The following is a 72089-nucleotide window of genomic DNA, read 5'->3' on the forward strand; positions in this document are numbered from 1 at the left end:
AAGTGGACTAATTTTCTAAAACAGTTTTCACATGTGAAAGTGTGCCAGACAGTTGGCAAAATAGTGTTAACGATAGCCATACATGTGTATAATTTTGCTAGGAGTGTGTTGGAAATTTGGTAATTGAGTGTAAGCAGTGAATTGTGCCTACAGTTTTGCAAAGTGTGTGTTACAAAATGGCAAACTGAGTGCAAAGCAGTGCTTGTGCTTTTAGTTTTGCAAACTCAGTGAGTGGTTTTGCTATAACTATTAATAGTTTTAGAAATTGTGCTATGAAAATCACAGTTAGGGTTTAAGCATTCAGAAAAAACTGTAAGCACATTTTTTGTAACTATTGGCTATTTTTGCAAAACTCTACACACAAATAAGAAAACCTGTCACCCAATTATCAAAACATTGTAGTTCTCTTGCAAAAGCGAACACAGCTAGATTAACTCTTTACACCTTCGTAAAAATGGTGTTTTCGTATCAAACAGTACACACAAGCCATCATCTACTAAGCACACAATGCGCCAACTGCACACTGATGGTATGAATACAAAACACATCTGGCTTTTGCTTTCTCTGTGTAAAGATGTCAATTTGAGGTCAAACTTTTGTCATAGTGTCATGTAAACATACAAGGATCCAAACTTCAAGTATTGGTGTTTATTCACACTCATCAAAACCAAGACAAAGTCAGAACACAAAATAGGAATTTCACAAAAAAAGGAAAAAAAAGACAATCAGCCTACATCATGTCGTCTTTCTGGGTCCGGCCACAAAATTTCGTCCACATCGCATGCGATATCCTCCAGTCCAAGGTACCAGGGAAAATATCTCCTTGAATGCCTGACATGATGCCTGGTCAATATCTCCACATGCCTCCTCCATTGCCTGTAAAAGGGCTACCTGTTGATGAGGATGATGGTCGTACACTTTCCAGCGCCAGGCAGAGAAGAACTCCTCGATGGGATTTAAGAATGGAGAGTATGGAGGGAGGTTGAGTGCCATGAAGGATGGGTGGTCTGTAAACCAGTTGCGGACCAAAGCAGCCCTATGGAAACTAACATTGTCCCATATGATGACATATCGGGTCTGCTCTGGTCTCTGAACAGTGAGCATGTCATGCAAGGTGTCCAAGAATGCAATAATGTGTGCAGTGTTGTATGGGCCTATGGTTGCATGATGGTGAACAGCACCATTTTGGCTTATAGCTGCACACATGGTTATGTTACCACCACGTTGTCCTGGGACATTGATGATGGCACGGTGTCCAATAATGTTCCTGCCACGTCTCCTGGTTTTACTGACGTTAAAACCGGCCTCATCCACAAAAAGTAGCTCATGTCCCATTGCATCTGCTTCTAGTTCCATCACTCTCTGGACAAGACAAAACAAATGCAACACATCAGGCCCATGCACAGCACTACAGTATGCACTTCCACATTCAGAACCAATGACACTAGCTTACCTGCACATAGTCATATCGCAGTTGCTTTACACGTTCTGTGTTTCTCTCGAAAGGAACTCTGTAAACTTGCTTCATTCTTATTCTGTGGTGCGCAAGTGCACGACTTAGTGCAGAAATGCTTGCACTGTGTATATTTTGAAAGATGGTGTCATTATCAATTATGCGCTGCTGTATTTCACGCAGTCTTATTGAATTATTGGCAATCACCATGTTCACTATATGGGTCTCTTGCTCTGGAGTGAACATTCTGCCTCTGCCCCCAACATCTGGATGTCTAGCAATTCTGTGAAGTAACAATTTCAGTATTTTTGCATGTATGGTACTGTTGTGTTTCTCATTAGAGTATGGCAGTGCTACAAAGTACTTACCGATTCTGATTTCGGAATGTCCTAATGATGCCTGCCACAGTGTAGCGGCTCAGTTTAGGCTGAAACCGTTGGCCAGCTTCCCTCAGGGTCATCCCATGGTTGATGACATGGTCCACTATTGTAGCTCTGATGTCATCAGTTATTCTGTTTCTTACTCTTCTTACCCTTCCTCTTTCCCCTCCTCGTCCTCTTCTTGCTCCTCCACGTCCTCTTCCTCCAACTTCTTCACCTCCACGTCCTCTCCCTCGGCCTCCTCTGATTCTCACTCTTCTCACTCTTGCTGCTCCTTACATTGTACTCCACATAGACAGCTTACCTGTGGCCTGTTTATAGTGCTTAGGCTGATTGCAAAGTGGACTAATTATCTAAAGCAGTTTTCACATGTGACAGTGTGCCAGACAGTTGGCAAAATAGTGTTAATGATAGCCATACATGTGTATAATTTTGCTAGGAGTGTGTTGGAAATTTGGTAATTGAGTGTAAGCAGTGAGTTGTGTTTAAAGTTCTGCAAAAAGAGTGTTGTACAGTGAATTGTGCCTACAGGTTTGCAAAGTGTGTGTTACAAAATGGCAAACTGAGTGCAAAGCAGTGTTTGTGCTTCTAGTTTTGCAAACTCAGTGAGTGGTTTTGCTATAAGTATTAATAGTTTCAGAAATTGTGCTATAAGAATCGCAGTTAGGGTTTAAGCATTCAGAAAAAACTGTAAACTCCAAAACTCCTGTGCCTGTGGGTGTGTGGCAAAATTTAAACTATATGTAGTTTCATTGTCCTGTTTAAATTGTCCTCTAAAGTAAAGATAAGAGAGATTGTTCTGCCCAATGAATTTTATCACTTCTAACTAGAAATCTTAAGAGGTGTGTTTTGTTTACTGACAGAGTCGTCTGACTGATTCTGCTTCTTTGAAGGGAGAAAAAAAATTGACATCCTGCCAGTCTTACTATGGCATTAGTTTCTGTAATTTCTGAGAGAGGCCACACCTCAGAGCCTGACTGGCATGATTACATTACCATCATGCTTCTTGCATCATGTATTTGTTTGTTTAACAGTTCACTGATTCATTTTTTGTTGTTGTTTTCTCTATTTCTAGAAGCAGATGCAACATGTACTGTGACTCTATGCTGTGTTTGTGGATAAATAAGTGACCTGTAACTTTCACTGTTCATATTCAAAAATTGAAATAATAAAGTCAAGTAGATATAATTATACAAAGATAAAAAAGATTAAAAACAAGGATTTTCATATGCAATTGTTTGATTTTAATGCCATTAATTGGCTGATATGTCAGCCAAATGCACTCAGTGTCAAACTGTAACTTTAGTTCTGTCAGTGTTGTAATGCTGGTTGATTTACTCCAGGGGGCAGACTGAACACAGCCAATCATTATGCACAGTTCAAAAACAAAATCTTTAATATATTCTGATGAGAAAAACATATTTAAATCCACCTCTGTCTGTTATACATAACAAATAATCTCTGCAGACACATTCAGAGAGACCACGTCATATTTACGTCATCTTACAGACTGTTTTCATAGTTGTGATTGTGGCTCTGCTGCTGTTGACAGTTTGTCTAGCTCAGACTTTCTAACTTGTGTTCACCTATCTGTTAATGTAACTGTCATGAAACAGAAAACTGTCCATGCAATGATGAGAAATAGATCAATGAAACCAGTTATCACACTCATCATACGTCATGTAGTTGATGAACAATTCACTGATTCATTCATTTTGCTGGTAATAGTGACCATCTGAACAAATGAACTGGTTGATCTGTTATTTCTACAAATACATTTTTTTAACTCCTTATTTTCACTTTGAACATAACTCATAAACATCTGCTCTGCGCTCACTGCTGATCACAGTCCTGTCTGTAAAGGTCAATGGAAACTCAACTTGAAATAATGGGACTTCCAACTTAAAACCATCTGTCAGTCCAACTACACAAATCACCTCTAACTTTCTCACGCATTATTATGTAATGAAGTCATTGTTATTTCTCCATCTGTAGATTCTGTGGTGACTTTGTCTTTGTTGAAATGTATATTTCTCCTATTGTGTGTTGTTTTTAAGGTCCACATTTTATACACTTGAAATTATAAAAAAACAAAATAAAAATAAAATAAAAAACATAATTTGTGACTATAAATAAATAAATAAATAAAATGCAATACTGCTGCATGATAAACTGCAGGGGGCAATTTATTACAAAATTATCACTTCAGTTATGTTCACATTAAAGTTAAGGAAGTTAGAGGCATCCAGGCTTTAACTGCATCGAGACATTGAAGTAAGGGTTCTAGTGGAGCAGAACAGCTTCTCTTCAGTTGAAGGTAGATTTGAGTGTCATCGGCATATGAATGGAAACAAATGTTATATAAATTGGCCCAATATAGATCCCTGAGGAGCACCACAAGTAAGGGAAGCTGAGGAAGAGATAAAATCTCCAAAACACACAGAGACAGTCCTGTCAGATAGGTATGACCTGAACCATTCTAATTGAATGCCCTTGATGCTGCAATTCTCCAATTGGCACATCAGGATGCTGTGGTCAACAGTGGTCATCAAAGGCAGCGGTCAGATCCAAAAGGAAAAGCACAGCTGAGTCTCCTGAGTCAGTGGCTAATAAAAGATAGTTAAAGAAGTATCGTGTCATTTCAGTGTTGTGAAGAGCAGTGAGAGTAAGTAAAATGTCTGTGATATATCTTGATGCATGCTCAATCGTCCAGGTAAGTAAATCCCAAAAAGTTGATTCTCGTCATCTGGCTCAATGGTCATTGATCAATGTTTCTTAATTAATGATCTTTGATCAGTGGTTGTTGATCAATGGTCAGGACAATTTGCATAATTATGATTAAGGAAATGACTTCCCAGCCCATTGTTCCTTCAGTGGGCTGCTTTCAGTCATTATGCAAATGTACTGTTTGTAAGGTTGGAAAAACCTGCAGTCAGCTGAGACTGAAGAAGTGACTTGGATGAGTGACAAAATATTTCTCTGTCTGCGATATACATTTTATTTTTGAGGGTTTGTGGGTTTGTGTTTGATGGAGCAGACAATGTATGAATAGTAGGGAAAAAGTATTTTAGTGAACCTCTTCCTTCTGGAATATGTAATTCTGCTTTCATTTACTCAAGTGATGTTTTTTCATTGTTTAACAAACAGTACTTTTATTACAAGTCTAAATCTTTCTATTTTTTCCCTTTTTCTCAGATGCAGTTTCTCTTCGTATCGCTCCAAGCGGATTGCAGTTCTTTGAATATGAATCAGTGATATTTTACTGTGAGGGTGCTGTTGATTGAGAAGTTGTACATAGGTTTAAAGGGAAAATAAACTCATGTAGTCACACCAACCAGGGAAAAGCAGGATCTGTCACGGTCCGTGGTCCTGCGTCTGTGGAATGCGCGGATAGTCACACCCCCCGGGCTGGGCCATCCTTGGCACACCTGCTCTCCATCGCTGTGATTACAGGAGAAGCTACTTCACCCGGCGCTGACGGATGCTCCTTGCCAGTCCGTAATCACATCACAAGTGGTAACTAGGCTCCCATGAAAGCGCGTATCACTTCTGGTTGGAACTGTGTCTAATCTGCCTACTTGTGTCCAGGTTTCGATTCGGCATTCAGCGTCTGCCACCTGCCTGTCCTCCTGCTCGACTGGATCACTCAGTACATCACCTGGCTCTTCCACTATCTCCACAAGACTTCCTACTCACGGACTGCCACTCTACCCTCCCGAGCTCCCACGGTCCCGCTCTATCGTAAGCCCGCGACTCCCGCTAAGTCCTGATGTGTTTTTCTGCTTCCCGGCTTCCTAGTAATCTTCTCCCCTTTTTCTTGCAGCCTCCCACGGTCCCAATTCCGGCTTCCTTGTGTCGTTTCCTCCCCGGGTTTTTCAGTTCCTCGTTTTGCTCTCTAGGTTTCCCGGGTCGCCTTTCGTTATTATAATAAAGTGCCTTTTCTGTTAGCGCTGAGTCTGCGTTTGGATCCTTTTTGTGCACACGCGCCGTGGCGCATGACAGTACGGACTGGCCAGAATGGATCCAGCAGACCCAGTACATTCTGCTAATAATAAGCAGGGTGCCATGCTAGGCCGACACGATCAATTACTTCAATCGCTTCAGGACCAGTACCAAGAGCTCAGCGAGAAACAGGGAATGATACACGCTAGACAACCCGACCCGGCGTACCGTTGCGTGACATCACCGCCGCCGGAACCCTTCCACGACGACTTGGACCAGTGTGGGGGGTTCCTTTTTCAGTGTACCCTTTTTTTCAGTCGCTCACCACTCGCCTTCCCCACTGACGCGGCCAAGATTTCTCACTTTGTGGGACTGCTGAGGGGGAGAGCGTTGGCATGGGCTGAAGCCTATTTAACCTCTAACCCGATACAGCGTTGCGACTTCGATGACTTCCTCAACGAATTCAAAGCGACCTTCTCTCCGCCGGTTTGCGAGGATGACGCCGCTCAAAAGCTACTGGCGTAGGACTGCTTGTACTGCGGGAAGCCGGGGCACCGCATCGCCAGCTGCCCGGTTCGCCCAAACGGACCAGCTCACCGGTAGGTTCGGGGATACGGGTGGGCAGCACTTTAAATTCTATGAGACCCCGATTGGTTTTGTCTGTTGCCATAGTAACCAACAAAAAGACTGTTACATGCACTGCATTAGTGGATTCTGGGGCGGAACAAAATCTCATAGACGAGCAGCTGGCTAAGGAGCTGGACCTGCCACTCAGTCTGTTGGAACCGCCCCTCCCTGCGTCAGCACTGAATAAACAAGTGCTGACGCATCCTACCTAGTACCATGACCTACAGGAAGTGTTTAATAAGGCCAAGGCTAGCTCTCTGCCACCTCACCGCCCCTATGACTGTGCCATTGACCTGTTGCCTGGGGCCCCGCTGCCGTCCAGCAGGTTATACAACCTGTCTCACCCGGAGAGAGAGTCAATGGAAAACTACATTCAAGAATCACTTGCGGCCAGTATCATTCGACCCTCTTCCTCCCCGGTAGCGGCGGGCTTCTTCTTCGTGGGAAAAAAGGACGGTTCGTTGCGACCTTGCATTGATTACAGGGACTTAAATGACATCACCGTAAAGAATAAATACCCCCTTCCGCTGCTTAACTCTGTTTTTGAACCCCTCCGGGAAGCCACCGTTTTCACAAAACTGGACCTGCGAAACGCGTACCATCTGGTCCGGATAAGGAAGGGGGACGAGTGGAAGACCGCCTTTAACACACCACTGGGCCACTTTGAGTATTTGGTTATGCCATTCGGCTTAACGAATGCCCCCGCAGTTTTTCAGACTTTAGTGAACGACGTGCTGCGAGACTTCCTGAACGTGTTTGTGTTTGTTTACTTGGATGACATCCTCGTTTTTCCAGGACCATGGAGGAGCACCGCGTTCACGTCCGGAGTGTCCTGCGACGGTTATTAGAGAATAGACTGTTTGTCCAAGCAGAGAAATGCGAATTCCATGCATCGTCAGTTTCCTTTCTGGGCTATGTCTTAGCAGGGGGACAGGTGAAGATGGACCCAGCTAAGATCACGGCGGTTCTGGAGTGGCCAGTCCCAGATTCGCGGAAGCAGCTACAACGCTTTCTCGGGTTCGCAAACTTCTACCGCCGTTTTATCCGTAACTACAGCCAGGTCGCCGCGCCCCTCACACGCTGTTAGGTTCGTAAATTGAGGGGGATTTCCAAAATAATGACCACTGATCCGGCCGGGTAAGGTTAGACGACATTTTAATGAATACACGCAGCGTAGAGCCAGCACTGTACAGATTCATTGTTGAACTCTCTTACAATCGTCAGAACAAAGACTTTATAGGGGTAAAATAGTACAGCCCCTCTTCTGTTGCCAGGCAGATCCAGTACAGCATACGTCAAATCAAAACCACAATGACTTTTAACATAGTTTAAAAAGAACATCGTCTCGTCTCCATCCAGGTGTCTTCCTGTTGTCCCCGGACGCTCGCTTATCTGTCTGGAACATCAGGCACACGTTCTGCACAAACTATCACATACGCACGCACAATTTTGCAGTTGCAAGCAAAACACGATTAACTTTTACCTATATAACTGAGTCTATCTACGATGTATGTGTATGTGGGTGTATGTGTGTCTCAGGTTCTGCTGCCCTTTATTTCACCCTTCACTTCATCAGCTAAACCTTGTAACCTTTCCACCAGACAGAAGGCCAGCACGTACACAACTGAAACAATGTGTGAGTATGTGTGTCTCGTCCTTAAATGCTCTCTCATCTCACCCGTTGCACTTCTGACCTCTCACCCGAACAGAGGCTCATCCTTACATGTCATAACCGAACTGGAACTATATATGTAATATGTAATCTACTGAATAAATGTTTTAATCAAGAACCTCTACTAAAAGCTTAATCAAAAGATATAGATACATAAAAGATACTAAAGAATAACCTGATTGTTCATAACCTACTCAAAATACTTGCACTCAGACTCTGCTTTCGGTTTCACTTTTGCAAAGCATACTCTGCACAAGCCTGTGTTTCCTGTCAAGACTTTTTAGGCCCAGAGTTAGACCTTTTCTTCTATAATGTAATGTGGCCAGCAAATACGTATTCAGATTATAAATTTAAATCTCAAAAACGCCTCACCTCTTCTAAGGTGCCTTTCACCTGGCCCCCGGAGGCCCACACGGCGTTCAGTAAGTTAAAAGAACTGTTCACTATGGCACCTGTTCTGCGTGACCCCGACACCACCCAACAATTCATCGTTGAGGTGGACGCATCCGACACCGGGGTGGGGGCTGTTCTCTCACAGCGGTCTGGGCCTCAAGGCCAGCTCCAGCCGTGTGCCTATTTCTCTCGTCGGCTCTCTCCAGCTGAAAGAAACTATGACATAGGCAATAGGAAGCTTTTGGCCATAAAACTCGCTCTGGAGGAGTGGCGCCACTGGCTGGAGGGGGCCGAGCAACCTTTTCTCATATGGACGGACCATAAGAACCTGATTTATCTTAGAACCGCTAAGAGACTAAACTCCCGACAAGCCCGCTGGTCTTTGTTTTTTACCCGCATTAATTTCACTGTCTCCTATCGCCCAGGTTCACGGAACGTCAAGCCAGACGCGCTCTCCCGTCAGTATTCTCCGGACACGGACGTCTCGTCGCCAACCACCATTCTGTCCCCCGCCTGCGTGGTGGGCGCCCTCTCCTGGGATATCGAGGAAACTATCCGCCGGGCCCTCCCAGGGGACCCTGACCCGGGCACCGGACCGCCCGGACGGCGTTTTGTCCCCGCTGCCGCCCGTGGAGCAGTGATACATTGGATCCACACCGCGCGCTTTTCCTGTCACCCTGGCGTGAGTAGAACCCTTGATCTCCTCAAACGACATTTCTGGTGGAAAACCTTACAGAAAGATGTGAGGGAGTACGTGTCTGCCTGCACCGTTTGTGCCCGCAACAAATCATCCACTAAGCACCCAGCGGGCCTGCTCCACCCGCTCAGCACGCCTCACCGGCCTTGGTCTCATATCTCCCTAGATTTCGTTACTGGCCTTCCTCGTTCCTCGGGAAAGAGCGTCGTTCTCACCGTTGTGGACCGATTCTCTAAAGCCGCTCACTTCATTCCGCTGGCAAAACTGCCCTCCGCTGCTGACACAGCCCAGACCCTGATTGAACACGTTTTACGGCTCCATGGAATCCCCCTTGACATCGTCTCGGACCGAGGCCCGCAGTTCACGTCACAAGTGTGGAGGACCTTTTGTTCCATATTGGGCGCGAGAGTCAGCTTAAGCTCGGGTTTCCACCCGCAGTCTAGAGGCCAAACGGAGCGGCTTAATCAGGAGCTTGAGGCCGCGCTACGATGCGTAGCGTCCCACAACCCCACCACCTGGGTCTCTTACCTACCCTGGGTAGAATACGCACACAACACACTCACCTCATCCGCCACTGGTTTGTCCCCGTTTGAAGCGTCCCCTTGGTTACCAGTCTCCACTGTTCCCTGAAAATGAACTGGATCTCGCCGTCCCCTCTGCACAGCATCATCTCCGGCGCTGCCAGCGGGTCTGGCTCAGGGTCCGCCAAGCTCTCCTGCGGACGAAGGACCGGCACGCCCGCTATGTGGACCGCCACCGCACCCCCGCACCTAGATATCAGCCGTGGCAGAAGGTCTGGCTCGCTGCCAAGTACGTTCCGCTGCGTGCGTCACCCCGGAAGCTGGCTCCCCGCTTCATCGGCCCGCATGAAGTTGATGCGGTTGTTAACCCAGCGGCGGTTCGGCTCAAGCTCCCTGCTTCCTGGCGCATTCATCCCACGTTTCATGTCTCCCAGGTCAAACCTGTCTGCCTCAGCCCGTTGTGCTATCCAGACTGTTATACAAAATGCATCCAACACACTGAAAGTCCACTGTGTCTCAAAAAAAAAAAAGATTTTATCATATACTTTAATAGTTGCTTGTGCAATACAAGGTAACCACGTGTTAGGCTGGAAAATAGATAACTTTAAATCATACCTTTGGGGTGTTTTTGTTTGTTTTAAATTGGTTGATATTTAGTACTTTTAATGATGCAGCTAACTTAAGATCAAATAAGGTTGTGAGTGAATTTGATTGCTCCGCTCTACAGCAAAGTACAATTTGTAAATTTTTTTGCAATATTTTAACAATTGCAAAAGTTGCTGTTTTCAGAGTTTTCAGAGTCCATTTGTTGCATTTCATTATCTTCTGTTATAATGCCATACACCAGCATATGTGATCAAAAGTTCAAACCTGAAGCGTGCAAATCCTCATTGAAAGACAAAACACTGCTTCCTGCTCTGAAGACTTTATTTGGATTTCAGTCCAATAGAATTAATGGATTGGATTTCACATAGCACTTTTCAAGGCACCCAAAGCGCTTTACAATGCCACTATTCATTCACTCTTTCCAAGCTCCTTAGACTACAATGACCTGGATGACTGAGAACCTTCACAGACCTATTCATTCACTCTCACATTCACACACTGGTGGAGGCAAGCTACTGTTGAACACCTTTCGGAAAGAGGAGTGTAACATCCCAAAGATGAATAAACATAACAGTAATAATAATAATATTAAGGAGAAGAAGATGAACTTTACTTATCAGAGGAAAATCCTATGTCTGATATAGCTCATCTGCTATTTGTATGAGAAGTGAAAAGTCTGATGGCTGCAGTGCTGAATGATTTTCTGTGTCTCTCTCTGTTTTACAAGCGAGAGAGGAGTTTTCCAGTACTGATGTGTTCGTTATTGTTGTTTCTGTTCCATAAAGATATTATAAAGTAGTTCATCTTTATTCAGGGACCAGTCTTGTTTGTTATTTAGATGTCCACCCCATAAACCTAGGGGTCATGGATCTGCCAACACATCTGCAGCAACTGTGTGATGCTATCAAAACATAAGAGGAATGTTTTCAGTGCCTTGTTGACTCTACACAACGAATTCTGAAGGCAAAATAACTTCCAACCTGCTATGAACAATGAATTTAAGCTCCAAAGAACTCAGAGTTCTGGAGGCGTCAGGTCCTACATAGCACTAGCAAGGTGTGCCAAATAAAATAGCCGCCAAGTGTATATGATGAATTGAAATAAGGTTTACAATAGTCTCATTGTGTGGTGAGCTCATTTATTTAAGCCTCTACATAGTGAAAGTGTATTATTCCCATATACTCTGGTTTACTGATGAGATTGCAGAGATGTCCCTTAATGATATTTTATGTTTTTAAATCTCGATATTTGTGTATATCTGCCAAAGTTATCCCTGTCTTTCATTAGTTTTGATCGGTGATAGTCTCAGTAAGAGCCAATGCAATATTTTTTCCACAAGTCATATTACTAACTTTCTTCTGTTTTGCAAAATGATTAAGACATTCAATAAGTAACCACTATATCTCTTTAAACCTGTTCACGTGGGCCATAGACATCTGTTTCTCATATCATATAGCATCACCATGGAGAGCACTTCAGTGACAAAGATGAAATAAATGTTCAAAAATTACACTCCATTAAAGTCATGTTTGTAAGGGTCATTGCCATAGGAACAACAAATCTTAAACAGATGTGTGTTGAACATGCACAGACGCAGAACAGTATTTATTTATCTATAGCAATATTAATTGCCTTGTGACTGAAAGTGGCTTCAGTGATGTTGGTGATTTTCTGAGTGCCTGGGCTAACCCTCAAAGAGGCTTAAAATGTTCACTATTTTGTGATGTGCATCAGCACCGTACACTAAACTAAGCACAGGAAACATGAACCAGTCTGCAAGCTGCATCAAACACAGCATTAGTCTGAACTGGTTTGTTGCTCCGCCCACTGACAGTGAACTGAAACAGTGAAGCTTGACTTGACACAAAAGACACTCAGCTTCTTTGGAACAGCTTTACTAAAACTACATAATTGCATTAAATCATAAATCTACTTAATTTATTTTAAAATAGTTTTAGTAGCAAAGAGACATCCCTGCCAGTACTGTTGTGCTTAAGTCTTCAAAATACAGCAAGACGACATGGAGGTCAGAGCTCTCTGCATCAGACTGTGTGGGTACTTTCTCTATTTCTACATTATAATAAAATTTAGGTTATTCATGCTGATTAAAAATATGACAGTTTTATTTGTTTGTATTTTAGGTAAGAAAAGTAGGCTATTGTATTTTTTGTGCGCTATGTATGAGATGCAATAATATTTTACATTTATACTTAGTATATTTAGAAATTATATAGTATTTGTTTTCAGTTTTGGGGAGTAACGGAATACATGTACCGGTGTTACGTATTTAAAATACAAAATATAAGTAACTGTATTCCATTACAGTTACCGTTTAAAAAGATTGTTGAAATAAAAGGATTACACGGCAGTCTTTTCCTGTTTCATATGTTACGCTATGCTCTCTCTATTTTTGGTAATTCCACAGCGGTGGAAACCCAAACAAAACTCACATTAAGAGGCTCAAATGCCTGTGTCTCAATCTCGCGGCCCATGTCACTCCTACTTGCAGTCCGCATAATGATGTGAAGAAATAAGTTGTTGTTCCAAAATTTTTTTAATATGAAAGCAATAGGCAGAGTGTTACAGGCATAGCCTCATGTGCAGTGTAGCCCAGTTGTAAGTAAGCTATTAAGACTCGACTGTACACTGTGTTCGTGTTTTTCTCCGATACAATAAGTTCCGTTGGAGCAGCCTTTCAACGCCTCTCTCTGTCTCTCACTAGCAAAGTTGACTCAGACAATACAGTAAAGCTAGTTTTCAGCTACGAGCCTGACACGGAACCCGCCGTATTAACCGGAACCGCCAGAGGTCCCGCGGACCTGTTTTATATAGGCGCGGAATAGTTTTAATACGAGATTGCTGCAAAAATGGAGAGTAACCTTCAGTAATAGTAATAAATCACACAGCAATAGTACATTCATGTAGTTGTAAAAAGTTGTAAAAAGCTTGATAATATATTAGGTAATCAAAGTATTCAGAATATGTTACTCTCACTGAGTAACGTAACGGAATACGTTACAAAATATTTTTTGGGGCATGTATTCTGCAATCTGTAGTGGGATACATTTTAAAAGGAACCTTCCCAACCCTGTGTGTTTTAGTAACTAGCTATTTTGTCCCTCTTCAGTGATGGCCATCATGATTCATCTAGGTGTACAGGATGAGAAAGTTGGTGAGTACCAGCAATTTGCTTGTCAATATCAACATTAGTTCATATGTTGAACAAGCAAGCAATTTGCAGAAAGGCTTTTTTTTTGTGATACTTTTATTGTTTTTTTTTTACTTTTTTATTCACTGAGTGCAATATGGCAGTTTTAGTAGTAAAACTCTAAAAAAAATTGTTTGCCATATTTTTTATTGGATTATTTACTGTTTTAACCTTTTACTGATGGCGCGCAGTATATCCATTTTAGTAGTAAAAAACTAAACTGAGTCTTTCTGTTTTTGTTTCAGATGCAGTTTCTCTTTGCATTGTTCCAAACAGATTGCAGTTCTTTGAATATGAATCAGTGACATTTCACTGTGAAGGAGTCGATTATTGTGAAGTTGTGCATAAAATTAAAGGGAAAGTACAATCATGTAGTAAAACTAACAAGAGGACACCAACAGGATCATCCTGCATGATTAAAACTGTTTATACAGCAGACAGTGGAGAGTACTGGTATGAGACTGGAGGAGGAACAAGAAGCAACAGCATCAACATCTCTGTCACTGGTACTTTTGAGGAAATAACAATATTTCTAATATTTTTTAATTGAATTTATTTCATGTATGCAATTATCAAATGCATGTCATTTAGCTGGTTCTGTGATCCTGGAGAGTCCTGCTGTTCCTGTGTTAATAGAAGAAACTGTGACTCTGAGCTGCAGGAACAAAATTGCATCCTCCAACTTAACAGCTGGTTTCTACAAAGATGGACGTCCTATTTATCAAAGCTCCACAGGAAACATGGCCATCCATAGAGTTTCAAAGTCAGATGAAGGACTTTACAAGTGTAGCATCTCAGGAGTTGGAGTATCACCAGTGAGCTGGCTGAAAGTCACAGGTGAGACACTGAGATGTTTTAAAATAAGGTTTATACATAACTGCGATCTGAATGACAGCTGATGCTCTTTATGCAAAGCTGTGAAATCTGGTTGTATTAGCATTTGTGAAATACTGAGAAGTTTCCAGTGTGCAAACCTAAGTTCAGGCACGTGCAGAGGGCCGGGGGGGGGGGGGCTTGAGCACCCGCCCCTTTCCTGATGGGTGCCCAAAGTGCCCTTTTGTTGAGGCAATTTAAAAAAAAAAAAATTATTTATTTATTTTTTTTATGTGTGTGTGCGTGCGAAGTCCTGTCTGTGCCCCTCAACAATAATATTTAACTATTAATCACAGTTTTGCTAAATAAAAGAATCTGGCTTGCATCAGTCACATGATCACTATTAACCAATGATCGCCCTTGACGGCAGAACGCGCTGATTACGAGCCGGGAACGAGCTCATAAAGAGCACGCGCATTTTTAGCGGTCCGGACTCGGAGTTGTAGGAGAAACACAAGTTAACTCAGAGACAGACTGATGCGACAAAACCATGGTTTAGCGTACAGCGTACACTGTACATAAGTACGTAAGTAGGTGTACAGCGCACGCTGTAGTGTATAGCACACAGGAGTATTAGCTTATTACATACACGTTGGTAAGCTGTCTTGTGTCAACTGACGAACTGAAACAAACGAGTGTGCTGTGTGTGTAACAGCGAGACAAACATTACCTGTCCTTTTATTAACTGCACAAGTAGTGCTGGTCACAGCTGCTGGCTAACTGTGTAAGGCTGTCATGGGTCTGTAGCGCTGTCACCGTTTTAGGGAACATATTTAGTTTTAAAGCAAGTTACAGGGCTTTTTCTGCCTTTCTGGGGGGCTTATATTTCACTAAAAACGATCTAATATGCATGTCCATATAATTATGGATTATTATAATTATAATATTTAAAAAACATACGCTGTATTTTAAAGAACATACATTAAGACAGATTATAGTAGATTTATACTTTAAAATGCTGATTTTATAGCAGTAAAATTATTGTATCTCTACAGTTTAAAAATGTAATAAGCTTTCCCCCTGCACAGAGTGGATAGTGAAACAAATGGGATCATCATAAATACATTATTTCATATTTATTACTTTTTTCCCCTCATTGCTTTATTATTGTAGCTCTAGTAATAAATAATAAGGGAAGGATTCTGGATCAGCACCATGATGCCCATATGATATACAGTATTCTGAAGAAGGTCTAAAATGTCACTGTGTGTGCATGCATGTGTGTGTTTTATTTATATGGATTTTTTTTAATTATTACTAATGATATAACATTGTCCAGACATGGCTGGTAAGGACATGAGGAGGAAACAGTAGCAGCTGTGTGAGGCTACTAAAGGCAGTGGATCCCTCAGCAGCTGGTTACAAAGAGCACAGGTAACATTAACACATGTACCAGTTGTTGGAGAGGTATTCCAGTATAAAAATAATAATAAGCACAACTGGAATGTTTTGCTTCTATAACATTTTTCTGTCATCATTTTATTATAGATTAAGTGTAGGAGTTGTTAGGTGTGGATAATTAAATAATTGTTTATTGCAATAGCAAGTTGTGCCTTGTTCTCAGATAGACAGCAAGTGGAGAGTGATAGATGAAATGAGGGGATGGAAGGAAGAAGAGAAGCAGAGTGATTCACAGGCAGAGCCTAGTTTATTTCTCACAGTTTTTTGTTGCCTTGTGGTTCCAAGCGCATTTTGTTATGTTCTTTGATTTTTGTTATTATCTCATGACACTTGTTTAATCAGCTACCATCTCTCCTATGAACTTTTTAATGTCTACAGTCTCAGATCAGCACAGCCCTGCCCTCCAGCACTATCAGCAGCAGGAGCAGCAGAAACCCCCCAACAGCAACATTGTACCCATCAGGTAAAACATAGGCTACGTTTGCTTTGCCTTGACGCCACCTCACAACAGTGATATAGTATGATGCAATCCCATATTAGATTCCTGATGAATGTGTGTTGTTGTTATTCAGCCTGGTTCAATGTGCCCCTTTTTAACTTTGAGCACCCGCCCCTTTAAACGTCTCTGCACGGCCCTGCCTAAGTTGTAGAGTTAAACAACTAAAGCAGATGCACCGGATTTCCCGTAGTGTTTTAGAGGCGTTTAAGTTGATTAGTAAGGTTTTTAAATGTCATAAGGGAGAGGCTGAATTATAAAAAAACAAATAATTTCATGGTTTAACCATTCTTGTCTCATTTAAATCTTCTTGTCTTTTCTAACCATCATTTTGACTCTCAAAATACAAATTACACAACTAATCCAGACACAGACGCGTGCCATTCCTCTTCTACTGCCACACGGATCATTTGTACCATTTTTGTTAGTGCTCTGTTGGTGGCAGTGGGAGTCTTTCACATTGGAAAACAGCACTGGGAGAGAGGTAAAGAAAATTATTGTTTTTCATTGTAGGAGTAAAAAATTGGAAAATTATTGTCTGTCAGGCAGATACATTGTCAGATTTTATAAGCTAATTGGCTTAAACAGAGAAATATAAAGTAACATTTATAAATGTATAGATGCGAGTGATAATTTGAGCTTCCAAAACTTACACCTCGAATGAAAACCATAGAATACAATTTTAAAGCTTATCCTTAGACATGTACTGTATCTCCAACAGCTCAAAATAGCTGCATTTGTCATGAAGTACAACTTCAGACATGCATTCAGTTTCAAAATTAAATTGAACCCAATTACTTTCTCTCTTGAATAATAATATTCAGTAACTAGCATTAATTGTCTCACAAAGTGTTTTACTGCAGGAGAAAAAATGCAGAATACAACCAAAACCTTTACCATTTGGAAACCCATAAAACTAAGTAACATATGATGGAGTATTTACAAATTTGAAAATAAATAAATAAACAACTAAACTACAGTCAAAAAGTGTCAGATATTTTTAGAGTATATGTTGTACATTAAATATAAAACAAATAGATCAGAACTGTAAATTATAATATCCTATTTCAGAACAAAAGCATGAAAAACTAAGAACTCAGGGATGCCTTATGTGCTGCATTCACACAATCTGTGATGGATAATAGAGATCTACAAGTTTGGGATCGGTAAAACAGACAACTTCATACATGGCATATTTGTACTTTTTTATACATGCCACTCATTCACTCACTCCCAGATTTGTGTATGTAAAAACGCTGATTTCACGACACGAGAAAAATGATTTTTTTTACACCGAACGTTCTTCTTTGGAAACTATTCTATGAAGTAATTATTTGTGTGTAATATGCACCATTAAAATTCTTTCTATTTTTTTTTTTTCAATTCTGCACCTTTATGTGTGTCTTACAGGTTGCAGAGACAGAACTGTCTGAAGACATAATCACATTTATGTGAGAGTGAAAACAAAAGAAGTAACCCAGTTTTATCAGATATTGATTTTATTATTTATCAAGTTATATATGGTCATGTGGATTTGATGAAGTGTATGAACTGTTAATGGTTTCCTTTGTTCAGTCAGATATGCCAGTTGCCATTCCCACATGGTTTTAAATACATATAAAGATTGAACACAAGCAAAGACACCTGGCTGATATCTAGAAGTTGAACTTCAACCAACTTGTTTGATCTTCTTGCTGTTTTACATATGTATGAATACTGCTACAATAAAAGCAGCTTTCAAAGCTTTCAAAGGTTCACACTGTGCTCTACCGCTAACATTAAAGTGTCACATTACTTTTTTCCAAAACACCGATTTTGTGGTGAGCAATAAAATATAACTGCCAAATTTGATACTGAACGTGACTTTAACTGAGTTTAAGTGTGGTCTAGTACCGTTAATCTCAAAGTGTCACATGCATTGGAGTTTGCATTTGTTTTGGAGTTTGTACGTGTTTTGGAGTTTGCATGTGTTTTGGAGTTTGCATGTGTTTTGTATTTTGCATGTGTTTTGTATTTTGTACGTGTTTTGGAGTTTGCATGTGTTTTGGAGTTTGTGCGTGCTATTTGGAATTCGTAAGTGTTTTGGAGTTTGTACATGCTTTGTCTCTAGGGGCCACCGTAGCAGAGCGGGCAATCGGCACTTCACTAACACACAAATTTGTCTGTTATTGTGTAAATACTTACGCTATTGTGTACTCCACACACATGGAGAGATGCCAAACTGCCTTTCACTGTTCTTGTAACAGTGACAATAAAAAGCTATTCTATTCTATTCTATTCTTAAAAGTGTGCTGTATAATGTCGAGATTTATAAACTATAAAGATTTAAAATGTCATATCACATTTGAGCTCTGACCTCTCCCTTAGTTTAACAAATCAACCTGAAAGTCAAAGTAAAAGGAAGCAACACAGCTGCAACTCTGTGTGTTCTGTGCACAAATCATCGTTCATATGTCACGTCACTGTTGTGATCTTTCTAAAGAATCATTTTCACCTCTTTTCATTCACAACTGCTGTTTGCAGAGGTCTGGATTGCAGTGCTGTTGTTATCACCATAGTTTTAGCAGCATTTGACTCTGAAAAAAAAAATATTTTTTTTAATTAATAACAGAGGCCGATAAACATACTATATGGCGTATCAAATAATAATTTCTCTAAGAAGGCTTAAAGGAACTTTATATAATGTCAAATTACTCAAAAGTCTTAAAGTCTTAAAGTACTTAAAAATTACTTAAAGTCAAAGCTAGAATAGCTCAGTGCGACATCATCAACAGTGAGTTAGATATTAAACCTGAAAGAACTCACCAACAACCTGCCTGATATCTGCAGCTCTCTGCAGGCTCTGTATTTCATTAATTACATTTAGGACCATGTGTCCTGTAGTTATTACAGGGTTCGTACGGGTGCTGGAAATCCTTGAAAATCACTTTAAGCCTGTTTATGTGGGCCAGAGGCATCTATTTCTGTTATTTCTGTTATCCCATAGCATCACCATGGAGTGCACTTCAGTGACAAAGATGAAATAAATGACCAAAAGCTCCATTAAAGTGATGTTTTCAATTGTCATTGCCATAGGAACAAAAAATCTTAAACAGATGTGTGTTAAACATGCACATATGCAGAATAGCATTTATTTATCTATAGCAACATGTGACTGAAATTGGCTTCAATGATTTTGGTGATTTTCTGAGTGCCTGGGCTAACCCTCGAAGAGGCTTAAAATGTTCACTATTTTTGTGATGTTCATGTTTCCTGTGCACAGGAAACATGAACCAGTCTAGTATGAGCATTAGTCTGAACTGGTTTGTTGCTCCGCCCATTGACAGTGAACTGAAACAGTGAGGCTTGACTCGACACAAAAGACACTCACCTTTTTTGGAAACAGCTTTTGTAAAACTAGATTATTGCATTAAGTCCTGAAGCTGTTTAATTAATATTAAAATACTTTTAGTAGCAAAGAGACAACACGATTCACAATTGCTAAGTCTTACGTCTGCATCAAGACAACATGGAGATCAGCGCTCTCTGCATCAGACTATGTGAGTACTTTCTCTGTTTCTACATTGTAATTAGATGCACCGAACTTCCCGTAGTGTTTTAGAGGCGTTTAAATTGATTAGTATGATTTTTAAATGTCATAAAGGAGAAGCTGAATGATGGAAAAAAAATGATTTGATGGTTTACCATTGTTGTCTCATTTAAACATTTCCTGTCTTTTCTAACCATCATTTCAACACTCAAAATACAAATTACACAACTAATCCAGACGAAGAGGCATGCCACTCCTTCTCTACTGCCACACGGATCATTTCTACAATTTTAGTTAGTGCCCTTTTGGTGGCAGTGGGACTCTATCACATTGGAAAACTGTACGGTGAGAGAGGTAAAGAAAATTATTGTTATTATTAGTAGTAGTAGCATAAAACATGGAAAGTTATTGTGTGTCAGGTATATACATTGCCAGATTTTATAAGCTAATTGGCTTAAACAGAGAAATGTAAAGTAATATTTATAAATGTATAGATGCGAGTGATTATTTGAGCTTCCAAAACTTACACCTCGAATGTACACTACAGAATACAATTTTAAAGCTGATCTTTTAGACACGTACTGTACCTCAGACAGCTCAAAATAGCTGTGTTTGTCATGAAGTACAACTTCAGACATGCATTCAGTTTCAAAATAACTTTAAATTGAACCCAATTAGTTTTCTCTTTTGAACATAATGTTCAGTAACTAGCATTAATTGTCTCACAAAGTGTTTTACTGCAGTAGAAAAAAATGCAGAATACAACCAAGAATTTTACCCAATATATCAGAACTGTAAAGTATAATATCTTAGTTTAGAACAAAAGCACAAAAAACTAAGAACTCAGGGATGCCTTATGTGCTCCATTCACCCAATCTGTGATGGATAATAGAGATCTATAAGTTTGCGATTGGTAAAATAGACAACTTCATATATGGCATATTTGTTCTTTTACATACATAGCACTCATTCACTCACTCGCACATTTCTGTATATAAAACACTGGAAAACTAAAGTTTTACACCGAACGTTCTTCTTTGGAAACTACTCTATGAAGTAATTATTAGTGTGTAATATGCTCCATTAAAATCCTATTTTCTATTTCTTTTTTTTCTTCTGCACCTCTTTGTGTGTCTTACAGGTTGCAGAGAGAGAGCTGTCTGAAGACATAGACACATTTGTGAGAGAGTGAAAACAAAGAAGTCACCCAGTTTTATCACGTATTGTTTTTATTATTAATCAAGTTGTATATTGTCATCTGGCTTTGATGTACCAGTGTATTAACTGTTAATGGTTTCCTTTGTTCAGTCAGATACAGCTATTTGCCATCCCCACATGGTTATAAATACATATAAAGACTGAACACAAGCAAAGACACCTGCCTCTTATTTAGAAACATGAACCAACTTGTTTGATCTTCTTGCTGTTTTACACATGTATGAATGTCTTACAATAAAAGCAGCTTCAAAGGTTCACACTGTGGTGAACCGCTAACGTCAAAGTGTCACATTACTTTTTTCCAAAACAGACACACTGAGTTTGTGGTGAGCAAATAAAATATAACTGCCAAGTTTGAAACTGAGCATGACTTTAACTGAGTTTAAGTGTGGTCTAGTACGCAGACAAAATACGTGGTGTCTGATTGTTGGGTTTTTCTCTGTATTTATTATTGTGCTATCTACTGTACAATATAAAGCGCCTTGAGGCGACTTTTGTTGTGATTTGGCGCTGTATAAATAAAATTGAATTGAATTGAATTGAATTGCTCTCATGCTGCAACTTGATCTGAAAATGATCTGAAATTCTGCTTTTGTTTTGTCAGACAGAAAGTCAAAGCTAAGTGAGGGAATTAGCTCTCAGCTCTTGGGGCTTGGCCTCAGTAGGTTACAGTAGGTTATATTTAGGCTAAATAAGGTCAGTGAATATGAATTAGTTACCATGACTCCATTTTACACAAAGTTACATAACAATATATCAAATGTAAATATTGTGTGCAGATATTATGTGTCTATTATTTACAGATAAAATTACTGCAAACACAAATGAATTTAATTCACCATTAATTTAAAAAATACACATGCTCTACATATATTAATACAGGTAGGCCAATAGTGTTATCATTTTTTTTTCAGTTATAGCTTTAATCTCTGCTGTCAGCAGTAGTCAAAAATAAACATTTTGCTACAGCTAAAGGGGGAAATTGAAATGATGGGTTTTACTGACACTGATAATAATAGTGACTTTCACAGCAGCCAAATCTTTACTCTGAGCTTAGTAATAATATGTGTATGTGAGCATATTAATAAATGAAGGTGTATTTAAAGCAGCGTAAGTTTGTCTTTGTCCCCTTTGACAGAGAACTGAACACTAAAGCTAGTTTTAAATACTAAGGCTACGTTCACACTGCAGGTCTTAATGCTGAATTCCGATTTTTTGATCAAATCTGATTTTTTTTTTTTTTTTGGCTGGTTGTTCACACTACAAATAAAATGTGACAGCAAATGTGCTCAGTGTGAACAGTTCACGGCCCACAAAGCGGCGCGCATGCGCAAAAGAAGACATCACACACGACGCACTCCGTTTATCGAAAATGGTGGCTACAGAGCTAGTAGGTGTTGTTGCAGCAGTCTATCAATTTCTGCACAGTTGTAACCGACAGAATTTAGACAAATTAATTAGAGAAAAAAGGACACTGAGAAAAAAGAGAGCCCGTGCTTCAACAATGGCCTTGTTTGGAGCAGTAGCTGCTACCTCCGTGCAGAGGTTTGTCTTCTCCGGCGCTGATAATTGCCGTCTGTCTTGTGATTTAATTGGCTGTCTCGGATTTAATGCGACATGACCATTCAAACAGCAGTCGCTTTCTAAAACATCACATATGTATCGGATTCAGTACCACATACGAAAATGACCTAGGTCAGATTTGAAAATATCGGATTTGGGCTGCTCAAACTGTCATTTAATGTTCGGATATGGGTCGCATAGGGTCAAAAAAAAATCAGATTTGATGCGCTTTCGGTTTCGGTTTCAGTGTGAACGTAGCCTAAGTGTTGTTTCAGCAGCAGAAATGCAGCAGAAATGAGTCACACTGTTTTCAGTTCTGCAAGACATCATGGAGGTCAGAACTCTGCATCAGAATATGTGAGAGTACTTTCCCCATGAAAATAAGTTATATTTTTAATAGTTTTAAGAGTTTAAATTTTAAAAAGGTAAATGAATTATACTGTTAAAATATGATGTTAATGTGTGAGGTGTTTAAAAAGGTTTCATGCAGAAGAATCATTTGGTGACATGTCCGAGAAAGGTCAAGTGCAAGTGATGCAGCACCCCCTATTAAAAAAGAGCAGACATAATAGCACACCTTGCAAAATGCATAATGCAATAATGTAGTGTTAATGTCCAATAAATGCCAAATAGTATTTTCTAATGATTATCATTTTATCATATGTGAACGTCGCAATCAATTAGTCTTTTAATGGCTGTAGTGGCGGTATCAGGCACATGTAGTCAGTGCAGAGGTGGCACGTATTGAACTACAAATACTTTGGGATGAACCAGTTTTTGTCTGAGTGTGTTGCTGGGTCTGAAGTACACTGGGATTTCATGCGAGTTTTTCCGATACACTGGCTACATAGGTGATGACAATGTTGTTGCGTTTGTCTTTCTGATCCTCGCTAGTTGGCATCTGATCTTCTTATCTGTGCATCTTTGCTGACTAGATGAAAGACCAATTAGGGAACCAGTAACACACCAAAAACTGGTTCATCCCAAAGACAAAACTCCTAAACAGAAACAGAAACAATGTAGTGCATGCTGTATGGTGTAGCAAGGAATGCCCAGAACTCTACATTGGAGAGACCAAACAGCCACTTCATAAACGCATGGCACAACCTAGAAGAGCCAACTCCATGGGACAAGACTCAGCTGTCCATCTGCATCTAAAGGACAAAGGTCACTCTTTTAAGGATGCCAATGTTCACATTTTGGAGAGAGGACAGATGGTTTGAAAGAGGAGTGAAAGAAGCCATCTATGTCCACTGTGATCGACCATCTTTGAACAGAGGCGGTGGTTTACGACACCAACTGTCTGCCATCTATAATAAAGTGATGAGATCCCTTCCCAGACGCCTTAACGCCCACTCACATCCTGGGCCATCTGACCTCAGGAAATCACATGACAGGGTGGGGCTAGGTTTCACAGTGAGCTCACCCAAAAAGTTGGCTGATTGTTACCTACATCCGTTTTCACACCTTGGCTCGTGTGAATAGGTAGAGGATCATTAGGGGGTCCATTGTCCCTCTTGGGGGGATACTCTCACAGGGCTTTAATCTAGGATTCTCCACCATTTGACCCTAGAACTGAAGAAGCTTCTCGGATGAGAGCTGAAACATCTTCAAGCAACTTAAAGAAGTCCAGATGCTTTTCTTCCCAAGCTCCTTATTGAATCAGCACTTTAACAACTTTTAACACAAGTATCTGTACTTCTACTTAAGTACAGAATTTCTATACTTTTGCCACCTCTGACTCAGTATCAAACTACATGTAACCTGTTTACACCTGAAGAAAATAAATGTTGTAATGTTTTATGATACGCTGCAGGTGGCAGAGTTGGACTGCAATGAAGACATGCAATGATTACTGTAAAGGACTCGGTCAAAAACTGAACACATATACACTTACTGGCCTCTTCATTGAATCAAACAAACATAATGTGGTATTTAAATTACTAAATCCAGTAGTGATTCCAGTAGCAATGACTTCAATTGTGATGAAGTGTTTTGAAAGACTGATGAGAGATCACATCACTTCTTCACTTCCTGCCACCATCGACTCACTTCAGTTTGCTTACCGGACTAATCGTTCCACAGATGATGCCATATCTCACCTGCTCCACACATCCCTGAGTCACCTGGACACTGGCAGAGGGAATTATGTTAGGATGCTGTTCGTGGACTACAGTTCAGCATTCAACACAATAATTCCCTCTAAGGTTTTCACCAAGTTGACGGATCTAGGACTCAGCTCATCACTGTGTCAGTGGATCCTCAGCTTCCTCACAGACAGACCGCAATCAGTGAGGGTGGGAAACAAGTCTCCCCCTCCATCTCACTCAGCACTGGAGTGCCTCAGGGCTTTGTTTTAAGCCCCCTGCTGTACTCACTGTACACTTATGACTGTGTAGCCACATCAGACACCACCTCCATTGTCAAGTTTGCTGACGACACTGTTGTTGTAGGCCTGATCTCCGACAACATCGAGACGGCCTACCTGGAGGAGATTAGGAACCTGGAGAACTGGTGTCAGGAGAATAACCTCCCCCTAAACGTCAGCAAGACTAAGGATCTGATCGTGGACTTCACTACAAAGCAGGCGAGGAATTACAAACCCCTCATCATCAGTGGCACGCCAGTGGAGAGAGTGGACAATTTCCGATACCTGTGTGTCCACATCACTCAGGACCTGTCATGGTCCTGTCACATCAACACCCTTCTGAGGAAGTCTCTAAGTCTTCCTCAGAAGACTTAGAGACTTCCATCTGCCACTGAAGGTGCTCAAGAACTTTTACTCCTGCACCATCGAGAGCATCCTGACCGGAAACATCTGCACCTGGTTTGGGAACAGCACCAAGCAGGACAGACGAGATCTGCAAAGAGTGGTGCGCTCGGCCGAACGCATCATTCAATCAGAGCTCCCTGACCTCCTGTCCATCTACACCAAGCGGTGCAAGTCCAAAGCTAGGAAGATTATGATGGATCTCTCCCATCCCAACAATGGACTCTTCTCACCGTTGAGGTCTGGGAAGCGCTTCCGCTCCCTTAAGGCCAAAACAGACAGAATGAGGAGGAGCTTCCCCCAGGCTATTCGGGCCCTGAACCAGGTGAAGGACTGGACTCTCACACACATCACATTAACACACGCACCACCACACATTTCCTATAATTTATAATCTTTATAATCTCTTTCTGCTATTTGCACATTTTTTACTGCAAATTTCTAAGTTAATTTGTAAATTTTGTAGTAAACTGTAAATTGTAAATACTGTAAAACTTTTTTCTGCCATTTAACGGTCCGGCATTGCACAGCATTGTAAGCATTTCACCCCTATGTCATACTGTGTATGGTTGTGTGTGTGTGACAAATAAAATTTGAATTTGAAATTTAAATAATTGAACTAAGTGGCCCAAAGTTTGGTAAGAAACAACCCCCTTACACCATGACAGAATAGTTTCATGTTTTTGATGGCAAATTCTTATCCTACTAGCCAAATGTAACACTGGAACTCAAAATTCATCAGAGGAAACATTTTTGCCTGTGTGAACTATAGCCTCAGTTCCTTGTATTAGATGGATTGTCTTGAATGATGAAGCCATCAAAGGGCTTGTCATTATTATTACCTGCTTTTTTCTGCTTTTTGATAAAGACTTTTCCACCAGCCAAATCTTCACTTTAGGTTTAGAGCTCATAAAAGTGTGCTAATCAATATTTTACAGCAGACATCAAGATGACCTGCTAGAGTTCAAACTGAATATAACAACAGGGGAGAGTTTGGCATGGTAGCTGTTGCTTGGTTTCACAATTTAAGAAACTGTTGATCTACTGGGATTCTACCAAAACTGGAATTTGGAGAACTTGAGAAATGTTATCTCCTCATGCAATTGTGTAGGAGAATGCCTCTTTATGGCGTTTGTAAAAACTGAGCATAATTTAAATCCCACAGTCTACCTGAGTATTGTTACTATGTGCATCACTTTATGACCAGTGTACCATCTTCTGCTGGCTGTAATGTTCATATTCCAAAGCACAGATCATTTCAAACTGGTTTCTTGAACATGGCAGTGGGTTCAGTATATTTAAATGGTCTTCAGAGTCACAAGATGTCAATCCAATACAGCACCTTTAGAATGTCGTGGAGCAGGATGTCAGTGTTGATTTATTATGGTCAAACCAGGTCTTCAGATTATTTAATTCATTTTCTAGTTCATTCAGAAGTTGTTCCAAGTTACTTCCACAGCACAGCAAGTTTGTATCATCCGCAATAATATTATTTTCAAAGACTTTGGAATAGCACATATCTCATTAATATACAATATGAAAAGCAGCGGCCCCAAAACTGATCCTTGGGGAACCCCATACACAACAGGTTTCAGTTCTGACTTTTTGGCATTTATTTGGGTAAATTGTTTACGGTTTTTAAGGTAACTGTTAACCCATGATAATGCCACCCCTCTGACCCCATATGTACATAGTTTGTAAAGTAAAAGGTTATGATCATATGATCTTAGAGAACTGCGGTAGTAGAGAGATAGGCCGATAGTTTTTGAGAAGATGTTTATCTCCAGCTTTATATATTGGAACTACCTTTGCAATTTTCATCTTATCAGGAAATAAACCACTTTGTAATGACAGACTACAAATGTAGGTAAATGGTTTCACAATACATCTAAAAATATCTTTAATTAAGTTTAATCACAGTCAGTGATGGCATTCTTGGAGTTAAAGGATGTAACTACATCGATAATTTACTCTTCATCTACTCCCCTCATAAACATTGAGTTTGCTACATTAATAGTTTGTTTTTTTGTTTTTTTCCCCGCCTATCCCGTTTGGTTCTTTTGCCATCAGAATTATTGTCTAAAGGCAAAAAAAGATGCCCAACGGATTTACTTTACCAAATGGACCATCCCCGGCCTTGCCGTATTGGTCTATTTGATTCAACTTTGTTTTTATTGTTTATTTTATTTTATTTTCACTTACTACACACGGGACAGACATGACTGGGGGGAAAAAGGGAGAAAGAACAGTGGGGAAGAAGAACAGTGATAAAGGGCAAAAAACAAAAGGGCAAAAAATACATATATTTATTCTCCTTGCAGGTGCAGCCCTTTCTAGTCATATATATATATATACATATATATATATATATATATATATATATATATATATATATATATATATATATACATATACCCATTACCTTTCAACACATATATATTTGCACTCCTATACTCATATATATATACAATCCCAGTGTTTATCCTTTACCCTTGGATACATACACTCTGACATTCACGTCTGCATTTCCTAACACAGGAAGTTCATCCTTTAAGCAGGAAGTCACTCTTAAACCAGGAAATGTAAAACACTTGGAGAACTTAACTTACCCAGACCTAAACCAGAAGAACCAAGCAATGAAGCTGTTCAAAGTCATCCTGCTTTCTTTGCTAGTTGCAGTTAATTTGTCGAGTAAGTAGTAATGAAAATGACGTTAGAACTTTTTAAAATAATGTATTAGAATATTTGGAACAAATTCAAAGAGAAGCTAAAGATTTTTTTGTTCGTCAGAGGCTCCATAGAGAACTTGGTGATCACATTCAAACCTTATCTGGAATTTTGTCCATCTCAAGATTTGTTGACGATACAAGAAATAGAGAAGCAGTGAATACATTACAGTCCTTAAATGGATGGCTAATGTTTTTACAGACTGCTTATGAAACCAGACAAGGAACTACATCTGAGAACAGACTTGTCTTGCTACCTCCACCTCTCATGACTTGCTCTCAAGGTCGACCGCGATACAGCATATCAAGAGAGCAAATATCTCATTCAGTATCTCTTGGAATGAACTGGCAAAGCATTGCAACATGCTTAGGGGTTAGCTCCCGTACTCTGTACAGGCACAAAGAGGAGCTTGGCATTGAGCCACTGACTTATGCAACATTATCCGATGAAAACCTGAACAGGGTTGTTAGGGAAATTCTTCAGTATACCACAAATGCAGGTGAACGATATGTGCATGACAGCTTGAGGTCACGTGGGTTACGCATTCAAAGGTGGCGTGTAAGACAAAGTCTACAAGAAATTGACCCCTTTGGACGTTCCCTCAGAAGACGCAATGCAATATGTCGACGACTGTACGGTGTTCCTTTCCCCAATCAGTTATGGTGAGAAAATTCTAACAGAAAAACAGTCCTGATTCTAAGTCTATAGCGAAATGGATTATCTAAAGCAAAATAACTCATTGTTTTATTTACTCAAACTTTTGCATATCCTTGACCATGTCATAGTTTCCCCATACATAACTTATACTTATTTCATTTTTCTATAGGCATATAGATGGAAACCACAAACTTGTGAGATGGAGGATAGTGTTCCATGGCTGTGTGGATGGTTTCAGTAGATCCATCATCTACCTTGCGTGTTTAGATAACAACAGGGCATCAAGTGTTTTGTCACTGTTTATGGTTGGTGTTCAGAACTTTGGAATGCCATCCAGAGTGAGATGTGATCATGGACTAGAAATCACTGGTGTTGCCCGTTTCATGCTTTACAGGCAAGGACTGAACAGGCATAGTGTTATCACTGCAGGTCAGTGCATAATCAAAGAATTGAGCGATTATGGGCAGATTTAAATCGAGTGGTCTCATATCATTTTGTTAATCTTTTCAATTTTATGGAGGAGCATGGTGTATTAGATTCACTTAAATGAGGTCCATTTATTTTGTCTTCATTATATATATTTGCCACATATTCAAAGAGCTGCCACAGAATTTCAGAACCAGTGGAATAACCATGGACTTTCAACACAAGGAGGGCAAACCCAGCTGTGGCAAAGGGGCATTATCGACAATGCAGGAATACATAACCCAAATATGAATCGTATTTGTGAAAATGACTTTGGTATTGATGAATGCAGACCACTGCCAGAGCTGAAGACAAACAATAATGTCGTTGTTCCATCAATTAACATTTCCATCAGTGACACCATGATGGTTACACTTCAACAGACCTTTGATCCATTTGAAGATGATGGCAATAACGGTATAGATTTATTTTGCAACCTTGTTCGTTTTCTTGAGAGACAATCCTAAAATATCAATAAGGCCTCTGGAGAAATTTCATTTACTGTAATTGTGGTTGTGCAGCTTAAAAAGAATACAGTGCCAAGACTGTTGTTAGTTCAGTATTATTAGAAGTTTAGTCACAGCTTTAAATTTCAAGAATGCTACTATCAACCTTTACATGCATGTTGACGGTTTGTATACAATTTTAAAGAATTTATGAGTTGTATTATGTGAGTGTGTTGAGATTTTGCAACCATGTTTTGTTTTAAAACATCCTTGTTAAAAGAAATAATAAATTTGTGCAACCACATTTTATTGAGGTTTTTGGTAATCACAATCACCAGATGTATTGTCTTGGAACAAGATGACTCAAACTGATAACATTAACATTAATACAGTCAGTAAATACATCAAACATGGATCACTGATCAAATAGAATAGAAGTGTCAGATAAACAATATTGAAGAACACCAGAGAATAAAAGCAACAAACAAGTACAAAGCTAGAAAACAAAAATGATCACAATGCACATAAATTAATGGAATGAAAAAAAAAACTGAATTGAATTATGTTAGTCCTTATAACTATTGTATACTTTTAGAAAGGTACCCTGACAAGCGAAAAAGACTTGAAGCAAATGAACATTTGTTAAAAAGGTGCAAAAATGCAAAAACAGAGCCTCCAATCACAAAATAGGTGGGTGAAATATGAAATATGGCAACATAAAGTAAATTCAGCTTGGTCTCAAGCGTGTTAATTGGTGTTTTAGGTGGAACATTTTTTGTTTGATTTCTGGGAAAGAAAATGCAATGATATTCAAACCAACCCCCCCCCCCCCCCCCCCTAGAATTATTTAATGATTGACACTCATTAATTTAACTGAGTGCAAAGCTCAGGTTAGCATACTAACCTGACCAGGAATTAAGCAATCCCAAAACCACGTGTATTACCTAATGCAAAGTCCATATTCTCCTGAAAGTCTTTGTAAGAGGTATGAAGTGGTAACTTTAAACAATTGATGTATGTGTTTGCAATGGGTAGTTTAGACATGGTTTGTGCATCAGGCTCTTGGTGAAGAAATTCAATGGACGGTTGTGGAGAGAAGCCAATTGGTGGAACAGTGTTGGCTCCAGTGGCGAAGGCAAGAATTGTCCCCAGCTTCTGCATTCCGTGTTGATCTAAAGGACGAAGACAAAAAACACAGCAAGCATTTCTACTTTTAACTGATTCAATGAAAAGATGCACTGCATTATAAATTGAACACACAATGCTTAAAACGCTAAATTTACCTTCTGCATCTGTTAGGTAGTCTCTCCAGAAACTAATGCCAACTGCTTCAGCATGCCTTTTATTGCTCCCAGCTGGAGAAAGGCGGATGGTAAAGAGGCTGTCAAGAAGGTCAGCTGTAAGCAGTGAAGGTGCGAAAACTCTCTGGGTGAGCTTGGATTTTGTCCAGCACCTCAAGTGTCCGTAGTCCATCCTAAAATCTAAATGATAATCAGAATTACCTTTAAAATCACAAATCACATCGAAAATGAATGGATCCAAGAAGTATAATCTAAAACATATGAATTATATATACAATAATTTTTTACTTAAGATTATCTGCATTTTTCATGTGATGCTGGCACCTTTGGAGGCATGGTGTACCTACATATAAAGAAATGTCACACAAAATTCCCAGAATAGAAAGCAATCAGCATGGGTTTGAGTTACTTATTGGACAATAATAAATACATACATACATACCTTTCAAATGGACCACGGACTCTGTGTATGACTTGGAACATGAGAATGTCATGTATAAGCAGATCCTTGACTTCCAGCCTCCGCAGCAGCCTCAGACAGCCAGCATTGGCTAAGTATTCCTGAAGTGGCTCAGTTGCTACTATCAGATCTTCAAAGGATTTACACTCTTTAACCTTCAAATAAACCCTTTTAATTTTTTCACGCAGGTCACTATCGGCAACATCTTCTAAAACTGGTTTAGCCAAATCTGGGCCATCAACAAGGCAAGAGAAGAGTGTTGGGGACAGAAAGCCTGCTGGTGGACCACCATGTACAAGGCTTACTGCAATGGCTCTGCCTGCAATGAAGTACTGTCGTGAGTTCAAATATTGATGGAGGGCACAAAACAGCACCAGTCCAGAAGAATTAAGTCAAACAATGATTTATTGAGATGTATACTGCAGCACCAGCATCGATCTTCCCCGAACAGCTCAGTTCAGAATGGTTTCATTCATCAGGGTTACGCCCCCCTCATGGCATGATTAAAGATTAAAAATACCTAGTTTACAGTCAATGGTACATCTTGTACATCTTTAATGGCTATAAACAGACATAGAACTTCTCATTTCTATAACACCTTCCATGCAAAGTCATAATCTTAAGCCTTCAGGGTGTCTGAGGGCTGGTTTTCACCTCCAGTCATCTGTTACCAAGTAGGTGAAAGGGCAGCTGGTTACAAAAAGGTCAAAGACAGTTGGGCCTTCGCTCACGCCTGTTACTAGATTTGTGTGTATTGTAAGCATGCATGCCATCAACCTGCTATGTTCTCATCTTCCCTCAACATGTATCACCTGGACACTCTCACCAGTGAAGCTTAAAACCCTCTTGGACGGAACATCAACTCAAAATAAGCACAGATATGCAATGTGTATAGATTGATCACAACAACACCTGTAAATAGAAAAGGTCAATGTGATGACAAACATCTTCAATGCAATATGAAACCTGACTACATATTTTATAATACTATAAAATATGTTATTAATGCGATTATAATAAGGCAGATTATAGGGCAGCAATAAAATAATTTCTGAATCACCACAGTACCTGTACCTGTTGGTTTATTTTTGCTGAAAGTTCCTCCAAAATATCTTTTGCTGATACCAAACAACTTGAAGTCCTGTAGGATTACAAAAAAAAGAAAAGAAAAAAAAGAAAAAATATTGAAAAGAACATCAGTAAAAACATTCACACACAAGGGCTACAAGGACATACAAAGTTTTGTCAAAATCAGAATCAGCATACTTTAATAATCCCTAAAGGAAATTATCATAATCATAAGCAAAATGTACAAAGGAGTATATTGCTTAATGGCTTTTTATATTGCTTATATCTTTTGGAGAACTAGAAAGCACTAGAGCAAAGAAACATATGATATTTTTGAGTTTCAATGCACAATAAGTAAATTTCATTGCCAGATTGGCTCTGTTAAAAATTCGCTGCCTATTTCAAATAAAATAAAGTTTGCCAGCATTACAGCATTATCATTTGACTCTGTAGACATTATTCAAAAAACTGTTTTGTTAACAGCAAATATAAATATCCTATATGCATATAAATATCTGAGAATGTATTACACTCCTTCACAACACTGGTTACAGAATTGGATTGCAACAAATATGGTGTGTTTAATTGGCTACTGTAAAACTTTTGTATTTGAAACTAATATTTCACTCTGCAGGCTTGCTAGTATAGCCTGGTTAAGTTCCTCATCATCAGAAGACATGTCAGATAGTGGAGTCATGATTGAAAGGTAGTTATCGTAGTTTACAGATTGACTGTGTGTTGATGTAGAGGGTAATGCTGAACAATGATTCTCTGGATTCCTGGTCTGGTAGGCTGAGCTTGAGGTATTTTGGCACGTCAGGACCAGAACCGGATCACTTAAAGATGCAGATGATGAGGTAGAAGGCTGACTAGTGGAAGGGTAGATTTCCAATGAAGACACTGGTAACTGGCTGAAGGAAATGTTTGTTGAAGTACTGCTGTACTTGTGTGAGATACTCATGGATCAAGGCAGGAGTTTCCGTTAATAATGCTCCATTACCAACTGATGAGGCAGGTAGGAGATTGCGTAGGAGCAGAGATTGGTTGGAAGGCAGCTGTTGAACTGGCAAAACTGTCTGAAGATGATGAGTGCAGCTGCCTTGATGAAACAGGGTTTTCTTCACAGTTTTCCTCACTGCTGTAGCTTGTAATATCATCCTTAGAAATAAAATAATAATAATAATTCACATATATTGAATTTGAACATAAAATACCATCTATCCAACCTCTTCTGCTTATTCTTATCAGAGGTGGGGGTGAGAAATTTCAAGAGTTAATAGATCTTTCTCACAATTACTTTTACATACTAGGCAGACAAGATTGCAACACATCTCCTGAACAGCAGTAGTCTTACGTTCTATAATTCACAAACAGTCCAACATAGCAGCTGTAAATTTAGTCAATACCAGAGCTGAGGATTAACATTTTAAAAAAGGAACTTTAACTTGGTACTATTCTATCCAACTACAAAAGGTGAAAGGCAAGTTTAAAAAGAAGAGAGATGAGAAAATTCAAAGGTTGTTTATGCACCAATTTTTGGTCTTAATATTATTACTGTACAGTGCTATGTAGATTCATTCAAAAGTCAAATAACGTACCAAAATTGGTTTTGATGGTCTCATGTTTCGATTCATAAATTTTATGTATGAGATTTGCATCCAGCTCCTGTCCTGCTCGCAGTTTGGGCGCAATCAGTCTGTTGCCACAAGCCATCAGAAACTCCAGGCTGGAAAACAGTTAAATTGTAAAATGTTTAAAATCCAAAACAGCAAAAATGTTCCAATAACTTTTTAATAGCACTCGGGTCACAAGTACAAACAGCCACTAATATTGAAATAAATGCCACGGTCTTTACTGTTTTTAATGTGGATGCTGCTGAATAAATTAGCTAGGGCTAAAATTTTATAAGGGTAACAAAGTGCGTTGCTAAATCAGCAAAGCACATTTCGTATTTTGTATTACGCAGTTGTACAATTAAGTGGCAATCTGTTTTGTTCTTACCTTTTCCTTGATCTGCAGTTGAAGTTGCCAAAGTGTTTCTGGGTCTGATATCGCAAAGACTGCCCCACTCCAGTCGAACTCCGTGTAGCTACTTGGCTCGTTGAAGCTATCCGGGTGTTAGCTGGTCTAAAAAGTTCCCTCATCTCACTTTCCACCGTGCTGTGGGTAACACTGGGTGCAGTTGAGCCCGTCCCATCTCGATCAAGTGACGAGGACAACGATGTGACCGTTTCAGGAGATGATAAAATATTTCTTAACACCCCGATAGCTTGCTGAAGAACTCAAGTTTCTTCTCCCCCCTCCATGCTGTCAGACACTTGAACGTGACCCGCGCCTGCTTCTCAGCCAATCACAGACACCCAGCCTTCCGTTTCCATTAAACTCTTTCATTCACATACATTATTCTTTTGCATATATATATATATATATATATGTATATATATATATATATATATATATATATATATAGATAGATAGATAGATAGATATATATCTTCTTACATACATATATTATTTGTAAGATTAAATGCATATTGAATGCATGTATGTTAGAGTGAAAATTTGTAAATATGTACATTAAAATACATGTATACGAGAGCACAATATTGCAATGTGTGTGTTAAATATGTGTAAACATGAGAATAAAAATATCTAAATATAAAAATTAAAATAAAACTATGTGAGAGTATATGTATGTGATAGAAGAATGTGTGTGTGTGAGAGTGAAAGAATGAATTTTGGCTTGTACGGCCCCTCATACATATCGCCCAGCCCTACCTCTGTGAACATTTCTATACATGATCCAGGGGTCCTGTAGATACAGCTGATTTGCAGATTCTTTGACTTTTCAGCTTCTATTTCAATAGTTATGCACTCCATTATGTTATCCAGTGCTAGTGACAGTTCACTGATGATTCTACATTTGTAATTATTATCAGTATACAAGGCAACAACCCATCCCTTTTTTTTTATTTCTATTGATGCAATACATGTCATAGCCATCAATCTTCACTAAGTTTTGATCCCCATCTAACCAAGTCTCTGAAACTGCAATGACAGTGAATTTTTTAGAAAACTGTGCCAGACAGTCCAGGATTTTTGAATGGTTTGAATTGAGGCTTCTACTATTAAAATGTATGATTGATATTACATTATCCATTATTATATTTTGATCAAACTGCTCATTTGTATAATACTCACAATTTTGATCATGCTTATGGGTATAGAAATTGTTTTCAGGGTCTATATCATTTTCCAAGTCCCATGGTCTGTGATCAGTATACTCAAAGGGTTTTAGTCCCAAATCCTTATATACAATGTTCATATTTCGGTAAGGTTCATTTTCACCTTATTAAGAAAAGTGATTATTACCACAGTTTTGTCATGTTATTTTATGATTTATTTCTATAGTTAGTGTCTCGGTTTTTCACATTTCTAGTATTTACCCAGTTCTGAAAGTTCTTTAATGACCACAACTTTTTGTTCTTCCGGTGTTCCTTTGAGTTTGATGTAGGCCTTGCAGCTTGCAGTCCATGTTGATTGTATCTTGTTTTGTCTTCTTAGTATTTGTGCTTGTCGTGCTATGTCAGCATTTTTCTTTGTCAGATGCTCGTTTATGTAGACATTCCTCTCAGCTTCTTAGCTTGTTTTAGTAGCTCCTTTTTTGATTTTCTGTTCACAAAGCGTATTATTATAGATGGTATTATTTTTTCAAGGCAGAATATGGCAAGCCTCAATATCTTTACTATTAATGGTAATTCCCTTGCCACTAAAGAAATTGAGAATTTGTTGCTCCAAAGAGTCGATGTCAGCTTCAGTGGGCTCTCTGCCTTCCTCTGCCACTACAGCTCTGGCATACGTTCTGTGTTTGGCCTCCAATCCACTTATTATTAAGTCATTCATACCGGTGTACTGCTCTAGATCTGCCACTCGGGACTCAAGTAGGGCTATTTTTTTGTCCTTTTCTTCATGTAGTTTTTGCAGTTCTTTAATCTGTCCCATCATATCCAAAAGCAATTGCTGTTGTTTGGAGATATTAGAAAGCTCTCCTGACATGTAATTTAGAGATCTCTTAATCTCCTCCATCTCATCCTCGGGGACTGTGCCTTTCTTTGGTGGCATTTTGTAGGCAGCTCAAATAAGATGCAAACACACCAGTTTAGTTGTTGATGCCTGATGGTAGATCCTGGGCCTGGTGCCTGGTGGTGGATCCTGGGCCTGGTGGCCTAGTATTGTGCTAGCAGAAGTAAGACTGATACAGTAGTCCTGTGGTGACAGTTATCTCAAGATGTAAATACCTGGCCAGTTCCCTTTAAGTAGCAGGTGAACGATATGTTTGCAGAATCTTGTTGAATCTGTGGAAACAGATTTTGTTGGGTGGGCTGTAGCGTCGTAAAGAACTTAATGCAACATATTTCACATTTTATCTCAACTTTCTTCTTCTTTGTTGTAAGATTAAGTCACTTAGGATTTTTTTTACCAGTGCCATGTTTTTCCATTCCCAACACAGACCTGGAGGCATCGTTTTCTCCTATTAGATTGCAGCACCATGCAATACACATACAGTACCCCTCTCTCCAGTGACAAAGACAAACCAGATGTTCAAAAGTTTGGTCACACTACATTAAAATGATGTTTTTAATCATTTTAGGTTTTACTTACCTAACCATTACTTATACAAGTCCTTTACAAGATATCCTTTACACGAGAAAACAGTTTAAGATAAGAATAATAAAATGGAAACTGTAAAATAGTAAAAATTACAATATGTTGGCCCAGTCATAAAAATAAAACTAAGTTACCAGTGATGTGCATAGTACACCCAACTGAGATGTGACCACAGGAAACATGAACCAGCGTACAACTTGCACCAAACAGAGCATTACTCTGAACTGGTTTCATGTTCTGCCCACTGATAGTGAACTGAAACAGTGCTGCTTGAGTTGACACAAAAGCAACTCAGCTTCAATGTTAGCAAGAACATACCTCTGCTCACTGCTGTTACGGTGTGTTCACACCGAACGCGATAGGCGCGAGCGAAAACGCCCCAAACGCCCCTAATTTGACGCGTGCACATTCGCACCTCGAACGCCTGTCCAAGAAAAATCCATCGCGCGTCAAAATTGCATATTTTGACGCGCGTGAACCGGAAATGTGGGAGGGATGTGGGAGGAAGTTGTGCCAGACAGTATCTTTGCTAGACGGCAGCTGTCTAGCTAGCGTTTCTATTTACTGTGGAGAGCAGAGCAGCAGCGTTAAGGACGTCCTCGCCGTACCTGGGTCCATCAAGTCCTCCAGACGGGTGAGCAGTTTGGTGAGTTTCACCACTTGCTCCAGGAGCTGCGCCTGGATGACAGCCGATTTCAGCGATATCGCCGTCTTTCCCTCGCCCAGTTTGAGGACCTGCTGTCCCGCGTTGGTCCAAGCATCACCCGCCTAGACACCAACTACAGGCGCTCAATCCCACCTGCAGAGCGCCTGTCCATCTGCCTGCGGTTAGTAAAAGTGTTTAATACGGTAGTCCTTTATTGATACCTGTGCTAATATGCTAAACTATCGTTTATACACTGCTAACATGGATGTGCTATGCTATCAATGAATGCCGTCGGTGTTTACTGATAGCAAACTGTGGTACGGAGACGACTGTTTATAATATTTCTAGTGATGCTTGAAAGGTCTCATCAAGTCCCGATTTAATTCAATTTATGCTGTTATCAGTGTTTGCATTGATAGCATGGCTGTGGTGTCTATCAGTGTATGCTCTCTGTGTTTGATGATATCAAACTGGTACAAGGGCCACTGTGGGTTAATCTTTGTAGTGATACTCACTCCTTATTTACACCTGGTTTAATTCTGGTATAGATGAATATTTGTATGTAATCCTCGCAGCTGTCAGACTCTATAACAGGGGTCAGCAGCCTTTCTTTAAACTGAGAGGTAGATAAAATTGTGAACAGTTTGGTTCATCTTTAGTTATATGGTTCTATCTTGATAAGCTATGTCTTATCACAGATTAATTTTTCAAAAATATTAATGATTTAAGCAAGGAAAGGGCTACATGTCAACATACAACTCTTTATTTCTATTAATGTCTTACTTCATTCCTGCCTGATTTACATGTTTAGGAATTATGAGTGATTGGCTCACTGTAGTGGTAAAAGTTGCTACCAATCAAATTATGATATGGTAAAGTTAAAACAAAACACAACTGACTGTTTTATATTATATCTAATATATATTATGTAATTATCCTTATAATTAGAAAATGTTTTATGTAAGATTTATGTTTTGTAATTTAAATCTGACATCACAAAAGTATTTTGGAATTTGAATAATGTATTTTGTAACTGCAGTACACACAATACTAATTTTGAACACTTTTGTCCAGGTTCCTTGCCACCGGGGACTCCTTCAGGACCATCGCGTTCAGTTTCAGAGTCGGTGTGTCCACGGTGTGCCAGATCACCCCCCAGGTAGCGACGGCCATCTGGGACTGTCTAGTGGGCGACTTCATGGCTGTGCCTTCACCTGGAGACTGGCGGTCCATCACAGAGGGATTCCAGGAGCGCTGGAACTTCCCTCTCTGCTGTGGAGCTCTGGATGGGAAGCACGTCCAGACAAAGGCCCCCCATATATCACATAGGAGACACACACATTGATATACACTAAATATTTATTTCATTTCTTTTTTTGTGGTGCCCAAATTTATGCTCCTGCTTGATTTTGTTTAAACAATTATTGCACACTTTTTGTAAATCCAGTAAACTTCTTTTCACTTCTCAAATATCACTGTGTGTGTCTCCTGTATGATATATTTAACTGACATTTTTTATTGTAACAACTAACGATTTATACAGGAAAATAATGGCTATTAACAAGGTTGCCCAAACTTTTCCATCCCACTGTATTAGTATATTCTGTCATTAGTGTAATATGAAATAAATTCTACATGTGTCAAGTCGTGTGCCAACATTTGCTGTGTAGTAGAACTGAGACATTAGTCATTATAAAAATTTATTTGAAATAATATTAAAATTCTCACAGAGAAAAACATTAAACATAAATATATAAAATATAACTATTTACAGAGAGACAGGAATAAAAAAAAAAAAAGACCCAGCTGCTCTCCAGAGCAGGAACAAAGCTGAGGAGGAAATGCTCCATTGCAGACTGGTGTGGCCTCTTCAGGGACTCCAGGATGGCCAGCTCCACTGCCGATGGACCGTCCTGGGACCCGTCCCTCATCTGCCTCGGAGCTGTCCTCCTCTCTGGGCGTGTAAAACACAGCACAAAACACAAAGAAATGAGAAGGCTGCTACTAGATTTTAATTTCAACATTGAAAAAACAAAACAGGATATAATCAGATTAGTTGTAGATATTTAGTAAAGGTGATCACAAGGCAATCCCACACCGAGTAAAAAGCTATCAGTGCTTGCTGTACATACCTGTGGGTGCAGCAGCAGGAGCTCAGGGACTGGGGAGCCAGGAGAAGCAACAGGGGATGCTCTGCAGCAGAATCAGTTGGTTCTATCAAGACAATATTAACTGTTAACAGGTTGAATACAATAATCATAGAGAAAGTATATACAGTGGTCCCTGTTTTATTGCAGCAGGGGTTGTCAGAATAACTAGCCCCTCGCCATGCACTTTATACACTTTTTTCCCCACACACATGAACATTAGTCACAGTTCTCACAAGTTGATTCTCAAAGTGCAAACCTTTGTAGATTGCAAAACGTAAAAGTATTTTTATGCCGCGTTTTGTCTTCATCTGCCTGCCACTTTCGTGCGCCTTTTCCTTTTCCTCCCGGTGCAGGTGTCTATTTCCGAATGAGGGTCATAGTTATGAGTGTTTTTGTGCTGTTTTTTCTATTGGACGTGATGGTTATCAAAACCAAACATGATCAATTTGGCAAGCGCAGGAGACACGACACGGAGGAGATTTGTCAATCAGGCTGCAGAATGCAATGCTGTACGGTGCAATGAAAAATCAGCGAAAAAGCGAGGCAGTGACGGATGAGCGGGACCACTGTGTGCTGTTTATTAATAAACAATATATTCCTATATGACAACATGCATAAAACCAGAACGGTATTTGTACATCAGTGGGAAAATAGCGGGACAGTAGGCGGGCTTGCTAGCTTTAGCGCGGCTTCATCGGGTCAGTCTGAAAATTAAAAAGAAGAACAAATGAACTTACCAGGTTGCCCGATCTCCTCACTTCTGTGCCTCCAAGCTCGGTCCTTTTATTCCTGTCCCGGTAGAAGTAGCAGCTAGCATCGTATAGTTCTGGACGATTAGCCACTGCGTTGATGAGTTTTTCCTCCATACTGAATGAAGAATGAAGGGCTTTGGTTTGATCTGCCCCTTTGACCTGGTTACAGCCACGTCACCAGGCTCCTGATTGGTTGACGCGGCGCGACTTGACGCTGGAGTTCAAATTTTTCCAACTCGAGCGGTAGAGGCGAAAGACGCGTATGCACAAAATGCAACACAAAAACTCACGCGCGTGGTTTTTTCCGCGAGTCAAACGCGCCAGACGCGCTACACTGACGCGCGTTTCAGGCGTTTTGGCGTTTTCGCGACGCAAATCTGCTTCAGAATTTTCGCCGGACGCGCAATCGCGTGTCATCAGCCTCTTTCCATTGACTTTACATGTAAACCTGACGCTCTGGCCGCCTCTATCGCGTTCGGTGTGAACGCACCGTTACACTTCAGTTTACCCTGCAGTCTTTAGTCTGCAGCAAGACAACATGGACGTCAGAGCTCTGTGCATGAGTCTGTATAAGTACTTTCTCATTTTCACTTGACCAAAAAAGGTATGAAATGTTGTTAAAAATGTGACATTTTTTTGTTTTTTTAACCTTAAGACAAAGTAGCCTAATCTTTTTTTGTGGACCATAGCTGTGTCTGTACTCATAGCTGTAAAAGTCAACAAGTCTTAGTTAACAAGTAACTTTGTTGATTCTGCTGCGTATACAGGAACAGAAAGTTGTCGAGGGACAGCTCTTTACTTGTCTACACGAACATTATTAACCCTCCGGGGTCGACGGACATGCTGGGGCGTCAAAATCACATGACCAATTTAACGGTGTGTTCACACTGAACGCGATAGAGGCGGCCAGAGCGTCAGGTTTACATGTAAAGTCAATGGAAAGAGCGCGATGACACGCGATCGCGCGTCCGGCGAAAATTCGGAGGCAGATTTGCGTCGCCAAAATGCCAAAACGCCTGAAACGCGCGTCAGTGCAGCGCGTGGGGCGCGTGGGGCGCGTTTGACTCGCGAAAAAAAACCACGCGCGTGAATTTTTGTGTTGCATTTTGTGCATACGCGTTTTTCGCCTCTACCGCTCGAGTTGGAAAATCTGAACTCCGGCGTCAAATCGCGCCGCGACAACCAATCAGGAGCTTGGTGACGTGGCTGTGACCTAGGTCAAAGGGGCAGATCCAGCCAAAGCCCTTCATTCTTCAATGGAGGGAAGGCTAATCAACGCCGTAGCAAACAACCCGGAGCTGTATGACACCAGCTGCTTTGTGTACCGAGACAGGAATATAAAGGACCGAGCTTGGAGGAAGAAATGTGAAGAGATCGGGCAACCTGGTAAGTTCATTAATTTCTCTTTTAACATTTTTCACTGACCCGGGGAAGCCGCACAAAAGCTAGCAAGACACCGCTATTTTCCCACTGATGTACAAATACCGCTCTGCTTTTATGCATGTTGTCATATAGGAATATATTTTGTTTATTAATAAACAGCACACAGTGGTCCTGCTCATCTGTCGCTGCCTCGCTTTTTCGCTGATTTCTTTTTTTTTTTTGCACAGTACAGCATCGCATTCTGCAGCCTGATTGACAAATCTCCTCCGTGTCGTGTCTCCTGCGCTTGTCAAATTTATCATGTTTTGTTTTGATAACCATCACATCCAATAGATAAAACGGCACAAAAACACCCATAACTATGACCTTCATTCGGAAATAGACACCTGCACCGCGAGGGAAAAAGGCGCACGAAAGTGGCAGGCAGATGAATACAAAACACGGCATAATAATACTTTTACGTTTTGCAATCTACAAAGGTTTGCACTTTGAGAATCAACTTGTGAGAACTGTGACTAATGTTCATGTGTGTGGGGAAAAAAGTGTATAAAGTGCATGGCGAGGGGCTAGTTATTCTGACAACCCCTGCTGCAATAAATGAGGGACCACTGTATATACTTTTTCTATGACTATTGTTTAAAACCTGTTAACATTTAATATTGTCTTGATAGAACCAGCTGATTCTGCAGCAGAGCATCCTCTGTTGCTTCTCTTTGCTCCCCAGTCCCTGAGCTCCTGCTGCTGCACCCACAGGTATGTAATTGTAGCATCAGATGTACAGCACGCACTAATAACTTTTTACTCGGTGGGATTCCCTTGTGATCACCTTTACTAAATATCTACAACCAATCTGATTATATCCTGTTTTTTTTTTTCTTTTCAATGTTGAAATTAAAATCTAGTAGCAGCCTTCTCATTTCTTTGTGTTTTGTGCTGTTCTACAGGCCCAGAGAGGAGGACAGCTCCGAGGCAGATGAGGGACGGGTCCCAGGACGGTCCATCGGCGGTGGAGCTGGCCATCCTGGTGTCCCTGAAGAGGCCACGCCAGTCTCCAATGGAGCATTTCCTCCTCAGCCTTGTTCCTGCTCTGGAGAGCTGATGGGTCCTTTTTATTCCAGTCTCTCTTTAAATACTTATATTTTGTATATTTATGTTTAATGTTTTTCTGTTTGAGAATTTTAATATTATTTCAAATAAATTTTAATAATGACTAATGTCTCAGTTCTACTACACACCAAATGTTGGCACACGACTTGACACATGTAGAATTTATTTCATATTATACTAATGACAAAATATACTAATACAGTGGGATGCAAAAGTTTGGGCAACCTTGATAATAGCCATTATTTTCCTGTATAAATCGTTGGTTGTTACAATAAAAAAATGTCAGTTAAATATATCATACAGGAGACACACACAGTGATATTTCAGAAGTAAAAAGAAGTTTACTGGATTTACAGAAAGTGCAATAATTGTTTAAATAAAATCAAGCAGGTGCATAAATTTGGCACCACAAAAAAAAGAAATGAAATAAATATTTAGTGTATATCAATGTGTGTGTCTCCTATATGATATATGGGGTGCCTGGAATCCCTCTGTGATGGACCGCCAGTCTCCAGGTGAAGGCACAGTCATGAAGTCGTCCACTAGACAGTCCCAGATGGCCGTCGCTGCCTGGGGGGTGATCTGGCACACCGTGGACACACCGACTCTGAAACTGAACGCAATGGTCCTGAAGGAGTCCCCGGTGGCAAGGAACCTGGACAAAATTGTTCAAAATTAGTATTATGTGTACTGCAGTTACAAAATACATTATTCAAATTCCAAAATACTTTTGTGATGTCAGATTTAAATTACAAAACATAAATCTTACATTAAACATTTTGTAATTATAAGGATGATTACATAATATATATTAGATATAATATAAAACAGGTGATTTATACAAATATTCAACTATCCCAGAATTAAACCTGGTCTAAAAAAAAAAAAAAAGGAGTGAGTATCACTACAAAGATTACCAACAGTGGGCCTCATACCACAGTTTGATATCAGCAAACACAGAGAGCATACACTGATAGACACCACAGCCATGCTATCATTGCAAACACTGATGACAGCATAAATCTAATTAAATCGGGACTTGATGAGACCTTTCGAGTATCACTAGAAATATTATAAACAGTCGTCTCCGTAACACAGTTTGCTTTCAGTAAACACCGACGGCATTCACTGTTAGCATAGCACATCCATGTTAGCAGTGTATAAACGGATAGTTTAGCATATATTAGCACATGTATCAATAAAGGACTACCGTATTAAACACTTTTACTAACCTCAGGCAGTCAAATTAGGGGCGTTTGGGGCGTTTTCGCCCGCGCCTATCGCGTTCGGTGTGAACACACCGTAAGACAACACAGCAACAAGATGCAGCGACCCAGGGTCTCCATTTCAACTTGTGTCGAAAGCAGAGGCGGAGCCAGACATTTGAAACACCCGGGGCTTAGCCCTAAAGGGTAGTACGCATGTGGGAGTGGAAAACGGCTGCCAAGTTGGCTCAGGAGACTGGGATCAGGTCTCTGCGCTTTCTGGAGAAGCTGGTGGAAGAGGTCATGAGTGTTCTTCCTGGCCTCGTGAGGGCTGCGCTGGGGAATCGCTCTGCAGGTGGTCAACTAAGTTCAGCTGACTTCCCTTCGCTGTCTGTTTGTGCTGCAGTTGGGGAGCAGGATGAGGAGGGAGGCTCTCTTCTTTCCTTTTGAACACCTGTTCTGGGTGACCTGTCAAGGATTTCAAAGAAGGCTATATATGAGGTGGCTGTAAAGGTGCTGAACAGGGGATTGTTGGCTGGTGTTCTCGAGTCGAAGTGGTCAGGCGTGTTGGCTCCGGGGTCATCTCCGAGGGGCAGCTGGAGGTCCCTGTACAAACCTCCCATAGAGAAACGCAGTGCAGATCTCCAGTGGAGAATAGTGCATGGGGCCGTGGCTACGAACAGACACGTGGCACACATGGATCCACGAACAGGGATCCACTGTCTTTTCTGTTTGACTGAGGAAACACTGCAGCACCTGTGGCTTGGCTGTTCCAGGCTAGCTGGCCTTTTTTTCATTGCTGCGGCAGTGGCTTGCTGGCCTTGGGAGTGTTTTGGAGGAGGGTCTCTTTATCCTGTGTCCGAGGTACTCTGCAGCGCAGCGTAGGAAGGTTTGCTTGATAAATTTTTTTAATAGGTCAGGCGAAGATGAGTATATGGCTCACAAGGAGGAACAAAATGAAGGGAACAGGATCTGTTAATTTAGAACTTATGTTTAAAGGGTTAGTAGGTGCACGTTTGAAAGTAGAGTTTGTTTATTACAAGATGGTGTCCAACATTGAAGAGTTTGTCTCTATTTGGGGTGTTAATGGTGTGTTGTGCCAAATAACTGATGATGATTTAGTTTTGAATTTTTAAAGAAAGCCGAATGGAGTGATTTCTGTGTTTGTTTTCTTTTTTGTGTTTATTGCATTTGAGTGGGGTTGATGGTGGGGGGGAGGCTTGGTCATATGTTGATTTGGCATGTATTTTCAGTTATGGTTGTGAGTTGAAGTATTGATGTAATAAAGGTGCGTTAAAGGTCTCTGCTCCTCTCTCACCCCTCTGCTCCTCTCTCTCCCTCTCTGCTCCTCTCTCCCTCTCTGCTCCTCTCTCTCCCTCTTTGTGCTGACAATCATCAAATATACAGTGGAAACCAGATATTTACATACTCTTCAGATAAAAACACAAACACTTTTTTAATTGTAACATCAAATCAGTCTAAATGTTTATTTTTTAGATTGATAAATATAAAAAACATATTTGTTAACTTTAAGAGTAAAGAGAGAAACTATCTGTATTTCTCAATTGTAAATGGCACCAAATTGTATTCAAAACTGAGCCACACTTATGGAGCTCCAAAATTCTTTTCCTGGTGTTTTGGTTGACATCTCTTGATTGTCCCATGTCAAAGAAACAGGCTCTGTGTTTTGCCTTATATGCATCCACAGCTGTGCCACCAATTTACTCACATGGACTCCACTAACCTATCAGAAGCTTCTTAAGCTCAGAATGGAATCGTCTGGAGTTTTCTTATTAATTAACAATAAACTTAGTGTATATGTATGCCTAAATTTGATGAAAGCGATTAAAATAGACAGCTCTGCCTATCTTTATTCTGACATTTAACTAATTCAAAAGATATTTCAATATTTATTTATCAAAAACAAAACAAGTTTACTCTAAATTGATGTTGTACAGTAAAAAAATGTTCTTGTGTTTTCCATAAAGTGTATGTAAATATCTGGTTTAAACTGTGAATATACTGCTGTGTATTGAAGTTCCTCTTGTTTTGCATAGAAATATACTGAACAACATACAAAGCATAATATATAAAATAACATCTACCAGAGTTTTTTCTTTGAAAGAAGCTCCTTATGTCCATTCTTGTATATCAGTGCATTACTGAAACCGATTTATTTAGCGGTGGAGGGTAACAACTGAAAATATGAAATAAACATACATGTAAGCTAAGACTCTCTAAAGAAACAGCATTGTTGTTGTTCGGCTTTTCATTTCGCCATTTGTTGATTCACTTGAAGTAAAGTAATATGGGTCAAGTGATCAGTTTGATATCAATCTTTCATGATAAACCGTCATATTTACATCATTTGTACGGTACGAATGATTTGCTTTGGTACCTGGTCAGACTTCAGTTCTCCTCTGTCTGCCTGGCTCCGTTTCTCTCAGCGCACTCGCAGGCAGCAGCTGCCCCGCCCCCTCGCTCAGTCGCTTAGTGCCTGAGCTCGGATCATACCAATATTAGGGGGGATTTACGCACAGTCGTAAATTCCCACAGTGTGCACTACGTGCTTCGAATATTGTGTGTAGTTTTTTGTTTTATACAGTTGTCAGTCAGGCATCCAACTATGAAAAAATTACACTCCAAAAGACCCCGGGCTTCTGAAAAAACAACCCGGGCTTAAGCCCAGTAAGCCACCCCCCCGCTCCGCCCCTGGTCGAAAGTGTGTACTACAAACTTCATACCAGTTTTTAAATTGTGTTGATAGACAGACGTTTAGCGTGTTTGGAGGCTATAGTTAGAATGTCGTGTAGTTGATATATTTGTTTTATGTGTTAGTTTTATGTGTCTTATTTGATGCAGAACACCTGATTGTTCTGTAAATAGTTTTAAATGGTTATAAAAAATGCCTGAGGTCTTGGTTGCATTTTTAGATAAAGAGCTGCATATAACTTTGTTGTTTGCAAAACTTGTGCATAATTTTTTAAAAAGGTACAAGTTCTATTTGCATTTATCAAAGTCAAATTAAACTTTATTGTCATTTCTGTTATATACAGTACAGTAGACAAGATGACGAGGCTTCAGTTCCATTCAGTGCAAAAAAAACAACAATAAATATAGGAAGACTAAGAAATAAATATACACTTTGAGAGTAAGGTATAGATAAAGGGAATAAATATACAAGTTATAAATTTACATTGTAAATATAAATTTACAATTTACAGTTGAGATTTAAAGTGACCTTGAAGTGGTTTAAGATGACCAACGTAGCAGCTTTACAGTTTACAGTATGAGTGATTTTTAGTGACCAACATGAGCAGGATTCTTGAGAGTAGGATTGTCCATGGAGCAGCATGTGTATTTACAAAGGCAGTGGTATATGGAAGGCAATAGAGTCAGTTAATGGTTTGTGTCTGTGTTTGTGGTGGGGGGGAGTGGGGGAGCTGGTAGTGAGTTCAGGAGTTTGATGGCTTGTGAGAAAAAGCTGTCTCGCAGTCTGGAGGATCAGGCCCCAATGCTGCGATAGCGTCTGCCAGATGGGAGGAGGGAAAAGAGTCCATGTGAGGGGTCAAGCATGATGCAGGAGGCCTTACTAATGCAGCGCCTATGAAAGATATCCTGTAGCAGGGGGAGAGATCTTCTCATGAACTTGGCAGCTGCTTTGACGATCCGATGTAGCTGGCTGAGGTCGCTGACTTTGCAGTTTCCAAACCACATGGAGATGCAGCCGGACATAACGCTCTCTGTGGTGCCCCTGTAGAACACTGTGAGGATGGGAGGAGGAAGGTTGGCCTGCTTCAGGCGTCTCAGGAAGTGGAGGTGCTGCTGGGCCTTTTTGGTGATGGAGGTGGTGTTGGTGGTCCAGGTGAGGTTGTCTGAGATGTGAACTCCCAGGAACTTGATGCTATCAACAGTCTCTACTGTGGAACCGTGGATGCTGAGTGGTGTGTGGGTGGAGCGAGTATTCGTGAAGTCGACGATCATCTCCTTGGTTTTCTCCACATTCAGTGACAGGTTGTTTTCACTGCACCAGAATGCCAGCTGCTGAACCTCATCTCTGTACGCTGACTCGTTGTTGCTGCTGATGAGTCCAACCACTGTTGTGCCTTCAGCGAACTTGATGATGTGGTTAGAGATGTGTAGGGCGGTGCAGTTGTGTGTCAAGAGGGTGAACAACAGAAGGCTGAGATCACAGCCCTGAGGAGCTCCTGTGCTCAGTCTAATGGTGCTGGAGATGTTGTCGCCGATGTGGACGGACTGAGGCCTCTCTGACAGGAAGCCTAGTATCCAGTTGCAGAGAGAGGTGCCCAGTCCCAACTTGCTGAGTTTGTCAAACAGTTTTTGGGGGATAATGGTGTTGAATGCTGAGTGAAAGTCTATGAACAGCAATCTCACATAGTTGTCTTTCTTGTCCAAGTGGGAAAGGGAGAGGTGAAGTGCAGTGGAAATGGTATCCTTGGTCAACCTGTTCGGCCGGTATGCAAACTGCAGCAGATCTAGTGAGCAGGGGAGGTTGCTCTTCACATGTGCCATGACAAGTCTCTCGAAGCACTTCATTATGATGGGGATCAGGGCGATGGGACGGTAGTCATTCAGGCAGGATACTGATGGTGGTAGACTTGAAGCACACTGGGACGATCATCTGGCTCAGCAATGAGTTGAAAATGTCTGTGAAGACATCGGCCAGCTGATCAGCGCAGTCGCTCAGCAAGCAACCTGGGACGTTGTCTGGTCCAGCAACTTTCCGTGGGTTGACCTTGGTGAGAGTTCTCCTCATGTCAGCTGCAGGCAGAGAAATGGTCTGGTCATTGGTCTGGACCAGAAAGCAACATTTCTCTCTCACTCAGACATACACGTACTGTTGCAGTGAACCAGGGCTTCTCACTGGCTCTCCTGGTGTTTCTGGAGATCATGACATCTTCTGTGCACTTACTGATGTAGCAGGTCACAGATCCAGTGAACTCGTCCAGGTCCAGGAAGCCATTTTGGGTGGCTGCCTCTTTAAACATGTTCCAGTCTGTGCACTCAAAACAGACAGCCCCACTTGGCCAGACTCTGATGGTTTTTCTGGCAGGTCTTGTGCGTTTCAGCAGTGATGTATCCGTGGGCAGATGAGCCAATATGTGGGTGCACAGCTGCCTTGTAGACTCCGCACACATTGGTTTAAACTTTATCCATGCAATTCTCCCTTCTGGTTGGAAAGTTCACATGTTGATGGAATTTCAAGTAATGAAAATGATTTGATAAACATGTATGTGGTCTTTACAGTGAGAAATATGACCTTTTGTTACTTTCATTTAAAGTTGTTTGTCTGAATTTAGATCAATTGTGCTAATAGAGTATGTCAAAATGAGAAAAAATAACTCCAAATCCAGATATGCAAGGTTATGCTGAAAAGAATGATACCAAACAAGACAAGATAAACAGTTTTTAAAGGTGAAATGCTGAGGTTACATCAAAAGGAGTCAAAAACTGGTCAAATATACCCTGGAGCCGAGAGGGTTAAGCATTTTGGAGTAGAGAGCAATTCATAAGAAAAGTTGTTGTTGCTTCTTTTGTGATTTTAGTGAACCTTGTCCTGTGATGATTAATCATTATATGAGTTTTTTGATACCCTTAAAGAAATGCCTTTTGCTGTTTCATTACTTCAGTATACTGGTAGTTTAAGATACACCATCGGGTGCCCCTGGACACATCATCAGTGATGTAACCTGGGGTCATAGGGGTTTTTTTGACGATTGTACCGCATTTTGATCCGGGACATAATCTGCATGAATACAAGCGCTCACTCTTCCTGCGCAACAAATGACAAGGGCGGAGCCTTATACCACCCAATACCGAAGCCAGCTGGTTGCTAAAATTGGCAGGGATAAAACAACTGAGAGCACGTGAGAGATGACGAAGCTGTAAAGGCCAAGAAAGTGACAGGAGAAAATCCGTCCCGGTCAACCACCCAAACATCAATAACGGGAACCTTATACAGCGCTTCCCTATACACGTCGAACTCCCGCAGGCACAAAAAAATTACGGAGGCTATCACTTATCAGCTAAAGATATGGCTCCCATCAACACTGTGCAAAATGAGGGATTTAGGAAAATGATCAACACCCTAGACAAACGCTACACAGTGCCGTCCCGCAACTATTTTTCAAATGTTGCACTACCTGCTCTATACACGCAGTGTCGAGCAACGGTGGAGACGGAATTACAACCAGTACAACATTTTGCGGCAACGACAAAATGTGAGGCATTTATTGTTTTTATGTTTATTTATTGTTTTTATGTTCAGTCTCAACTGTTACGAAGTTGATGTGCAGTTAATAAGTGCAATGAATATTTATATTGGAAAAGAAAATCGTGAGAGAATCGTGATCTCAATTCTAAGCAAAAAAATCGTGATTCTCATTTTATGCAAAATCGTGCAGCCCTAGTTTCAGGTCTTTCAACAATCAGTACCCTCTCACAAGTGACCTAGCTAAGATTGATCAAGCCCCAGTTTGTGTCCAGTTAGTGCAGTTTGCAGCTTGTGTCCAGTTAGTGCAGTTTGCAGCAGGTATAGTAGACAGGGGGCTCAGTGGCACAGAACACTGCGATGTTTTAAAACGAGTTTTACACGTACATGTGATATGAATGACTGCTGGTGCGTTTTTCAAACAAAGTTGTTGCATCTGTTTGTAAGTAATATCTTTTAAATACTGCTTAAGTTTAGCACATCAGTTTTAGTAGTAAAACTCTAAACTCAATCTTTCTTTATTCATTACTTCAGATGCAGTTTCTCTTTAAAGTGTTCTAACAGTTGGCAGTTCTTTGAACATGAATCACTTATATTTCACTGTGAAGGAGTTAACTATTGTCAGGTTGTGCAGAGAGAACACCAATATAATTATCCTGCAAGATTAAAACTGTTTATACAGATGACCGTGGAGAGTACTTGTATGAGACTGAAGGAGGGACAAGAAGCAACAGTATCAGCATCTCTGCTGCTGGTGCATTTGAGGCAATCTTTATTGATTCATTTTCAATACACTTAATATCAAATAAATATAAAATGGATGTTGTTTCAGCTGGTCCTGTAATCCCAGACAGTCCTGCTCTTCAATTGAAGCTCCAAAACAAACATGATCATCTACAGATATTTAAAACCAGATGAGGGAAGTGTAGCATCTCAGCTGGAGAATCACCAGAGACCTGGCTAAAAGTCTAAGGTGAAACACAAAGATAAAAGAAAACAAAGCCAAGCTGTGGAATCTGATTGTAGGTAACATTTAAATGTGTCATTGTGAGAAAACATTCAGCATGTGAAATTAACATTTGGTGGTATTTGGTGGTTTTTCTCTCCCTTATATCAGTTTTTTTTCCTCTCAAACTGTCATTTAGACTCGCAAGATGTGAATTCAACAACTAATCCAAACAGTCACAAAAAGGTTAGCCATTTCTCCTGTACTGCCACAACTTTGATCACTCCAAACATTCTGTTCATTGCTCTTGTCACGCAGGCAAAAATGGACTCAGGCGCAGACCAGCTGAACTAGAATAGCAGTCGTCAATTTATTTACAAAACACCACGTGAAAGTATATACAGTGTACAGGGCAGGGAATATGCAACGGCCCAGGGGGGGAGAAAGTCCAAAACACGCTCCGCTCACTCACTCCTCTCGTATTGTTTTCACACACGTTTGCTCACACACTCACTCTCACTCCACTCCACGCCACCAGGGAAACACATTGGGGGTACAGACGAGTGCAAGAACCTAAGCACAAGAGAACTGCTGTTAGAATAAATAGAGTAATCACAGGGTTTATCGGGGCTGTTCTGATGAGACTAATTCAACAATCCAGCGAAGAAGCTTTCTGAGTCCTCAGCTTAAATAGCCCAGGAGTCCAGGTAATCAGGTGATTTCACAGCAGGTGCGTGGGCCAAGGGCGGGAGCCCAGCTGAGCTCCGTCCTGACAGACAGGTGAGAGACAGGAGAGCAAGAGAGAGAGACACAAACTAAAAACAACATGTAGCCTGAAACTTAGGTCCACCAAGGAGACACAGAGACCATGACAGCTCTCTTGATTGTGGCCATAGGACTGTATCACGTTGGTGTGACAGAGGAAAAGAAAATATTGAAAACATTGTCTTTTCATGCATAACTTTGGATTTCCTGCTTTTGTTTTGCTGTGCTGCACAATTGTGTTGTTAAGCTAAAAGTGAATGTATTTAAAGCAGCAGTAAGCTGGAGTAACTTTACCTTAAATATTGTGACATGGAAAAATGTGCAAATTAATTGCATTTGACATGTAATGTTTGCAATCTTGTTCATTGTTCTGTAAGTCAACAAAAGTAGATGGTTAAGGCACAACTGAGGATCAAACATCTCCAAACAGAGATACTGTGTTAATATTTTCTGTTAATTTTTATTGTTCAGTGGAACGGATGTAGCCTTTATGACAAATACTTTGTCCCCCTACATTTAAGAAATTTTAAAACATTTATTATATTGCTGATCAAAGAACAGTGGAAGGGAAAGACCATCTCTGAATCGAGGAGGGGGCCTAAGGGTACATCTTTCGCCATCTTACGATGCTGTGATTGCAGCCATTCCCCAACTCTCTGTGAATGGTACTCATGGCTATTGATCATTGTTCTTTGATCAGTGGTCTTTGATCAGTGGGTTTTGGTCAGTGGTTGTTGATCAATGGTCATGAGAATTTGCATAATTATGATTAAGGAACTGACCTCACAGCCCATTGTTCCTTCAGTGGGCTGGTTTCAGTCATTATGCAAATGTACTGTTTATAAGATTGGGGAGACCTGCAGTCAGCTGAGACTGAAGAAGTCACTTGGATGAGTGATGAAACGTTTCTCCCACAAAACGCTACGTCCAGATGAACAGAATCAACTTTTGGAGCTTCACCCTTCACATTTTCTCAAGCTCTTCTCTGAACCCTTGGTATTTCTTGAGCTTCTCGTGTTCCATCTTCCTGATGTTGCTGTCATTCGGAACCGCTACATCTATCACTATGGCCGTCTTCTTCTGTTTGTCCACCACCAGTATGTCCGGTTGGTTAGCCACCACCATTTTGTCTGTCTGTGTCTGGAAGTCCCACAGGATCTTAGCTTAGTCATTCTCCACCAGCCAGGCCATATTCGGCACAGATTTTTTGTATACTATGTCCATAATCCATGTCCTGAACCTCACCACGACTCAGAGGTACCAGAACTCATGCCAAATCCAACTACCACCATGGTATGCACCAACTACCAATTGACGGTTATGAGATCAGCAAATACGACTAGCCTGTTCAATGAACATCCAAATTGAGTCAAGATGCCACTTCATTTTACTCTTGTATTCAAAATTCCTGCAGGACAAGCCTGTTGAACCAAGAGCATTCACACAGCTTAAATCCATCCAAGGATACTTACAGACACCAAACACAGTCACATGATATGAGACAATATGGCAGTAGCTACCAACCTCATCAGTCTCATACAGGTGCTGCCAGAACGGATAAGCCTACTTCATCATCTACCACAGATCTAGCCAAGTATGTAATACGGTGGGAGGTGATAAGCTCTGGGCTGTTAAGGTTTGACGATCAGCCATAAAATTATCGGGTCTGGAAGCAATCCTTCGACAGTTCTACAGAGGACTTAAAAGTGACGTCAAGAGAGGAGCTTGATCTGAAAATGGCTGAGACCAAAGTCATCTGAGCATGCTAAGAGGATATGAGCGGTCCACATCCACTATGCAGCCCCAGGTGTAAGAATGGTATGGCAAAGGTTGGAAGACTACCAGAAGCAATTGAAGAGGCTCTCCTGAAGAAATTGGATGATTTTCCAAGAATCTCAAATCGAGAAATTCAAAACCTGAGAGAACTGGGAGACATTATTTTGGAGCCTGAAGCCACCAGAGCCGATGGGTTCCTACCAGGACCAGTGAAAAAATGTGACTGAAGAAAAAACATTCACAGAAACGCATCACAGAAAGCCCACAACAGCCTAGGTCTGTCACACCGTAACTAAGGGTTGCTTTATGAAAAAGCAAAGTTTTAAGCCTAATGTAAAAAAATCGAAAGAGTGTCTGTCTCCAATAATGCAGTGTGATGGAATAATCTCCCGATCTTCGCGAAAGTTATAGACTGCCTCCGTAACCCATTTAAGGTACAAAAAAACCTATTCAACAAAAATAGTGATGCAATTCAATCTTTTTTCGCTCAGCCGAGCCTTCTCTGTTGCTGTGTGGAGCAGCCTGTGTCAGTCACCTCTTTCACACATCACTCTCTCATCTGGTCATGCACTGCTGTCTTATAAGGAAACAAAGCTTTTTGATATAAAGTTTTCCCTTCTTCCCGAACACAAATATTTTTTTAAAGTATTTGCTCGAAATAAGTATTCATAAAAAAAACGATATTCGTGCCTTTCCGAATACCGTATTCGGGTTGGGCTCCACCTCTAACTGTTACCATGTAAAATGTGCTAGTACTGAAGGCACGTAAGGATGATATGAGAGCTAACCACGTTTTACTCCAACTTTAATCTCAGCTTCACACAACTGAATTCACAAGGCGGTAAACACCACCTACAACTCAAAAAATTATCCCTCTCACTTCCCTTCTCACTGGGTGTGAACCAAGGTCAAAATAACAAACAAAACAAGCTATTCCACCAAAGTTCTACCTAAACCATACTTGAACAGAAAACCAAACAGTCAAGTGGCTTTTATTGTCATTTCAACCATGTACAGTGGTACAGTACAGAGAGAAATGAGACAGCATTCCTCCAAGACCCTGGTGCTACATATGACCTATAACGGACAAACACAGGACTATATAAAGTGCAATGTGCAAAAAAATTGCAAAAATAAACAAGACAAGACAGTGGAACGCTAGACAGAATAGGAGAATACACACAGAGGACAGTGAATTGGAAATGTGCAAAATGCTGAGTATTATGCAAAAGTAACTTGGTGTGTGTTTGTGTGTGTGTGTGTGTGTGTGTGTGCATGAGTGTGAGATACTGCAGATAAGTGCTTGGAAGTGACGTGTATGAAGGTGTGTGCGTGTGTGTGCCAGTCTAGTCACTCACTGACAAACACTTAACCCTCATGCTCCCCTTCGGGGCAGCCCCAGACCCCGGGGGTCCCACAGTACCCCACCCTCAGTAGAGACCGGTGAATGAAAATGTTAACCCTCGTGCTCTCCTTCGGGGCAGCCCCAGACCCCGGGGGTCCAAGAGTACCCCACCCTCAGTAGAGACCGGTGTATGAAAATGTTAAAAAAAAAAACAGAACGATCATTTGGGGTCGAAGAGTGCCCCAGAGCGATTCTAATGGGTTCGTCAGGGGATCGGGAAAGAAAACGTAGCACTTGGGGACCACGCACAGAAGCTGCTGCGGCACCATGGGGGTCATTGATACCCCAGTACATGAAAATGAAGCATTATCACAATAATAATAATAATAATAATAATAATAATAATAATGAGAAGAAGAAGAAGAAGAATACAACACACAGACGCTTCTGAGTTTTATTTTATTTCATTTGAAATTACACTCACGATACAACTGAGGCAATCTGGAAGGCAAAATAAAAGTCAACAACGGGGTTGAATCAGCCTTTCAAGACAAACGAATCTCAGTAGATATGTCAAGAACAGGTTTACATGAAAAAAAAAGAAGGTTTACACTAAAAAAATATCAACAAACTGTCCGTGTTTCAGGCGCTCGGTGCTGTACAGCGCCTCCTGTGGACGAACGTCATAGAGCCTGCCCGAAACTAGGAGAAAAATTGAAATGGGAGTGGCAGCCACAGAGGGAAATGATGACCTATCCAAGTGACTTTGGTCTTCTGTTTCTTTTTTTGGCTGTGTTGGCTGTTGTTGGTGCTCTTGTGCTCTATCCGAGATTGTTGAGCTGATGGGTTACGTGATGACACGCAAGCTTTTTTTTGTGCGTTCATTATTGGAGTGTTGTTTGTCGGCGAATGGCACTTGTTTTTTGCTGTTTGTTCACGTTCAGCTGAGGGCCGAGTGAGATTAACAGAGGAAGCAGGGCTGTTACATTTTAGTCCATTCCACGGACTACTGTTTCTTTCAGCAGTGTTTGTCAGTGCATCGTACTTGTTTTTGGGATTTTGTGTACGTTCCGCTGAGGTCTGAGTGACATTAACAGAGGAAGCAGGGCTGGTACGTTTTATTCCATTCCACGGACTACTATTTCTTTCAGGATAATATGGTGGTCTCTGTGCATCTTTGGTTTCTGATTCAGAGGAATCGGAATCTGAGGAACTAGACGAACTCGAACTCGATGAACTGGAACCAGAGGAACTCAAACGCACGTTTTGCACAGGTTGCATTTCTTCTTGTTCCTTGTCACAATCAGACTCATCGTCGGAGTCGGTGGTTTGTGGGCTGTTGAACTGTTTCTCGTTTCTCCACGGTCTCTTTGAACTACAAGTCTTCACCGGCGGAGCACGCGTGTGTGTAAGGCTTGTTTGTCTCGCATCATTCTTGGGACGTTGTTTCTGTTGTTGAGGTTTAATTGTGATGCTCTCTTGATCTAGACTGACTCTCGTGGTAGGCACGGGGTGCTTGATGGAGATGGGTTTCTTCCATCTGACCTCTCTGGTGGTCTGTTGCAGCCTTCGGGATGAGAGTGGTTTTCTTTTATCACTGTGGACATCCCTTACATTTTGCTGGTTGTCGTTTTCGCAGTACTGCCGCCTATCGCGTTTTATTTGGTCGACTGGTCTAGTTGCTACACGATCCGGTTCGCAGTACACATGGTTGTTATTCCTTTTAATTGGATATGGTCCTGCGGCCGGCCAGTTTTCCTGGCGGTTGTGGTTTCGCTCCTGCTCAAAACCTCTTCTGTCCAAACGAAGATATTTCTCTTTTTGGTTGTTTACCACAATCACGTTCCTAGGCCTCTTACGTGGGAAGCGATCTGCCTGGAGAACGACATCGTCGCTGGTGTCCTGTCTTGCTGTTTCTCTCGGAACAGCGACGGGTCTGTAGTTGTGTTTCGCTGTGTGTCGCTGAGCTTGTTTGAGTTCATATTCTCTCCTTAGTTGCACATTCCAAAGTACAGAAGGTACGCTGCGGTTTCTTTGGTCCGCGTAACTGGGTTTCTGATACCACTGGTCATGCGGATAATTATGTGCCATGTCCAGTTGCCCAACTGAAACTCTTTAATTAACTTTGTGTCTTATGAGATGAGATGAGCAGAACAGCCGCACACATACACGCTTACAGAGTTTTCCCAATGGACTGCACTTTCCCGACCGACATCCCCGACCGGCAGCGTTTCCCGACCGGCAGCACTTTCCTGATGGGCGGCGTTTTCCCAACGCGTGGCTTCAGAACTAGGTACTTAGCTCCTGTTCAACAATATCATCTAATATAACATTAACAAAGTTTCCCGACCGGCAGCGTTTTCCCGACCGGCTCTCGGTCGGGAAACCTTTCGTGATCGGGACTCTCGGTCGGCTTTGACATGCTATCCCCACTGAAACAATTTCTCATTAATGAAACTTTGATCCCTCAGCCTTAGATCGATGCCATGACATTTATTTCTTTTGCATCACACAAAATCGATGCCATTTCACATACAGGACACAGAATCCATCAAAACGGCAAACCTTTCTTTACACCAAAACTTTACCGACCGAGGGAGTATTCCCGACCGAGAGTCCCGACCGAGAGTCCCGACCGAGAAAGTTGTCCCGATCGAAAAAGTTTTCCTGACCGAGAGTCCCAAATGAGAAAGTTTTCAAACAGGTTGTGTTTTTCACAAACTCAGGCTGGTATTTTCAGACCAGCTGTCATTTTTATTGTTTCATTTTATCATGGGTATGTGAAGTGTTGTGCCATGGTTCATCTTGCACAATGATGAAACGCCACACAGGCCTGCAAACGCCACACAAGCATTTGTAGGAAATCATGGTCAACTTGTGTATGTGTATCGTTTTTAACATTGTAAAAGATGTAAAATGTAGCTGATTGTGTTGAGAATAATAAAAAACGAAATCCAAAGTACTGCTTTGCCATGAGATTTATTTCTTTTGCATCACACAAAATCCATGCCATTTCACGTACATTACACAGAATCCATCAAAACGGCAACCCTTTCTTTACACCAAAACTTTCCCGACCGAGGGAGTTTTCCCGACTGAGAAAGTTTTGCCGACCGAGAGTCCCCACCGAAAAAGTTTTCCCAACCGAGAAAGTTGTCCCGACCGAGAGTCCCGACCGAGAGAGTTTTCCCGACCGAGTAAGTTGTTCCGGCTGAGAGTCCCAAACGAGAAAGTTTTCAAACAGGCAGTGTGTTTCACAAACTCACGCTGGTATTTTCAGACCAGCTGTCATTTTCATTGTTTCATTTTATCATGGGTATGTGAAATGTTGTGCCGTGGTTCCTCTTACACAATATTGAAACACCACACAGACCTACAAACGCCACACAGGCATTTGTAGGAAATCATGGTCAACTTGTGTATGTGTATTATTTTTAACATTGTAAAAGATGTAAAATGTAGCTGATTGTGTTGAGAATAATAAAAAACGAAATCCAAAGTACTGCTTTGCCATGACATTTATTTCTTTTGCATCACACAAAATCCATGCCATTTCACGAACATTACAAAGAATCCATCAAAACAGCAAACCTTTCTTTACACCAAAACTTTCCCGACCGAGAGTCCCGACGGAGAAAGTTTTCCCGACCGAGAGTCCCGACCGAGAGAGTTTTCCCGACCGAGAGTCCCAACCGAGAAAGTTTTCCTGACCAAGAGTCCCGACCGAGAGAGTTTTCCCGACCGAGAAAGTTTTCCCGACCGAGAGTCCCGACCGAGAGAGTTTTCCCGACCGAGAGTCCCAACTGAGAAAGTTTTCCCGACCGAGAGTCCCAACGGAGAAAGTTTTCCCGACCGAGAGAGTTTTCCCGACTGAGAGTCCCGACCGAGAACGTTTTCCCGACCGAGAGTCCCGACCGAGAACGTTTTCCCGACCGAGAGTCCCGACCGAGAGTCCCGACCGAGAAAGTTTTCCCGACCGAGAGTCCCGACCGAGAGAGTTTTCCCGACCGAGAGTCCCAACCGAGAAAGTTTTCCCGACCGAGAGTCCCGACCGAGAAAGTTTTCCTGACCGAGAGTCCCGACCGAGAGAGTTGTCCCGATCGAGAAATTTTTCCCGACCGAGAGTCCCAAATGAGAAAGTTTTCAAAAAGGCAGTGTGTTTCACAAACTCAGGCTGGTGTTTTCAGACCAGCTGTCATTTTCATTGTTTCATTTTATTATGGGTATATGAAATGTTGTGCCGTGGTTCATCTTGCACAATGATGAAATGCCACACAGGCCTACAAACGCCACACAAGCATTTGTAGGAAATCATGGTCAACTTGTGTATGTGTATCGTTTTTAACATTGTAAAAGATGTAAAATGTAGCTGATTGTGTTGAGAATAATAAAAAACGAAATCCAAAGTATAACTTTGCCATGACATTTATTTCTTTTGCATCACACAAAATCCATGCCATTTCACGTACATTACACAGAATCCATCAAAACGGCAACCCTTTCTTTACACCAAAACTTTCCCGACCGAAGGACTTTTCCCAACCGAGAGAGTTTTCCCGACAAAGAGTCCCAACCGAGAAAGTTTTCCCAACCGAGTAAGTTGTTCCGGCTGAGAGTCCCGACCGAGAAAGTTTTCAAACAGGCAGTGTGTTTCACAAACTCACGCTGGTATTTTCAGACCAGCTGTCATTTTCATTGTTTCATTTTATCATGGGTATGTGAAATGTTGTGCCGTGGTTCCTCTTACACAATATTGAAACACCACACAGACCTACAAACGCCACACAAGCATTTGTAGGAAATCATGGTCAACTTGTGTATGTGTATCATTTTTAACATTGTAAAAGATGTAAGATTTAGCTGATTGTGTTGAGAATAATAAAAAACGAAATCCAAAGTACTGCTTTGCCATGACATTTATTTCTTTTGCATCACACAAAATCCATGCCATTTCACGAACATTACACAGAATCCATCAAAACAGCAAACCTTTCTTTACACCAAAACTTTCCAGACCGAGGGACTTTTCCCGACCGAGAGTCCCGACCGAGAGAGTTTTCCCGACCGAGAAAGTTTTCCCGACCGAGAGTCCCGACCGAGAGAGTTTTCCCGACCGAGAGTCCCTACCGAGAAAGTTTTCCCGACCGAGAGTCCCAACCGAGAAAGTTTTCCCGACCGAGAGTCCCGACCGAGAGAGTTTTCCCGACCGAGAGTCCCGACCGAGAACGTTTTCCCGACCGAGAGTCCCGACCGAGAAAGTTTTCCCGACCGAGAGTCCCGACCGAGATAGTTTTACCGACCGAGAGTCCCAACCGAGAAAGTTTTCCCGACCGAGAGTCCCGACCGAGAAAGTTTTCCTGACCGAGGGTCCTGACCGAGAGAGTTGTCCCGATCGAGAAATTTTTCCCGACCGAGAGTCCCAAATGAGAAAGTTTTCAAAAAGGCAGTGTGTTTCACAAACTCAGGCTGGTGTTTTCAGACCAGCTGTCATTTTCATTGTTTCATTTTATTATGGGTATATGAAATGTTGTGCCGTGGTTCATCCTGCACAATGATGAAACGCCACACGGCCTACAAACGCCACACAAGCATTTGTAGGAAATCATGGTCAACTTGTGTATGTGTATCGTTTTTAACATTGTAAAAGATGTAAAATGTAGGTGATTGTGTTGAGAATAATAAAAAACGAAATCCAAAGTATTGCTTTCCCATGACATTTATTTCTTTTGTATCACACAAAATCCATGCCATGTCACGTACATTACACAGAATCCATCAAAACGGCAAACCTTTCTTTACACCAAAACTTTCCCGACCGAAGGACTTTTCCCAACCGAGAGAGTTTTCCTGACAAAGAGTCCCAACCGAGAAAGTTTTCCCGACCGTGAAAGTTTTCCCGACCGAGAGTCCCGACCGAGAGAGTTTTCAAACAGGCAGTGTGTTTCACAAACTCAGGCTGGTATTTTAAGACCAGCTGTCATTTTCATTGTTTCATTTTATCATGAGTATGTGAAATGTTGTGCCGTGGTTCATCTTACGCAATGATGATGGCTAAGCCAGATATGAGTCCTGAACGCCACACAGGCATTTGAAGGAAATCATGGTCAACTGTTGTATGTGTATTGTTTTTAACATTGTAAAAGACGTAAAACGTAAATGAATGTGTTGAGAATAAAAAAACAAAAAACAAATCCAGAGTATAACTTTGACATAACATTTATTTCTTTTGCATCACACAAAATCCATGCCATTACACGTACATTACACAGAGTCCATCAAAACGGCAAACCTTTCTTTACACCAAAACTTTCCCGACCGAGAGTCCCGACCGAGAGAGTTTTCCCGACCGAGAGTCCAAACCGAGAAAGCTTTCCCGACCGACAGTCCCGACCGAGAAAGTTTTCCCGACCGAGAATCCCGACCGAGAGAGTTTTCCCGACCGAGAAAGTTTTCCCGACCGAGAGTCCCCACCGAGAGAGTTTTCCTGACCGAGAGAGTTTTCCCGACCGAGAGTCCCGACCGAGAAAGTTTTCCCGACCGAGAGTCCCGACCGAGAAAGTTTTCCCGACCGAGAGTCCCGACCGAGAGAGTTTTCGAACAGGCAGTGTGTTTCACAAACTCAGGCTGGTATTTTAAGACCAGTTGTCATTTTCATTGTTTCATTTTATCATGGGTATGTGAAATGTTTTGCCGTGGTTCATCTTACGCAATGATGATGGCTAAGCCAGATATGAGTCCTGAACGCCACTCAGACATTTGAAGGAAATCATGGTCAACTGTTGTACGTGTATCGTTTTTAACATTGTAAAAGATGTAAAACGTAGATGAATGTGTTGAGAATAAAAAAACAAAAAACGAAATCCAGAGTATAACTTTGACATAACATTTATTTCTTTTGCATCACACAAAATCCATGCCATTACACGTACATTACACAGAATCCATCAAAACGGCAAACCTTTCTTTACACCAAAACTTTCCCGACCGAGGGAGTTTTCCCGACCGAGAGAGTTTTCCCGACAAATAGTCCCGACCGAGAAAGTTTTCCCGACCGAGAGTCCCGACCGAGAAAGTTTTCCCGACCGAGAGTCCCGACCGAGAGTCCAAACCGAGAAAGTTTTCCCGACCGAGAGTCCCGACCGAGAGAGTTTTCAAACAGGCAGTGTGTTTCACAAACTCAGGCTGGTATTTTCAGACCAGCTGTCATTTTCATTCTTTCATTTTTTCATGGGTATGTGAAATGTTGTACCGTGGTATGTGTGTATGTGTATCGTTTTTAACATTGTAAAAGACGTAAAATGTAGATGGATGTGTCGGGAAAAATAAACAAACGAAATCCAAAGTATTACTTTGCCATGACATTTATTTCTTTTGTATCACACAGAACACATGTCATTTCACGTACATTACACAGAATCCATCAAAACGGCAAACCGTTCTTTACAACAAAACGTTCCCGACCGACAGTACTGACCGAGAGAGTTTTCCCGACCGAGAGTTCCGACCGAGAGTCCCGACCGAGAGTCCCAACCGAAAGAGTTTTCAAGACCCAGAGTCCCGACCGAGAGAGTTTTCCCGACCGAGAGTCCCAAATGAGAAAGTTTTCAAACAGGCAGTGTGTTTCACAAACTCAGGCTGGTATTTTCAGACCAGCTGTCATTTTCATTGTTTCATTTTATCATGGGTATGTGAAGTGTTGTGCCGTGGTTCATCTTACACATTGATGATTGCTAAGCCAGATATGAGTCCTGAACGCCACACAGGCATTTGTAGGAAATCATGGTCAACTTGTGTATGTGTATCGTTTTTAACATTGTAAAAGATGTAAAATGTAGCTGATTGTGTTGAGAATAATAAAAAACGAAATCCAAAGTATTGCTTTCCCATGACATTTATTTCTTTTGTATCACACAAAATCCATGCCATGTCACGTACATTACACAGAATCCATCAAAACGGCAAACCTTTCTTTACACCAAAACTTTCCCGACTGAGAGTCCCGACCGAGAGAGTTTTCCCGACCGAGAGTCCCAACCGAAAGAGTTTTCCCGACCGAGAAAGTTTTTCCGACCGAGAGATTTTTCCCGACCGAGAAAGTTTTCCCGACCGAGAGTCCCGACCGAGAGAGTTTTCCCGACCGAGAGTCCCGACCGAGAAAGTTTTCCCGACTGAGAGTCCCGACCGAGAGACTTTTCGAACAGGCAGTGTGTTTCACAAACACAGGCTGGTATTTTAAGACCAGCTGTCATTTTCATTGTTTCATTTTATCATGGGTATATACGAAATGTTGTGCCGTGGTTCATCTTACGCAATGATGATGGCTAAGCCAGATATGAGTCCTGAACGCCACACAGGCATTTGAAGGAAATCATGGTCAACTTTTGTATCGTTTTTAACATTGTAAAAGACGTAAAACGTAGATGAATGTGTTGAGAATAATAAAAAAAAAACGAAATCCAAAGTATAACTTTGCCATGACATTTATTTCTTTTGCATCACACAGAATCCATGTCATTTCACGTACATTACACAGAATCCATCAAAACGGCAAACCTTTCTTTACACCAAAACTTTCCCAACCGAGAGTCCCGACCGAGAGAGTTTTCCCGACCGAGAGTCCCGACCGAGAGTCCCGACCGGGAGAGTTTTCCCAACCGAGAAAGTTTACCCGACCGAGAGTCCCGAATGAGAAAGTTTTCAAACAGGCAGTGTGTTTCACAAACTCAGGCTGGTATTTTCAGACCAGCTGTCATTTTCATTGCTTCATTTTATCATGGGTATGTGAAATGTTTTGCCGTGGTTCATCTTACGCAATGATGATTGCTAAGCCAGATATGAGTCCTGAACGCCACACAGGCATTTGTAGGAAATCTTGGTCAACTTTTGTATGTGTATCTTTTTTAACACTGTAAAAGACGTAAAACGTAGATGAATGTGTTGAGAATAATTAAAAAAAACAAATCCAGAGTATAACTTTGACATAACATTTATTTCTTTTGCATCACACAAAATCCATGCCATTTCACATCCATTACACAGAATCCATCAAAACGGCAAATCTTTCTTTACACCAAAACTTTCCCGACTGAGAGTCCCGACCAAGAGAGTTTTCCCGACCGAGAGTCCCAACCGAAAGAGTTTTCCCGACCGAGAGTCCCGACCGAGAAAGTTTTTCCGACCGAGAGAGTTTTCCCGACCGAGAAAGTTTTCCCGACTGAGAGTCCCAACCGAAAGAGTTTTCCCGACCGAGAGTCCCGACCGAGAAAGTTTTTCCGACCGAGAGATTTTTCCCGACCGAGAAAGTTTTCCCGACTGAGAGTCCCGACCGAGAGAGTTTTCCCGACCGAGAGTCCCGACCGAGAAAGTTTTCCCGACTGAGAGTCCCGACCGAGAGACTTTTCGAACAGGCAGTGTGTTTCACAAACTTAGGCTGGTATTTTCAGACCAGCTGTCATTTTCATTGTTTCATTTTATCATGGGTATGTGAAATGTTTTGCCGTGGTTCATCTTACGCAATGATGATTGCTAAGCCAGATATGAGTCCTGAACGCCACACAGGCATTTGTAGGAAATCATGGTCAACTTTTGTATGTGTATCGTTTTTAACATTGTAAAAGCTGCAAAATGTAGATGAATGTGTTGAGAATAATAAAAAAAACGAAATCCAAAGTATAACTTTGCCATAACATTTATTTCTTTTGCATCACACAAAATCCATGCCATTTCACGTACATTACACAGAATCCATCAAAACGGCAAACCTTTCTTTACACCAAAACTTTCCCGACCGAGAGTCCCGACCGAGAGAGTTTTCCCGACCGAGAGTCCCAACCGAAAGAGTTTTCCCGACCGAGAGTCCCGACCAAGAAAGTTTTTCCGACCGAGAGAGTTTTCCCGACTGAGAGTACCGACCGAGAGTCTCGACAGAGAGAGTTTTCCCAACCGAGAGAGTTTTCCCGACCGAGAGTCCCAAATGAGAAAGTTTTCAAACAGGCAGTGTGTTTCACAAACTCAGGCTGGTATTTTCAGACCAGCTGTCATTTTCATTGTTTCATTTTATCATGGGTATGTGAAATGTTTTGCCGTGGTTCATCTTACGCAATGATGATTGCTAAGCCAGATATGAGTCCTGAACGCCACACAGGCATTTGTAGGAAATCATGGTCAACTTTTGTATGTGTATCTTTTTTAACATTGTAAAAGCTGTAAAATGTAGATGAATGTGTTGAGAATAATAAAAAAAACGAAATCCAAAGTATAACTTTGCCATAACATTTATTTCTTTTGCATCACACAAAATCCATGCAATTTCACGTACATTACACAGAATCCATCAAAACGGCAAACCTTTCTTTACACCAAAACTTTCCCGACCGAGAGTCCCGACCGGGAAAGTTTTCCCGACCGAGAGTCCCGACCAAGAGAGTTTTCCCAACCGAGAAAATTTTCCCGACCGAGAGTCCCGACCGAGAGAGTTTTCCCGACCGAGAGTCCCAAATGAGAAAGTTTTCAAACAGGCAGTGTGTTTCATAGACTCAGGCTGGTATTTTCAGACCAGCTGTCATTTTCATTGTTTCGTTTTATCATGGGTATGTGAAATGTTGTGCCGTGGTTCATCTTACACATTGATGATTGCTAAGCCAGATATGAGTCCTGAACGCCACACAGGCATTTGTAGGAAATCATGGTCACCTTTTGTATGTGTATCGTTTTTAACATTGTAAAAGATTTAAAATGTAGATGAATGTTTTGAGAATAATAAAAAAACAAAATCCAAAGTATAACTTTGCCATGACATTTATTTCTTTTGCATCACACAAAATCCATGCCATTTCACGTACATTACACAGAATCCATCAAAACGGCAAACCTTTCTTTACACCAAAACTTTCCCGACCGAGAGTCCCGACCGAGAGAGTTTTCCCGACCGAGAGAGTTTTCCCGACCGAGAGTCCCGGCCGAGAGAGTTTTCCCAACCCAGAGTCCCGACCGAGAAAGTTTTCCTGACCGAGAGTCCCGACCAAGAGAGTTGTCCCGACCGAGAGTCCCGACCGAGGGAGTTTTCCCGACCGAGAGTCCCAACCGAGAAAGTTTTCCCGACCGAGAGTCCCGACCGAGAGTCCCAAATGAGAAAGTTTTCAAACAGGCAGTGTGTTTCACAAACTCAGGCTGGTATTTTCAGACCAGCTGTCATTTTCATTGTTTCATTTTATTATGGGTATATGAAATGTTGTGCCGTGGTTCATCTTGCACAATGATGAAACGCCACACAGGCCTACAAACGCCACACAAGCATTTGTAGGAAATCATGGTCAACTTGTGTATGTGTATCGTTTTTAACATTGTAAAAGATGTAAAATGTAGCTGATTGTGTTGAGAATAATAAAAAACGAAATCCAAAGTATTGCTTTCCCATGACAATTATTTCTTTTGCATCACACAAAATCCATGCCATTTCACGTACATTACACAGAATCCATCAAAACGGCAAACCTTTCTTTACACCAAAACTTTCCCGACCGAGAGTCCCGACCGAGAGAGTTTTCCCGACCGAGAGTCCCGACCGAGAAAGTTTTTCCGACCGAGAGAGTTTTCCCGACCGAGAGTCCCGACCGAGAAAGTACATTTGGTGTACACATTTTAAATTTTGAGCTCGATGCACCAACTCAGTGGAGGTCTCTTCGAGCAAAGTATACTGATAGTTTGACCTTAACAGAGAGGGCAAGCTGTAGGCAAGAGTAAACCCAAGCGGAAGAAGAAATTGAAGCGATGCCCGAGCCTGTTGCAGACTCTGAAGAAGAGTCTTTAGCCACAGCAATAACTGCGTCTTTCAATAAACCTCAACCGGAGCCTCAGCCAGAGCCTTCAACTTCAACTTCCTCCGCGCTAGCCACTGTGGGGTCACATGGGACATGTGCTGACTTGTGTGTGTTGTTGTGAACTTAGACAGATGTACATGTTAAGCTGCGGACATGTTTCCTTTGAGTTATGCATCAAGGAGAACGTGAGGGTAACTGGGAAACAAATGTGTTTTATGTGTAAGGTAGAATGGGCATTTTATCGACCGGTGCACACCAGCTGCGTGTCAGATGTTACCTGCGTTGACTGTAACCAGCGCAGAGTGTACATGATGCTATGCGGTCACGCGACCTGCGCGTGTGTGAACAAAGCTTGTTCAGAATGTAACACCAAACATACCGTGAGAAGTTTCTGTGAATGGATTGACAAACTAACAGCTTATCTGTGTGTATGATACATAAAAAAACCTACTACAAGTATAGTAGATGTATTGCCATTACAAGTATTGCCATTATGAGTTTGGCTACTGCATCCAACATATTTTTGTATAATAAAGAACCACAAGTATTTCTACTACAAGTGTTATATTTGTGTATAATAAAAACTATTCTAAAATGGTGAATGTCAGTTACATTCTGTATAACATTCATTTATTGTACTGTGTAACAACATACATATTCAAATGTGATGGGCACAATCATTAACCACACAGTCTCTGTGTCTGCAAAGGCATCGGTTTATTGCAGTGTTTAAGAACATACAGATACAATTGTACACAGTTAAGAAGAGCATAAACTAAACGCAAAGGGTATGTGATGGGCACAATCATTAACCACACAGTCTCTGTGTCTGCAAAGGCATCTGTTTATTGCAGCGTCTAACAACATACAGATACAATTGTGTGCAGTTGAGAAGAGCGTATTTTTTTTTTTTAAAAAGCAAAGCATACAGCTGTACACAAAAGAAAACAATACTTTGATCATAATGTAAAAGCAAACCGTACCGCTGTACACAAAAGACATCCGAGTGAACAACACTCTACATTTCCCAAAGTGACACTCGTGTACATGAGCTAGTTTTTTGGCGTGAGGCACTTGCTTTTCTTAAGAAGCTGGAGATCTGCACAGCAGGGCATACTTGCGGTTGAAAAAACCTCGGTTGAACTAAGAGATCGAGTGGAGATGCTCTGCCCGGTGGTTAGTCGATCAAGATCGCAACGAAGCGATAACTTCCTTACGTGTCAAGTACAGTTGGTTCACAAGGATTTGCATTCGACTTCTTGTTGTTGATCAGAGGCAAGGGAACCACATTGAAATACGCAATCGGTGCAGACGACACGTACACACGATACATCCTATTGTCTACCGCGCAGTCGCCTCACCAGCTTACGTTCCCAGACATGCAATCGCTCGTACGTTATTGTATGAAGGATGTGAGCAAGCTTTCAGATGGCAAAGAAGACTACGACATGATCAGAGAACTGCAATGTCACCAGACTCAAAGCGCCGATCAGATCAAGTTCTGTGATAAGCTCGAAGGCTTAAAACTGAGATCAGATCCGCATTGCGAGGTAATAGACCGGCGTACAGACCTCAGAGGGCCACCTGTCGTTCACAGGAATCTAAAACCTAGAATGCGTAATACAGACACAGTGTTCCCGAGGCTGGCGTCGGACAATCCGCCTGTTGTTCACAGAAGCGGGGCTGTACAACCTACGGATTTCAGAGCACCACCTGTTGACAGGGATCTAAATCCCAGGACGTGCAATAAAGACAGTGTTCCCGAGGTCGGCGTCAGACAATCCACCTGTCGTTCACAGAAACTTGAAGCCGAATAATGACAGTCCCACACTCTTCGCCGAAGCGACACCCCGGCCTCTGCCTGTTAGAAACACCAGCTCATCTGGGAAGGACCCTGTCGGATTCGGGGAGGGTTACACTTTGCTGGCAGCTTATTATAACTACGGGAAAAACGTGGAACAACAGTCCGAAGTGAACCAAGATCCAGTCAAACGCAACCGCCATGAAGACGGAGCACCTGTAGGATCCGGAATCCATCAGATACGTTACTGGACCCCTAAAGCTAAGGGTAGCATTAACGATCGTGAGCCCTACGAGTAAGAACACAGCTGTGACACGGACTCTTGATTCTCCCGCACCCATTGTATTAGTGTTTGTGAAGACACGTGAAGATAGAAGTGAAATGTTACACTTTTGTCTGTATGATATTGAACGACACAGTGCTGGCAAAGTATTACATTTCTTTATTTAGGTAAAGTTCACAAGTCAAGGTACATCACCAATACATGCAGGCTAGTTCGCTAACCAACAAGCTACGGTTTACCATTATTCCCAATATAGGTCGAGAATGTCCGAATGAGCTTAAAGTGGCGACAACGGGTCACCTTGAGGCGTCGTGCTATAAGACGTCGGGTTACACGACGAGGCCACGGTGCAAAGAATCCACGTCGCTAATATGTTGTATTTAGCATACTCAGTCAAAGCGAAGCCTCTGTTGATCACATCGACCAGCCAGTATGCATCCAACAGGTCTCATCACCCCAGTGATCCTGGTCTATGTGACATCGTGTGGAGCTACTTCAGAAGAAGGCCCATTCTGGATAGCTCTGTACAACTGTAACTAACGACTACATGTACATATTGAATGTGCACCAAATTTCAAGTAATAAGGGTGGATGAATTACTCAAATGTGATGCGGCTTATCGTAGGTGTGCTAATTGTGAAGTGCAACTTATTTCAAATAAACACCTTGTGTATACATGACAAATGAGCGTCAATGTGTTTCCTTACACATGCAGCCACAGATTATATAGCTGAAATTCATCTAAAAGGTGAGTGTTTCCAAGTGTCCAATGTGATGCACAACACCGCACACGAACATGAAATGTGAACACTTTTATTCAAGCAAGGTAGTTACAAGTATGCCACAACAGTTTATTTTTATTGCAATCAAGCGCACCCGATATAATCATAGGTCGGTCAGGAGAATCATACGGCGGTCGGAAGACCGAGCACGGTGTCGATATTGGACTGTACAAAATATTGTACACAGTACTACAAACCCATACCTGAGGCACAACTGATATTTCTTTTTTTTTTAAAAAATAAGGGGGCTATCTCTTGTGTTCTGAGCCTCATTTACCGTTTATTCTCCTATCCAAGAGCAAAGACAAACAAAAAAACCAAACAAACCATGGACTCCTCGACCCTAAGATGCGAACACGAGGATCGTTCTTTCGTCTCCCCATCTGGAACTCAAACCAAAGCAGAAAGTCCGACTAAAGACACAACCATCCGTGCAAAAGACCATTCGTTGGGAGAAGACGATGTGTCTTCTGACGACGAACATGACGATTGGGCCTCTCCGTTACTCGTTGATGCCATGAAAACTGCGCTGTATCACCTACTAGATGACATTCTCAACCTCTACCGCACTGACGAATGCAACGGGTGTAAGACCAATCACCCAAGTCAGAGACAACACGAGTGTCTGAGAGTTTTGGAGGATTACTTTTACGCCGACCATTTTTACAGCATCAGGAAAAAACTCATCACGCCTCACTTCATTCCTTCCATTAAACGGTTCCTGTTCGACCGTGAGATTGAAGCATTGGATGCAAAGGTGGGAATCTTGGCAGATACGTTGTTGTACGAGCTGAAATCGGAGAGGAAAATATTAGATGCTATCTCCGATGCTTACGAGAAACTGGTGGGAGAAGATGCCGTGAAACCCGACCAGATGGAGATGGTTTTAAAGTATTACAAATCAAATCACTGGTTTAAAGTGTAAATCACACTGAGACCTTGTAATGAGCATATTCAGTTAACCTTAACAGTGTTGTAAGTTCAAATAAAAACCAAAAACCTCAGACTCATCTTGGTTCTGTATTTTTATTGCCACTACGGTGAACACACTTGGTGATTGAACTCTGTTTCTTTTTACCGCCTGCATTGACACATTACAAACCAACACCACCGTTGGGTCTCGCATACATACATACATACATACAAACAAACAAACGCAGGTGTACGCCGAGATGTGTGTCATAACATGTATGCGTGAGCTACAAAATAGAAGCTAATTATACAAAGAGAAAGAAGAGCAACTGACACAGCGGTGGCACCATGAAGAATATAACCCGAGATTTTTTCTTTCACGTTGACAAACCTAAAATCTACCATCCTAAATTTTACGAGATACCCAGGCTGGGGAGGTGTCCCACTTATGAAGAGTTCACATTAACAACTTTTCAAGGCACAATCGACAAAGTGACATATCTGTACAGAAACAGAAACTCTGACCTGCATCCCAAGCTGTACTCTACGTTTCAAATTCATTGGCTGGAGAACAAACTTCATGCGCTCTATGGACAAGAAGAGGATGGAGAAGAAGAACATCACTATAACGGATTGGATCTGACACTGTGGTGTGCGGTCAAGAGAGTCATCAGGTGTATGGTGCAAGATGGCTATGCCGTCAAGGAGGAAAGGGGTTTACGCTAAAGTCAACTCGTCCGTGACACCGCATACGATCCTACAAAACTTCATGTCAAAAAAGAAATTATCCAACCTCAATATCAAATGTCTCTCCCTGAAGGACAGATCCTTTCAATACAACATAGAAAGAGCACGTCCACAAAGTTTTTGGTCGCTACGTGGAAAGGACCATACAGATTCGTATTGTGTTGGACTGAGACTGAGATCTATCAGAATTGACCATTTCGTCAACATGACGGTTATCAGGCTTATAAAGACATAACTGGTGTTTGCAACTGGAAAGAGTAAACCCACTTTAACTTGAATTTATTTCTTGTATTGTGT

This window comes from Oreochromis niloticus, linkage group LG3 (assembly GCF_001858045.2).
Source record: "Oreochromis niloticus isolate F11D_XX linkage group LG3, O_niloticus_UMD_NMBU, whole genome shotgun sequence".
Taxonomy (NCBI): Eukaryota; Metazoa; Chordata; class Actinopteri; order Cichliformes; family Cichlidae; genus Oreochromis; species Oreochromis niloticus.